Below are 72089 nucleotides of genomic sequence, written 5' to 3' on the forward strand. Positions count from 1 at the left end.
GATATAATAAAATAATACATGCAAAGCATTTTATACACAGGTGTAGAATATTTTATACCTTGTAAGGAGCAGTCAATGTGTGGACTAGTTTTGATTTTTTTTTCCTTTTCTTTTTAAATCTCTGAAAAAAAATCTAAATAACTAAATCTCTGTTCCAAAGTAAGGCATTCTGTGCTTGAAGGCAGGGGGCTATCTCATCAGAAAATAAAGTGAAATAAAAACAAAAGAGATCAGTGAAAATAAGATTATTGAAAAGAGAAAAGACATATGTTCTGAACATTCACGTGGTACAGGTAAAGGGCAGAAAAAGGGGCTTGTCCAGGCTGTAAGCATCAGAGGTTGGACTTTCCATTATTCCCCAGGCCGGGGCTTCCTTATCTGTAAAGTCTGTAGTGGGAATGAAAGGACAGGTCCATTCAAGCTTAGATTTCATCCATCCAAAATTCCAGAAGTGGAAGGCATCTTAAAGGGCCCTGCGCCCATCCCTTTATTGTACAGAGGGAGAAACTGAGGCACGAAGCAGTTATTTGCCTAACGTCACAGCTGCATCCGAGGCGGGATGTACCCCCAAAGGAGCCCCTCTCTACTGAGAGCTGATTCCCTAGGGAAGTACAGCTGGAGTACTGAACCCCGAGATCTCCTGCCCTCTCCTCAGTGGCTGACTTGCCTGGTCGGATGGGGAGCTCCTCTGTGAAACCCCAAAGTGGTTTAAAGAAACAACTGCCTCAGACATCTCCCTGAGGCTTTCTCACCAAGGGTGCGGCCCTGTGAACCCAATAAATAGGGAGAAAAATAATAAATAGATGCTCTCACTCCCCCCTCCACAAGGCGGTTGTGCAACCTCCCAAGACGCTGCCGTGGCTGAACTAGCTCAGGACCCGGGGAGGGTGTGGGGGGAACTGTGGGAAGTTTGCACCTCGGAGACAAAGGACCGTGTCAAAGAGCTGAGCCATGGCCAGAGGCGCTGCCATGGGAGCGGGTGAGCCCGGAGATGCTCATCCGGCCATCTGTGCCGCAGCTGTGTCCCCGGCCGGCTGACAAACCAGTCTGGAGATAACCCACTTGGATCAGAATCCTGGTCAGAACTCAGAACCTGAGAAGAGTTTGCCCCATACTGAAATGCGAGTAGCCTGTTCTCATGGGTGTCTCCTGATGTCTGAGTCCAGGAAGCTGAGACGAGGAGGAGCTGGACAAGTTATCAATTACAGAAAAAGTCGGTCAATGAGCATTTATTAGGCACTTGCTGTATATTGTGCTATTCTTTTTCTCTGGGCACAAAAAGAGGCAAAACCACTGACTCTGCCCTGATAGAGCTCACATTCTAGCAAGAGAAACAACAAGCAAATAATTCTGTCTGTATAAGACGCATACAGTGGAAATGGACCGTATTATCAGAGGGAAGGCAAGCAGAAAATAGAGTGCAGTGTATTCGGAATAATAGGGGGTGATATAGATATACAGGTTTTTTGAGGCCGTGGGGCAGGGACAGTGTTTTGCCCTGTGACAACAGACGCCTGTTTGTTGACTGGCTGAAAGCACAAAGAACTACAAATAGGATATTAGTGGATATAGGATAGTTCTGAGGAAGGATGACTCAGTGGTTAGTAAGCTGACTTTGGAATTGGGATCTGGAATCAAATCCTGCTTCTGATCCATATTAGCCACGTGACTCTGGGCTCAGTGCTCTGAGATGGTAAACCACAGTGAAGGGGCCAATCTGTATTAGCAGAGGGGTTTTTCTGGGACAGTGTCCGATGCCAGTGAAATCACGGATCCCAAACCAAAAAACAAACCAAAAAAATGATGGTTTATTACATGATACAGTTCCTGAAATGCCATGATTCTCCAAGCACAGAAAAATGCAGAGAAGGGAAAAATTCATGTGGAATCAAGGTGATATTAACAATAATAATCAAATAACAGCAGCTGATAGTTATACCACACTTAGTATTGTGCAGTTATTAGCTCATTTAACCCTCACAACCACCTTGGGAAGTAGGTGTTATTATTATCCCCATTTTACAAATAAATAAACTGAGGCAAAAAAGGGTTAAGTGACTTATTCAGATAGTCTGAGGTCATTTTTGAACTCAGATGTTCCTGACATGGGATCCATCTCTCATGAAAGAGTAGAGTCTAGACCTGGAAAGTCAGACAGTACTTGGTCAGATACAGAAGAGAACAGAGAGGTCACCCTGAAACTGGGGGATGCTAAATCCAGCTGCTGGAGTCGCAAATGGAGTCGGAGTGACCCTGGTTTTACTTGCCAAGAGGCAGCTGAGGCTCCTGGATCCTATATTCCAGAAGGAATCAGCCCTGAGTTCTAGTCCTGACCATTGATAGACTGCAGGACCTCGAAGAAGCAAACTCCCAGTCCCAAGCCTTTGGACAAGCCTTTGATGTCCTTTCCCATCACCTCCGTCTTTAGGTTTTCTTGGTTTCCTTCAAAACTCAGCTCAAATCTCACCTTGGCATTTATTTTATTTATTTTTTCTATTGAGATCTTTTTTTCTATTGGAATATGAACTTCTCAAAGCAGGAGACCAGTTTACCTTCCTTTATATATCCGTCTCTTAGCTTAGTGCTTGGCACAGAGTAGGTGCTTAATAAATGCTTGCAGAGAGACTGGCAATGTGCATGAATGGTCCAGGTGGCAGAGCCAAGGGGAAGGTATGTCGAGGTGGATAATGAACCAGCAAGGGATACAAGAGGCAGTTAGGAGAGTCTGGGAGGGAGGGGGGCGTGGCTGTATTAAACACCTGCCGGGAAAGAAAAGTTGGATCATCACAGAGGTATTTAGTATGCAGAATGCCAGTTATCTATAGGTCTGCAAACATCTGGATGGCTGCCTGAGTTTTCCCCTTTTCGTCCTGCTGTTGGATGTCTAAATATAGAGGAAATATGGGGGTAAAAGGAAATCGGGGAAAATTAGTCAGTCAACAAGCAATTTTAAAGTGCCTACTATGTGCCAGGCACTGTTCTAGGCACTGAGAAAGGTAAAGTAACCCTGTCCTCAGGGAGCTCACATTTTAATCAGGGAAACAACAATCATGAAGAGGGAAAGGAGAGATGGGTAAATGGATATGACTGAGAGGTCAAGAGAGAACTTATTCTGAGAGTAGATTTTAAGTCAGAATCCTGGGTTCAGAATAACATATACATTGGCTGAAAAACTAAATGACCTCAATGGATTGGATTGGTCAAGAGCAGAGCTTTCCTCCTCTTAAAATGTTCTTTTGAGGAATATATTCTAAGGAAGGAACAATCTATGTAATATGTAGATTAATAATTTAGCATAGGATATTAATCAGTCAACCCATGAGCATTTAGTAAGCACCTACTGTGTGCTGGGTATTATGCTAATGCTGGTGATACAAAGAATGTCAAATGACAATTTTTGTTCTCAAGGGTCTCACATGTAAATGATTATATACAAACAAGATATAGAGAAGATAAATTGGAGATCAGCAGAAAGTGCCAGCATTAAGAGGGATTAGAAAAGACTTCCTATAGAAGATAGATATTAATTGGGACTATTTAATTTTAGTTGGGGTTAACTAATCTATGTTTGTTTTAAATTATGTCAGTGGAAATATCCCCAGAATGTGGTTCTTGGAGGAGCAGAGTGGCTGTGATCAATTTATAAAATGGTCAGTTTTGTAACTGATTTTTTCTTAATAATAGCTTTCTATTTTTCAAAATTCATGCAAAGAGAGTTTTCAACATTCACCCCTGAAAAACTTTTGTTCCATATTTTTCTCCCTCCCTCCCCATTTGTCCCTTCCCCAGACAGCAAGTAATTCAATATAGGTTAAACATTTGCAATTCTTTCAAATATATCTCCACACTTAATATGCTGCACAAGAAAAATCAGATCAAAAGGGGAAAAAATGAGAAAGAAAACCACAAGCAAGCAAACAAAAACAAACAAACAAAAAAGGTGAAAATACTATGTTGTGCTCCACACTTGATCCCCATATCTTCTCTCTGAATACAGATCTTCTCTCCATCATAAATCTATTAGAATTGTCTTGAAGCATCTCATTGTTGAAAAAAGCTAAGTTCTTTAGAATTGATCATAGTATAATCTTGTTGTTGCCATGTATATCTGCTCATTTCACTTAGCATCAGTTCCTGTAAGTCTCTCCAGGCCTCTCTGAAATCCTCCTGCTGATCGTTTCTTACGGAACAATAATATTCCATAACATTCGTATTCCATAATTTATGCAACGATTCCCCAACCAATCAAGCCATCCTCCAATTGATAAATGGTCAAAGGATATGAACAGACAATTCTCAGACGAAAAAATTGAAACTATTTATAGACATATGAAAATAGGCTCCAAATCATTATTAATCAGAGAAATGCAAATTAAGACAACTCTGAGATACCACTACACACCTGTCAGATTGGCTAGAATGACAGGGAAAGATAATGTGGAATGTTGGAGGGGTTGTGGGAAAACAGGGACACTGATACGTTGTTGGTGGAATTGTGAACACATCCAGCCATTCTGGAGAGCAATTTGGAACTATGCTCAAAAAGTTATCAAACTGTGCATCCCCTTTGATCCAGCAGTGCTACTACTGGGCTTATACCCCAAAGAGATACTAAAGAAGGGAAAGGGACCTGTATGTACCAAAATGTTTGTGGCAGCTCTGTTTGTAGTGGCTAGAAGCTGGAAAATGAATGGATGCCCATCAATTGGAGAATGGCTGGGTAAATTGTGGTATATGAATGTTATGGAATAGTATTGTTCTGGAAGGAATGACCAGCGGGATGAGTGCAGAGAGGACTGGCGAGACTTACATGAACTGATGCTGAGTGAAATGAGCAGGACCAGGAGATCATTATATACCTCAACAACGATCCTGATTGAGGATGTATTCTGATGGGAGTGGATCTCTTCGATAAAGAGAGTTAATTCAGATCAAAGATGGACAGAAGCAGCCACACCTAAAGAAAGAACACTGGGAAATGAATATAAACTGCTTGCATTTTTGTTTTTCTTCCCGGGTTATTTCTACCTTCTGAATCCAATTCTCCCTGTGCAACAAGAAAACTGTTCAGTTCTGCAAACATATATTGTACCCAGGATATACTGTAACCTATTCAACATGTAAAGGACTGCTTGCCATCTAGGGGAGGGGGTGGAGGGAGGGAGGGGAAAAATCGGAACAGAAGTGAGTGCAAGGGATAATGCTGTAAAAAATTACCCTGGTATGGGTTCTATCAATAAAAAGTTATTAATAAAAAAAAACTATTCCCCAACCAATGGGCATCCACTCAGTTTCTAGTTCTTTGTCACTACAAAAAAAGACTGCTTTTGTAACTGATTTTTGTCATTTTCTTGGAGGCTTCATTTGGTAAATCAATATTCCTAAATATGATGGCTTCTATTCACCTGATAATAGATGAAGAATAGTTCCTGGTAGCAGGTTCTATAAATAACCACTAGGTCACCTTTCTTTTTCCTTTTGAGGAACTTCTTTCAGATCATTAAATGAGATAATATCTGGAAAGCACTTAGCACAGTGCCAGGGCTAGGGTAGGTTCTATATAAATGCTCATTTCCTCTCCCCTCTATTATATTCCATGATGCGAACAAATAAACATTACCAAAATATTATTGTCATTAAAAACATGAGTTCTTGTTCCAAAGAAAATCTAAAGAAAATACAATTTCCCAAAAGACAATCCATCCAATTATCTTCTACCATTCAAGTCTACATCCAGTTAATTATCTACTGTCAGTGTTTATCCAAAATAAAAACGTTGATGGATGAGGGCTGGAGTCTGTTCATCCAACTGTATATCATAAAGTGAATAATAGACATGCTTTCCTTGATCCATTTAGTTTTTCCTGTGTGGATGGTTGTGCCGAATACTTTCGAAAGGCTATGGATCTCATTTAAGAGTCTCTGTAAGTTTTTAGAACTCGATACCATTGTCACAATGTTTTCTACAAAGAATAGGATTTGAGAAACATTATCCTTTTTTTCCTTGATAATGACAGACATTATTAGCAAGTATCATTTTTCATTTTTCAAGCCTTGTTTGACAACAATCAGAAAGTTTTCCAAGTCGTCTCAGTTATTGTATCTTTCAAGAGATCTTATACAATCTTATACAATTGGGACACACCTTGTTGGAGTAGAGTCAGGAAGATTTCTTTTTGCTCCGCAGAAACAAATGCTGTGTTTATAGTCAACAAGCCACAAACATGATGGGATCTTGTCTTCTTTACATTTTTTCCATCACTTGTATGATAGTAAAGATATCGAATATATGAAAGTCTACCTAATCCCTATATCAGGGATACCCTCAATGTGTGTATTCTCTTAGTAAAGGTAGAAAATAAAAAGGTAGGAAAGCAGAAAACTGATTTTCTCTTGGTAGTCTTTTTTGGTGATAATAAAATCTAAGATTTTTTTTCCTATATGAATGAATGAGTGAACAAAAAAAAGTATTTATTAAGCCCTTATTATAAGCAAAGTGCTGTATGAAATGCTAGGATAGAAAGAGAAACGGCAAATAATCCTTGTTCTTATGGAGCTCACATTTTAAAGGGGGAGCGTTATTTAGGAGGGGCTTGCCACAAGAAAGATGGAAAGGTCCTAGGGTCCAGCAGCAAAGCAAAGGGTCACACATTTTCTTTAGTGTCATTTCTATTGATAAAAACTATGTCCACTTGGGTCATTGAACCAGTTGGTGTTGCCAAGGATTTTGATTTCAAAAACTTTCTTTCTGGGTCTTTAATAATTGTGATTACCGAGAAGACAGGGGCTGCATTGCCAAAGTCATATCATCTCATAAGCTTGCTCCTCAGATGATGGTTGCAGGGACTGGGCTAGAAGCAGGAGCAGGATGTAGAACTGAATTTACCTGCCTTTTGGTAACAGCTGATGGACAATTGGTATTGATATGTGATACTAAGGATAACTGGTCCCCTCTTCACAAACTGTTTTTTCCAAGATGGCTTTGGGAGTCAATCTAGAAGCTGGGCTGATGTTCTGAAGGACATTGCTATTCCAAGGGCTCTTGGGCACAGGGATCTAGGCTATCTCCTCCTGGGTGTGGTAGTCAAGTAATGGAGATAGTTCAACACATTTCATACATGCTATTCCTTGTCTTTCTCTCGTGATAGCTGGAGGCAGGGATACCAATTAGGAAACTCTCTCTATAGTCCAGAAGAGCATTGATTCTGCTATAAAACAGAGTAACACACTAGTAGTAGGTTTCAATCTCTCTCTCTCTTAGTTTTGGATTTCCAACAGAATTATTTTTAAAAATGAAAAATAGAGAATGAAACAAATTTCTGGAGAAAGTAGAACTAAAAGACTTATAACTTCTCCCAAATGGATCTGCTAAAGAATATATGTATTGTTCAGCACCATGTCGAACTTTTATAGTAATTGACCACAGAGATATTGCAAGGAAGTGTAAAGAAAGAAGAAATCGTGAACCACTACTACCTTCTCATCTTTTAAAAATCTTTCTGAGAACAATTTATATAGTCAATGAAGGTATTCATGATGAAACCCAGAAAGGGAAAAACAGAAACTCTTCCTGATGATTTTCTATAGAAAATCCCTATCTTCACAACCATACAATTGGTGATTTTTTGTTGATAAGTTCCTGCTTGTTGACAACACAGCATTTGATTTGGTAAAAACAAAATACAGCCTTAAAAACTTTCCTTCAAAAAAAGGTGTCTCCCACACTTATGTAAAAATCAGATACAATTCAGGAATAGACATGACCATGGAAACCATATCCCTTCAATCATCTATTTACTGAATACCAACAACAAATAAAAAAGAGGGAGAGGGTCACTTCTGACTTTGACAGTGTCCTGAAGGATATCCTGTATAAAGTCCAAACAGATGAAGGATTTCTTATATATTTGTTTGTTTTTCTGTCTCTGTGTTTGTTTGTTTATTGGAGATTGATCTTCCTATCTTCCCTAAGCTAGAATTGCAATGATCATTTATAGGTCTGATCCCAATACTGATCAGCATGGAAGCTTTAACGTGCTCCAGTTTCTTGACTTAGACAAGTCAAGGCAAGGAGGTGGGCTCCATCTCCACCACTTTGGTGCACAATTTATTGAGGATATGGGATCAGTGGCTGTAGCTCAAACTCTCAACTGATCTACCACCCTTAAACTCCCCCACTAATGGGTGTGTTCGATTAAAACCAACCCCCCACCAAGCCCAAGTCCAGCAGGATCCCTCATAAGTTAAAATTTCTCTTTGATGCATTTACTGTAATCTGGCTGACTGCATCAATACTTAGAACACTGAGAAATATGGTTGTTCAGAAGTCAAAAAAGCACTGGATGAAAAACATACATTTCCCAGATAATAACAGGCAGTTGCATGGTTGGCTCATTGCCTCAAGAGGCCATATTAGCACCAATATCACGCCAATGGTGTCCTATGGACACAAATCATGGAGCCCCACTGTCGGAGACCCAGTGGGAATCCATGCGGTCAGCACCATGCTACCAACGGTGACTTGTAAGTGAGACACCTAAAAGACAGCAATTGCCTCTGCTGTCCCACAAAGGAAAAATCCCTAATTATAGGCGGAGCTTGGATTGCACAAATATTTTCTATTATAATGACTCTGAGTTCATTGAGTAGAGGTTTTTGCCTTCTTTCACCAAGAAAAAATAATGATGGTTTCCCTGCGACGTTTTTGGATAATAATGCCATTTCTAACATTTTCCATTCTTTTGGATTCTTCTCTTTCACTGAAACATCTTAAAATCTGATCCGAGTTCCTTTAAAGTTGATCATCTTCAGCACAAATTCTTCTCTGCATAATGCACCGAGTCCCAAGCTCTTCCCAAACTTATCTGAAGTGCCCCCGCTTCCCAACTCCTGATGCCATCTGTCTTGGATACCTGGCCCACAAAGAGCACTCGGCGCGCTGTGCCCAGGGCCTGCACTGGAAAATCTGGGCTAAATGGAATGGGTCCATTCAGTCCTACTCAGACTTGGGCTTTCTCTGCCATTCTAGTCTTTCCTACTGTTTAGCACAACACAAAACTCCAGATGTTGTCTGACTATAGCAGAACAAGATGGAGGATTATCATGTCCTTATCCCTGGAGGATATGTCTGTCTTCTCTCATGTACCCATATACGTGCACATATAGCTGCATACATGTGCACACATGTGTGTTAAGTGCTTATATACACCCTGTGTTACATGCATGGTGCGCACATACATTTACACACATGTGTGTCGCATTGCATGCACACACCAATGCACTTGACATCTGTGTGTGCATGTATGGTGCATATGTGCATGTATGTGCCCATGTGGCTGCACACATGTATGTAGCATTGTGCAGATGTCTGCACACCATATATTACAACATATTACACATACACACTCATGTGACGCACACACATTTATTCATGTGTCTGTCGGCTTCCCTGATAAAATGTAAGCTCCTTCAGGAGAAAGACTAGATCATTTTTGTCTTTGTATTCCCAGAGCCTGATGGAGAGCTTGATACACAGATAATAAATGTTTAGTGATTGATGAAGGAAGCACAAGGGGACATTTGCTTTCCTGGCTGTCAAATCCATTGCTTAACTTGTAGTACACGGCACCCTCAGACATTAAAAAACAAATAGCAATCTATTAATGGGGAGAGAGAGAGAGAGAGAGAGAGAGAGAGAGAGAGAGAGAGAGAGAGAGAGAAGAGAGAGACAGAGAGAGAGAGACAAAGAGAGAGACAGAGAGAGAGAAGAGAGACAGAGAGAGAGAGACAGAGACAGAGAGAGAGAGAGAAGAGAGACAGAAAGAGAGAGAGAGAGAGAGAGAAAGGAGAGAGATAGAGAGACACAGAGAGAGATACAGAGAGAGACAGAGAAGGGCAGAAGAAAGGAAGGAAGGAGGGGGGGGAAAGGGAGGGAGGGAGGAAGAAATGTCCTTAAATTGGTATTTTGAACTGTATTTGAACTGAAGGAGATATTCAAAGCAAAATCTAATGGAAAGCAAAGGAGATCTCTCACCTCTCCTCCCTCCACCCTTTCCCTTTCCCTCTCCCTCTCCTCACTTCTTCCCTTCCTTTCTCTTCTCTTCTCATTTCTTCTCTCCTTTCTTCTCCCTCCCCTTCATTCTCCCTTTCTCTTCCCTCCTCTTTTTTTCTCCCCACCTTTTCTCTCCTGTCCTCCTCTTTCCTCTTCTGACTCTCTCTCTCTCTCTCTCTCTCTCTTTCTCCCTGGATGTCCAGGCTCCCCAAATACTGCCCAAGTTCTCATTATCTGTTTTGGCTACTCTATCTTCCAGATAAACTCATTGAACTTGCAATCCCTTAAAAAGAAAAGAAAAAAATCATTTTCAGAACGACTGTTTACCTAATCCTGCCTCCTCCCCTATCTCGTACTTATGAAGTTTATTTTTTGAACCTAGGAAAAAGACTTTACATTTATTCTTATTAAATTTGTTTACATCACTAACACTGGCCAGGCAATACTTCAAAGAATAAGCCTTTATTTAGAGCTTACTAGATAGCCAAGATGCATGTCCTTGATGATAAGGATAACCAATTAAGCCAGCCTCCCCTGACCCTTCCCCCACTGCTGGATAAATGAATCAAAAGCAAATATCCCACTGAGGATGGTAAAGGAGCTCCTTGTTTATTTAGGGGAATAGAGTACCCATGGAAAGTGTAGGTTTCTCCTTGACAAGGTAGGAAACCAGCTTCCCTACCCAGTCTGCCTCCAAGACATTAAAGCAGATTATCAACATCCTTACCTTTAAACCCCTGAGAAAAGTCAACCAGGAACAAGGAGGATAAGCTGCAGAAATTCAGTCTGGAGAGTTACAGACATTTCTTAAGGCTCTAATCCTCAAATAAACAGCTCACCCCTTTTATCTTCTCTGGATGACACCTCCTTTGTTAAAGCTGTCAAGCTCTTGATACCTTAAGCCGGCCTGGGTACATTAGCCCTGAGCCTCCCAGCGCTGCTCTGTGGGTCCCAGTTTTCAGCTCCGATACAGCATTTGAGGCCAGTGCATTCTCAAGGACTTCAGCTGCAAAAGGTAAAGCAGCCAAGACTTGCCATTACATTGGGGGCCTTTAACACAAGGTCTGTAAACTACATATAAAAATATGTGTGTGTGTATATATACACACATGAATGGAAACAGAGAAAGTCACAGAGACACACAGAGACACAGAGAGCCAGAACGAGACACATATACAAAGAAAGAGAAAGAGAGAAAGAGAGACAGACAGACAGACAGACAGAGAGAGAGAGAGAGAGAGAATAGAGAGAGAGACAGAGACAGAGAGACAGACAGAGAATAGAGAGAGAGACAGAGACAGACAGACAGAGAGACAGACAGAGAGACAGAGAGAACAGAAAGAGAGAGACAGAGAGAGACACAGAAAGACACAGAGAGACAGAGAGACAGAGAGACAGAGAGAAAGTTAAGAATCCCTGTAGTAGTAAGTAGACTCATGGGAGGAAGTGTTAGTAGCTATAAACACATCAGGTTTACTGCATAACTCTGGACAAATTGTTTGATCTCTCTGTGAGCCACATCCTTGTCTGTAAAATTCAATCAAACGAGAACAGCACAAGTCTCTTACCTTAAAAAAAATACTTTTCTTGCAAGTTTGACCATTTTGCAGAAGAGGAAACTGAGGTTCCATCAGTGTCTGACTAACCAAAGCATCTGACTTTAATGAATCAATCAACAAGTAGTTTTTTTATATAATTAAACACCTATTACAAAGTGCCAAGTACAAAGACTGAAATAAACAGTCCTTATTTGTATAGTGCTTACATTCTACTGAAGAAAACAAGCACACAAATAAATATATACAGCATAAACACGAGACCAATTAATACAAACAATACCACTGTTGCTTCCTGTTCATTTGACCCAGGAAGCCTCCTTTTCCCATTCCAGTGGTAGGAGGCGACGGTGGATATATTTTGTTCACTTGTGTCTGACTTTTGATGAACCTGTGGACCGTTGCACGTCCATATTCTCCACAGTGTTTTCTTAAAAGATACTTGGAGGGCTTTGCCATTTCCTTCTCCGCTAAAGTGAGACAAATAGAAGTTAAATCACTTGCCCACTCACCCAGTTGGTAAGTTTTTGAAATCAGATCTGAGCTCAGATTTCCCCGCCTGGCACAATGGATGGAGAGAGTTCTGGGCTTAGAATTAGGATGGTTTATCTTGATGATTTCAAAGCCAGCCTCAAGTTCTTACTAACTGTGTGATTCTGGGCAAGTTACTTGATCCTCTTTGCCTCGGTTTCTTCAATGAGCTGGAGAGACAAATGGCAGAACGCTACAGTATCTTTGTCAAGAAAATCCCAAATGGGATCCTGAAGAGCTGGACACAGCCGGAATGACATAAACAACTTTCTGCCCTCTGAGAGAGACTCAGCACTCTATCCATTGAGCTACTCAGCCGCTTGGGGGATGGGGGGGGGGGGAGAGGTGGTTACATTGTTGCACTTAAAATAAGGACATTTCCTCATCCCTGTGACCCTAAGCTGCTCCAAGAGCACACCTGTCTCAGATACCAGCTGCGTGACCCTGGATAAGTCACTTACTTTCATTTGCTTCAGTTTCCTCAGCTGTAAATTGGGGGCAATAATAGCACCCCACCTCCCTGAGTAGTTGTGAATATCAGAAGCACTTAGCATTGTTCTGGGCACATAGTGGGTACTGAATAAATGTTTGTTCCTTTCATTCCTTTTTGAAATAGCGGTTTCTTCAACTACAAAATGAGAATAATAATCACAAATGAAATAATAACGTGCTCCAGTGCCAACCTGAAAGTGACTAGGACAATCACAAGATACAGTGAAGCTGGAAGAGACCTTAGCCATCCTCTAGTTCATTCTTTTATAAAAGGGACTCCCGGATTCTAGAGAAGTAAATTAACTCTCCTTTGAAGTCAGACAGTAAGCTGACAGAGGAGCTAACCCTTGGAACCCAGATCTTCTGGGTCCTGGCCCAGTATTCTTTCCCCCAGGCTCCCTTGGCGCTGCCTCTTGTACAAAACTCGTCAGTGCCAGGCACAGAGATGCTCCACGACCATGGATTCAACGTACTCGCCTCTAACCTGCAGACACGGTCCTCTATACATCATCCTCCCCTCTCCCCCCCTCCTTTCTTGCCTCGCTTTGTTTTTCCGAGAGCTACAAAACTGGAATCCAGGAGGCGGAAGAGGCCTCTCAAATCCTGGGTCCTCATCTCATCGGTGTTGGGGACCCACTGGTGAAGCCCGTGGAAGCCTTCTCGTAAAAACGTTCCAAATGCGTGAAACGCGAAGACACGAAGAAAACTGCGTGAAAGAACAGCAATCAATTCAAAACACGTTCCCGTCCCCAGATTAAGGGCCCCCGATCTAGCCCACATCGATTTTACACCTGAGGAATTGACACTCAGCTTTCATACAATTATAGATTTACAAGTGAAAGTCGCCTTAGAGGTCGCTTAGTATATTGCCCTCTCCCCCACTGACAGATGAGGGGCTTTAAGGGCCACACAGGGAGTTAAATAACACCCCTCTTTCAAAATCAAGTTCTTCCGACACCCAATTGGGAGCTCTTTCCACTGCACCTGGTTTCCTGCCTCATTGGGCTTTTTACGGCTTATGCACCCATATATGCTGCTTATGGCTATATAACTATATACATATACATATATATAGTTGTATAGTGCTGCTATATAGTTATATAGTACTGGTTTTATGTATATATATATATAGTTATATAATACAGCTTATATAGCTAGATATTGATATAGACAGTTATATTGTACGGTTGTTTACATATATAGTTACATATGTAATACTGCTTATATATTTATATATATAATTATATAGTACTGGTATTTTTATATATGTAGCTATATAGTCCTGGTGTTTACATATGTATATAGTTATATAGTACTGGCTATATTATATATATGTATATAATTATATAGTACTGGTGTTTATATCCATATATAGTTATATAGTACTGGTTATATATATGTATATAGTTATATAGTACTGGTTATAAATATATGTGTGTGTGTATTGTTATATATTACCGGTGTTTATACATATATATATATATATAATTATAGTTAATAGTACTGGTTCAATAACTATACATTTATATAGTACTGGTTATATATATGTATATAGTTATATAGTACTGGTGTTTATATTTTATATATATAGTTATATAGTACTGGTTATATATATATATAGTTATATAGTATTGGTGTTTCTATTATATATATAGTACTAGTTTTATATTTATGTATATAGTTATATAGTACTGGTATATATATATATATATATATATATATATAATTATATAGTACTGGTGTTTACATATGTATATAGTTATATAGTACTGTTATATATATATGTATATCGTTTTATATTATCGGTGTTTATATATATATATACTCGTGTTTATATATATATAATTATAGTTAATAGTACTGTCTCTATAACTTTATAAGCATATAGTACTGTCTCTATAACTATATAGGCATATAGTACTACACATATATGTATGTATGTATATAGTTATATAGTACCAGTGTTATACATATGTATATATGTATGTATGTACATAGTTATATAGTACCAGTGTTTTATATATGTATATAATTATAATTAATAGTACTGTCTCTATAACTATATAGGTATATAGTACTGGTTTTATATATATATATGTTTTTAAAGAATTAAAGGAAACGCTGAATTTCAATTTAAGGGTGTTGAAAATAAAAAGGATTTTTTCTTTCCTGGGGAAAACCAAGATGCCATTGGTTTCCTCGCCACGTTCGGGTGGCTCAGAGACCCCAGATGGAGCGCCCCATTTTGCAACTCTCCGGCTGGGGAAGCTAAAGCTGCCAGGGAAGGCCGCCGACGAAGCCCCGAGTCTGTGAGGAGCAGAGGCGTTGGGCCCCGCGCTTCGGCCGCCCGAGTCCGGCTCCTTCCCCGGCACCTAGCCGCCTCGGCGTCGGAGCTGGAACTCCCCAGAAAAGCTGCAGGAAAGCTCTGGGTGGCCGAGGGGGCTCGCATCTCCTCTCCGTGGAGATTTTGAACCTGCTTCATCACGTTAATGAAGTTGGCTTAATTACTTCCCCCTCCCCCCCCAAATCCTTCCCTTTTATTCTTTTGTGTGTGTGAGGAAAGAGGCAGGGAGAGAGGCTGCGGGGGAGCAGCTCCCGGGGTGTCTGGCGCGCACGGCGCAGCCCAGCACCTGTTGCCCCGGGGCCCCCGTTACCTCGTACAGGCCCAGGGCCCCTTCCAGCACCGAGGACGTGGGGAGAGAAAGCCTGAGCCGCGCTTCCCCGGCGCATATGAAAGCCCCAACCGTCCCTCGGAAGGCATTCATCCCCCCGAGAGGCAGAGAACAATAAAGCGCATTGTTGGCGAGGCCGGGGCTTCCCGGGCCGCCCCGCCCCCAGCCGCCCGCTCCCCCGGCTCCTTCCCCTCCCGGCTTTCAGTGCTAGATAACCATCATGGATCCCCCCCCCCAGTCCTGGCTCCGCCTCGCTCCCGGCCCCCCTGGAACCGCAGGCATTCCAGACGGAACAGCTTTGATGTCTGTCTCCCCTTTGCGCGCCTGCCTCCTGCGAAGTCCAGCCCGGTGCCAAGGTAACGCGCCCCCGAGCCCAGCCCCAGACGGGGGGAGAGCCCGGGCTGCTACAGAGCCCGGGTCCGCTCCTGCCTATGCCGGCCAAAGCGAGCCGCCGCCCTCCCAGCCCCCTGCCGAGAGCCCCGCAGTCTGGGACCAGACCTGGCACCTGGAAGTGCCGGACTGAAGCCTTTGAGAGCCTGTCGTGGGGGGAGTGGGGGGCTGGGGGCTGCTTTGTTGAATTCTCTAAGGCTTGCGTAGCACTTTACAAGCATCTCATTTAATCCTCACAGCGAGAATCCGGGTGGTAGCTATTATTATCCCCATTTTACAGACGAGGAAACTGGAGGCATACAGGGTTTCCTCAGCTATGAAATGCGCAGGTTCGACTAGATGAGCACTAAGACTAGATTGACTATAAACTTTATTAAACTATTAAACTAAAACTAGATTGAGTATTTATTAAGTGCTTACAACCTGCCAGCACCCAGCTAAGGTCCCTTCCATCTCTATTTCAAACCCTGTATTGCACTGTTTTATTTTCTCAACAGTATTTTATTTTTCTTTTCTTTTTTTTTTCCTGAGGCAATTGGGGTTAAGTGACTTGCCCAGGGTCACACAGCTAGGAAGTGTTAAGTGTCCAGACCAGAACTTTGGGCCTCTGGACTTCAGGGCCTGTGCTGTATCCACTGCACCTCTAGCTGCCCCTCCCTTTATTGTATGAATAAGGAAACTGAGGCAGGTGGAGAGATGATTGGCCCATCTCAGTCTGGATCCCAAGCTGACCCTGCCGTCCTCCCACCCATGTGCCTTTGCCCAAGTCCTCTCCTAGAATACTTAGCTTCTTTGGGTTCCTCCCAGAAGCCTCTGGTTCTTTGCTCTCCCTTTTTCAATGATTGTATTTGATCTTTTTGTCTATTGGACTTCTCTAATAGAATGTAAGCTCTTTGAGGGAGGGGCTTGCTCTTTATTTTGTCTCTGTCTCCTAAAAGCACCAACCCTTGTCCAGTGAGGGATTCCAGGTAAAGGGCCGAATGTCACCCAGGTAACAAGTGACTCCGAACCCAGCACTCTTCCCACTTCCCTTCCTCAGCTCATGTGGAGTCTTGAGAGAATGGAATAATGCTCCATATCTGAGAAAAGACACAGAAATATAAAGCAAGTTGTTAATCCTTCTAACCTCTGCCCCACTGCTGTCATGGGGAGCAAGAGGCCAGGCCCAGGTGCAAATCCTTGGGCTCTGAGTCAGAAAACATGTGTCACTTTGAGTGACCAGGGTCACCTCCTTCGATGCTCTAAGGCAGGGCTTCTTAAACTTTTTCCACTCCATATCCCTTTTCACCTGAGAAATTTTTATGTGGCCCAGATAGATAGATATACAAATCAAAAATTCACTGATAATAAATTGTAATTTTGCAACCCCTCCAGTGTACACATATATGAATGCACACACACACACACACACACACACACACACACACACACACATAATATGGCCAGTGTCATATCCTGCCGCTGTGTGAAGACACATGAGGGACTTTTGCTCTCTTGCTATGTACGGTCAGAAAAAAAGGGAAATCTCAGAAGTCAGTCATTTACCAAGTCATTTATTAAGTACCAATACGTACCAAGTACTGTGCTAAGCTAAGGAGAGGGAAAGAAAGCAAAAAACAAAACAAATAATTCCTGTTCTCAAGGAACTTACAGTCTGGGTCGGGGTGGGAACAACATGCGAACAGCAATGTGCAGGCAGGGCAAACTGGAGCACTAAGGAAGACTAGGAAAGCCTGTTGTAGAAGGTGGGGCTTTAGCTAGATTTGAAGGAAGCCAGGGAAACCAGAAATCAGAGCTGGAGAGCCAGAGTTCCAGGAAGGGGGGTACAACCAGTAAAAATGACTCCTGGGAAAAGCAACGGGGATAGTCACTGGAGAACAAACTAGTGGGTGAGGGAGGAGGTTGAAAAGGTAGGATGGGCAACCGTTCTGAGAGTCATTTGGAACTCTGCCTAAAGGGCTACAAAACTGTGCACACTCTAACCCAGTTTCCTGGGTCTGTATCCAGGAAATAAAGGGGAAAAAGGACCCACATGTGCAAAAATGTTTGTGGCAGCTCTTTTTGTAGGACAAGAAACTGGAAAATGAATGGATGCCCGTCAACTGGGGGATGGATGAATAAATTATGGCATATGAAAGTAATGGTATATTATTGTTCTATTAAAAATGATGAACAAGCTGATTTTAGAAAGACCTGAGAAGATTTATAGGAACTGATGTTAAGTGAAACAAGCAGAACCAGGACAACATTGTACACAGTAACAGCAAGACTGTGCGATGACCAACTATGAAAGATTTGATTCTTCTCAGTGATCCAAGGCAATTCCAATAAACTTTGGATGGAAAATGTCATCTGCATCCAGAGACTGAATGTAAATTAACACAAGCTCTGTTCACTTTTTTCTTTTTCTTCTGTTTTTTTTTTCTCTATCTCATGAATTTTTCCCATTTGTTCTGATTTTTTTCTCTCAATATGATTCATAAAGAAATGTGAATGTGTTTTTAAAAAAATAAATGTGCATGTATAACCAGAAAAAAAGAAAAATATCATTAAAAAAAGAAAAAAGTAAAGGTAGGATGGGGTCAGATCATGGTGAAAGCTAAAAAAAAAAATACTTTTTATTTGATCCTAGAGGCAATAGACACTGGAGTTAATTAAATTGGAATGGGGGGAGAGAGTGACATGGTCAGACTTGTCCTTTAGGAAGATCAATTCCCTGTGAGGAAACACCATCTACCAATGCAGATTAGCACTTAAACTTCAATTTAAAGTCTTAAAAAGTTATCTTTCTAAGGCTGGGATGGGGAAGAAGAGAAGAGAGAGAAAGGGAAGGGAGATTGAGAAGACAAGAGGAGAGAGATTTTCATCAACTAAATAAATACTTTGGGGATTTTTGTTAACAAAACAAATAAAGAGTTAATAAACTGAGACCAAAATTCAACTTCATGTTCCTGGATTCTCTTTAAAATGGATAGAGAATCCTAATCAACTTTCTCTGTGGTCATTTCCACTCAAAGTATACTGGTGTTTACTAGCTCATTCTCATCTCCAAATTGTATGAAATAGAAACACTGCTTTCTCAAAAATCACTGGAATGGTTGGAGCAGATATTGAAAGTCTATTGACAGTGCTAAATCTTGCTGTGGTGGGAAGGGATAATGGGGACTTTTGCTCTCTAGTGCTATATACAGTCAGAGAAAAGGGCTGCTAACTTGGCTCTTTATTACTCTAAGTTTGAAATGAAGAAAAAGTGGGAGAAAGACAAACTTTTCATCTGTTTTGCTGTGGGCTGTGTTTTGCTTTAAGAAGAGATTTAAAGCCAATTGAACAAAGGAGAATCACCTTCCATTTGCAGATCTGCCTCATAGGAAAGAATGTGACTCAGATTTATGAGTGAGTCAGATTATTTCTACTTTTACATTATATTAAGTAAAAATTATAATTACTCCTGCTTTTGCCTTCTATTAAAATTTTATGAATAGCATTGTTTTTTCCTTCTAATTAATTTACTAAATAATTTATGTTTAAGAATTGTTGGTGTCAACCCCAGAGAATCAACTAAAAAGCTATTGGGAATAATTCAAAACTTTAGCAACGAGGCAGAATACAAAATAAATCCACATAAATCATCAGCGTTTTTATGTATCACCAACAAAATCCAACAGCAAGAGATACAAAGAGAAATTCCATTTAAAATAACTGTCGAAAGTATAAAATATTTGGTAATCTATCTGCCAAGGGAAAGTCAGGAACTATATGAGCAAAACTATAAAACACTTTCTACACAAATAAAGTCAGATCTAACAAACTGGAAAAATATTAAGTACTCCTGGATAGGCCGAACGAATATAATAAAGATGACAATACTACCTAAACTAATCTATTTATTTAGTGCTACACCAATCAGACTCCCAAGAAACTATTTTAATGACCTAGAAGAAATAACAACAAAGTTCATCTGGAAGAACAAAAGGTCAAGACTTTCAAGGGAACTTATGAAAAAAAAAAATCAAATGAAGGTGGCCTAGTTGTATCTGATCTAAAACTATATTATAAAGCAGCGGTCACCAAAACCATTTGGTATTGGCTAATAAATAGACTAGCTGATCAGTAGAATAGGTTAAGTTCACAGGACAAAATAGTCAATAACTATAGCAATCTAGTGTTTGACAAACCCAAAGATCCCAACTTTTGGGATAAGAATTCACTATTTGACAAAAACTGCTGGGAAAACTGGAAAATAATATGGTAGAAACAAGGCATTGACCCACACTTAACACCATATACCAAGATAAGGTTGAAATGGATTCATGATCTAGGCATAAAGAATGAGATTATAAATAAATTAGAAGAATATAAGATAGTTTACCTCTCAGACCTATGGAGAAGGAAGGAATTTGTATCCAAAAAGAATTAGAATGCATAATTGAACATCAATATATAATTTTGATTATATTAAGTTTAAAAGTTTTTGTACAAACAAAACTAATGCAGACAAGATTAGAAGGGAAGTAATAAATTGGGAAAACATTTTTACATTCAAAGGTTCTGATAAAGGCCTCATTTCTAAAATATATAAATTGACTCAACATTATAAAGAAATTAAGCCATTCTCCAATTGATAAATGGTCAAAGGAAATGAACAGACAATTTTCAGATGAAGAAATTGAAACCATTTCTAGTCATATGAAAAGATTCTCCAAGTCATTATTAATCAGAGAAATGCAAATTAAGACAACTCTGAGATACCACTATGCATCTCTCAGATTGGCTAAGATGACAGGAAAAGATAATGACGATTGTTGGAGAGGATGTGGGAAAACTGGGACACTGATACATTGTTGATGGAGTTGTGAATACATCCAACCATTCTGGAGAGCAATTTGGAACTATGCTCAAAAAGTTATCAAACTGTGCATACCTGTGGTGTTCTTTTCTCTTCTTTACAATAATATAAAAACGGTTCTTCGCTGGGAGAGAGAGCAGGTTTCTTGGGGAGGTTTTCTGCAGGCAGCTTTAGTATCAGTTCAGATCAATAATTACCCCAAATACAGCCAGCTGGTAAAAATACAAATGTTTATTTCTCCTTCCAAGTCTTGTCTCTTTCCTTGGGCCTGGATAGATCTGTATCCCATGCAGATTTTTTTAAAACTGGAAAAGGACTAATATGTATAAGAATATTATTTAATTATTTTAAAAATGACAAGCAGGATGCTTTTAGAAAAACCCAGAGAAACTTATATGAAATGATGCAAAGTGAAATGAGAAGAACCAGGAGAACATTGTACACAGTAACAACAATGTTACAGTACCACGTACCATATATAATGTAACAGTACAGTGATAAACTGTGATTGCCTTCGCTATTCTTAAAGATACAAAGCTCCAAGAGAGTTCTGAAGGATTTGTGATGAAAAATTCTATCTACCTCCAGAGAAAGAATTGAAAAGTCTGAATACAGATTGAAATATACTGTTTTTCACTTTTTAAATTTTTTTGTTGTTTTCTTTCACATGACTAATATGGAAATGTATTTTGTACATATATGTATGTATATACATATAGTATAACTTATATAAAATTGCTTGCCAACTTGGTGGGGAAGGGGGAAAGTACTTCCTTACTAGAGCTTTTTAAAAAATAAAAAAACTTTCCCCAATCACATGTAAAAAGCAATTTTTAATCTTTTCCAACTCCGAGGTCCAAATCCTCTTTTTTTTCCTTTTTTTTTTTTTTGCTGAGGCAATTGGGGTTAAGTGATTTGCCCAGGGTCACATAGCTAGGACTGAGTTAAGTTAAGGGTCTGAGACCAGATTTGAACTCAGGTCCTCCTGACTTCAGAGTTCAAATCCTCTTTCTCCCTGCTCCTGCTACATATAATACACTTAATAATAACGGATGTTATAAGAGAGAAAAAGATCAGATCAATGAATTCAGTATGCAAGTAAAACAATTAGAAAAAGAACAAATTGAAAATTCCCAATTAAACACCAAAATGGAAGTCTTGAAAATAGAGGAGAGATGAATAAAATCAAAAGCAAAAAGTAAAATCGAGTATATAAAAATAGGACCTGGTTTCATGAAAAATCAATAAAATAAAATTGGTTAATCAGATTTTTAAAAAGCAAACCAAGTGGCTAATATCAAAAATAAAAAGAGTGAATTCACCACCAATGAAGATTAATGAAGCAATCATTAGAAGTTATTTTGCCCAATTTTATTACAGCAAAACTGACAATCTAATGAAATGCATGAACATTTACAAAAATATATAAACTTCCCAGATTTTCAGAGGAGGAAACAGATACTTAAATCATTTTGTCTTATAAAAACAAATTAAACAAGCCATATATTGAGCTCCTTAAAAAAAAATTCCCAGGACCAGATGGTTTTACAAGTGAATTGTACCAAATATTTAAGGAACAATCCTAGTACTATATAAATTATTTGAAAATATAGATAAAGAAGGATTCCTGCCAAATTCCTATAATGACACGAGTTTGATTCTGATATCTAAACCAACGAGAACAGAAATAGAAAAAGAAGATTTTATAAATCAATTTCCTTACTGAATATGAAAGCAAAATTTTACCATAAAATACTAGGAGAAAGATTATAGCAATATAGCACAAGGATTATATACTATGTAATTTATATAGGCATGGAGGGATGGTTCAATATTAGGAAAACTATCAGTCTAATTGAATATATCAGTAATAATAACCAAAGTTATATAATTATTTCAGTAGATGCAAAAAAGGTTTCTGATAAAATACAATACCCATTCCTATTAAAAACTATGAAGCATAGGAACAAATAGAGTCTTTATTTAAATGATAAGGAGTATCTATCTTAAAAAGAGCAAATATTATCTGTAATGTGAATAAATTTGAAACTTTTCCAGTAAGATAAAGAGTGAAGCAAGGATGGCCATTTTCACCATTCTTATTCTATATTGTAGCAGAAAGGCTAACTATAGGTATAAGAAAAGAAAGAAGAAATTAAATAAATAAAAATAGTCAATGAGAAAACAAAGCTATCCTTCTTTGTAAATAGGATGATGATATACTTAGAGAACTCTAGAGAATCAATGAAAAACTAATTGAAAGAATTAACAATTTTAGCAAAGTTGCTGGAAATAGAATAAACATATAAATCATTAGCATTTCTATTTACTATAAACCATTCCCTTCCTTCTCCCCCCCCCTCCCCTCCTCCCGCCAAGTGGGAAGAGATAGAAAGGAAAATTCCATTTAAAATACCTATTAACAATATAAAATAATTTGGACCCTACCTGCCAAGGCAAACCCAGAGATCATATGAACACAATTACAAAAGACTTTTCACATAAAACATAATTAGATAATTGGATAAATATTAATTGCTCATGCACAGGATGAACCAATATAATAAATGTGACAAATTTACCTATATGACTTTATTTATTTAATGTCATACCAATCAAACTACCAAAAAATTATTTTATAGAGCTGGAAAAAATAGTAACAAAATTCATCTGGAAGAACAAAAAGGTCAAGAGCATCAATGAAATCAATGAAAAAAAATGAAAAGAACATTTGATAAAAATTTCTGGGAAACAATTGTGGCAGAAACTACACATAGACCAACATTTCACATTATGTACCAAGATAAAGTCAAAATGGATAAAAAATTTAGATATAAAGGGTAATATAAGTAAATTAGGAAAGCCTGGGAAAATAGTTCAGTCAGATCTGTAGATAAAGGAAGAGTTCATAATCAAGAAATAGAGGGGATTGTAAGGAATAAAATTTATCATTTTGATTACATGGAATTAAAAAAGTTTTGTAGCCAAAATTAGAAGGAAAACAGGAAATTGGGGAGAGGAGCATTGTGGCAAATTTCTTTGATAAAAGCCTCATGTCTCATAAAAAGGGAACTGAGACAAACTTATAAGCATGAGTCATTTCCCATTTGATAAATGGTAAAAGTATATGAACAGTATTCAGAAAAAAAAATCCAAGTTATCAATGTCACATTTTTAAAATGCTTTAAATCACTACTGATTAAAGAAATGCAAATGAAAACAGCTCTGGGATACCACTTCACACTTATCAGATTAGTAAATAGGATAGAAAAGGAAAATGACAAATTTTGGAGAATCCATGGGAAAAGATGGGACACCAGGAAATTGTTAGTGGAGTTGTGAACTGATGCTGAATAATGTGGAATTATGCATAAGGGGCTATACGACTGGGCACATTCTTTGACCTAGCAATACTGCTACCAAGTTTGTACTTCAAAGAGATCAAAGAAAAAAAAGACAAAAAATTTATAGCAGCTCTTTTTATGATGGCAGAGAACTGGACTTTGAAGGGATGTTCACGGATTGGGAAATGGCTGAACAAATTGTGTATATGATTGTGATGGAATGCTATTATGCTGTAAGAAGTGAGGATAGTTTCAGGAAAAAAAAACTGAGACAATCCATATGAACTGATACAAAATGAAGTGAGCAGAACCAGTATATTATTATATTATATATAGCAATAGCAGCATTATAAAGATGATCAAATGTGAAAGTCTTTCCTATTCTGACAAAAATAATGATCAAGGCAATTAATTCCAAAGGCTGCATAATGAAAAATGTCATCCATCTCCAGAGAGAGAACTGATGAAGTTTGAATGCAGATTAAAGCATTTACATTTTTTTTCTTTATTTTTCTTGTGGTTTGGGGTTTTCTTTGGTAACTGGCTAAGAAATATGTTTTGCATGACATCGATAATGTATCAAGTTGCTAGGGCAGGAAAGGAGAGAATTTGGAACTCAAATTTTAAAAAGTTATTGTTAAATTTTTTTCCATGTAATTGGGAAAAAAATCTACTGAAATAAAAAAAGAAAAATTTAAAATGTTGAGCCTTTATTTAGGGAAGAAGCATGAGATCATTTTTACTAAAAGCAGTACAATTCTTTGTTCAACTTTTTTTGAACTCTGAGTCATATTCATTTTCCACTTCAGTATTTGATTATACATGTTATATATGTTATTCATGTTATATATGTGCTTTTGTGTGCAGACACATAAGCAGACTGCTTTTTTAAACAGGGTGTTCCAAAAGTCTCAGTGTAGTTTTAATTTATGAAAGCATTTATGGGAAAAAATCCTTTTGGCACCTGTATGTCAGATGGACCAGAATGGAGAGAGAGGATGCAGGGAGACCAATACAATAATTCAGGTGAAAGGTGATGAAGATTTGAAATAATAAAGAAGCATCTATGTCAGTCAAGAGAAGGGACCAGAGGTGAGAAACCATGTAGAGTTAGAAACAGAAAGATTTGATAACTTATTGAATATGGGGAATGACCAAGAATAAGGTATTCAGGATAATTCTGAGGTTGTTAATCTGGAAATACTAGAAAGCGACTCCATAGCTTTAGGGAAAGGGCTACCCAGATCTTGAATGATGATGAGGAATCACTGAAAAGAAATAGAAGTCTTGCCCTTTGGATGATGGGCAGAAGGATCAATGGAGCCTCAGGGCCAAAATGTGGCTGTGGATGCATGGACAAGAAGTGGTACCTTCTACAGAAATAGGAAAGTCAGAAGAAGGGTTAATTTAGGCAGGGAAATGAGTTCAGACTTGTTGATTTTATGATATCCTTAGGGATATCCTTTATGAAATAGCCAATAAACCATTGGGATGATGTAAAACTAGGAGAGATCCTGACACTGCATATTTAGATCTGGAGGTCATAGTTAAAAGCAGAATTCAAAGGATATTATATTTTGTCAAAAGCCTTTTCTGCCCATCGATTGGAGAATGGCTGAACAAATTGTGGTATATGAATGTTATGGAATATTATTGTTCTGTAAGAAATGACCAGCAGGATGATTTCAGAAAGACCTGGAGAGACTTACATGAACTGGTGATGCTGAGTGAAATGAGCAGGACAGGAGATCATTATATATTTCAACAACAATACTGTATGAGGATGTATTCTGATGGAAGTGGATTCTTCAACAATGAGATGAACCAAATCAGTTCCATTTGTTTGATAATGAATAAAACCAGCTATACCTAGCGAAAAATCTCTGGGAAATGAGTGTGAACCATTATGTAGCATTTCCAATCCCTTTGTTTTTGTTCGCCTGCATTTTTTATTTCCTTTATAGGTTAATTGTACATTATTTCAAAGTCTGATTCTTCTTGTGCAGCAAAATAACTGTATGGATATGTATACATATATTGTATTTAACATGTACTTTAACATATTTAACATGTATTGGTCAATCTGCCATTTGGAGGGGTGGGGGAAGGAGGGGAAAAGTTGGAACAGAAAGTTTGACAATTGCTAATGCTGAAAAAATTACCCATGCACATATCTTGTAAATAAAAAGCTATATAAATAAAAAAGCCTTTTCTGCATCTATTTTTGTTGTTATTGTTATTCATATGGTCAATTATCCCGATAGTTTTCCTAATATGGAACCAGCCCTATATTCCTGGTTTAAATCTCCCCTGTATGTTTCAGAGATGGGATATGAATCCAGATCTCCTTGAGTGAATCTTCCTCTAAAAGAGACGATAGTAAAAATTACCTCCAAGAGACCCTTGTCATGGCTCCAAATGTATGATAAATTAAAAGGTAATGTGGAAAGTCTTTAGTTTTTGAAGAGCCTTGTAACTTCAGCTACCACTGTGTGGGTTTGAAAGCATGTAGCTAGTAAAGCTTGCCAGGGTTTAGGGGAGATAAGAATGACCAGGTATAGAGTGATCCACAAAGATTTGAATTCTCCTATCCCACCTGCCAAACTAACCTGAGAATCCCAGTGGCTGAGCCTCCCTGAAGGGAATCCCATGCTAGTTGTTTTGCAGTTAATTCCCTGTGGGTTGTAATCTTTCATTTGATTGTTTTATTGGGATATGGGAAAGTAACTGCAAATTAAAATTAAATTAGAATAAAATATAATCAAAAGCTGCTGTGTGGGTGGGTAGGGTGTCTCTTGCTCTTGGAATACTGGTGGGGTTTTTTTCCCCTGAGTGAGCAACAGGTGGCTTTGAATTGGAATTACCTGGAAAGGGCTGCCAGCAAAAACACCAGTTTCTGCCAGGCAGCCACTCAGGTTGTCTCTCAGTTCCTCCCCTCCATGGGCTGGGACACTCTACTCCTCCTCCTGTCTGCCTCAGTGACTTCCAAAAGCTGCTGTTAAATTAGTTTTTTTTTTAATTGCTGCTTTGATGACAACAAGAGATTCAAAAGTCTAATTACAACCTCCCTGGAGTTCTGAATGAGTTTTCCTGGTGTCTACTTCTTTGTTGAATCACCTTAGAACCCAGAGGCTTTCTCGGTTTCTTCCTAGGGATCCAGGACATCCATGAGGACTTTGTCTTTCTCTATGCTCAGGCAACTTCGTTTTGACTTCTGAGATAATTTCTTGAGCTCCTATAAATGTTGCTGATTCTTTATATATGGATATCACCCTGTGATGTCACATTTACTGTGTCAGTAGATTACAAAATCTCAGAACTAGATAGGATACCCAAATAATCCAATTTCCTTATTTTGCTGAGAAAGCCAAGCCTCAGAAAATATCCAAATTCACACGCAGAATTTGTGATAGTTACAATCTAAGTTTCTGACTTTCTGTTCATATTCTTTACATGATACAAACTCAGTCTTCACTTTGTCCTTGTTCATAATTCCCAAATTGAACCCCTAATCAGTGGTTCTCAAAGTATGGTCTAGAGAATCCTGGGGATCTCTGAAACTCTTTTAGAGGGTCTACAAATTCAAAAATAGTTTTTATTTCCAATATGGTAAATGTCTATAAATATAACCCAGATAAACAAAAATGCTTTAGAGAGATCCTCAATAATTTTTAATAAGATAAAGATACTGAAAACAAAAGTTTGAGAACCACTGTGCCTAAGTAGTATATCAATGTTATCACTAAATTTTAAGGTCATAGATTTAGACACTGGAGATCATCTTCCTCCTTTTCATTTTTCAGATAAGGAAACTAAGGCTTAAAGTGAAATAATGACTTCTAGGTATTGTTCATATTTCTTTAAATTGTATTCTAATTGTGTATCTTTTTTTTAAAGTGAAAAGTTGTCCTGTTAGTCTTTATGATTATTTATTATAACAAAAAGAGTTTTTTTGGTTTTAAAAGAAATTATGAGTAGAAAAGGATTTATCTGATTTGATCCTTTTTCCTCTTTCCGTTCACTATGCTTAGGAGAAAGTTAGTTGTATTACACTGTTACCAAGACAGTACCATTTACCTGGTGGCAAGACATCCTTAAGTCAAAGTATCAAGAAGGAAGTAAACAGCATGCTAAATGCTATTCTTGTGAACCAAATATTTAAACAATGTTAGTAATAACATCTTCTTTCTAAAATAAATGCTAGGAAGAGAAAAATCTTATTTGATGTTACAAAAATTATATTCAGTGCAACAGACTTAATCCTCAATAGAATCCTATTTTAGTACATTCAGCTAGATTAATACTTTTGAAAATTGAGGGTGCTGAACGGAACCACCTTGTAACTTCTCTTCTTTGAAAGTTCATCTTTTCAGGAAAACTTCTTAAAATGAAGCCCGCTTAACTCTTCGCAACTTTTGTCCCTAGGTCTGCTTATTACCAAAGTGACCAAGTTGATTTCTAATCAGTGAAGTTCTTGGCAAAAATAGTATCCTAAATCAAACTGGTTAGAGGGAAAAAAAAACTAATTAGTGAATATGGTTGTTTGGCGTTGTGTCTAAGGAGCACGTGGGTTAAATAATACTCATTTTTTCAATCATTTGCTTTGGAGAACTGGAAATGCAACCTTTTCCTGGAAATCCCCTAGGTGCAGTTTCTTGTTCATAGGACCAGCCTGTGGCAAATCATCTTGGGTGATCCATCCTTTCATGGATCTCATAGGAATCTCCTAGGGAGAAGGGAACTCTAAAGATGTCTAATCAAACCAGGAACTAACCTAAAATTCCCTTTTCATGATTTGGGGATTATTAATGTTATGATAGACAACAGGTGGTCATATTTCTATTTGTAGATGTCCATTGAATCTATTATCTCTGAAGTCAGATAAATGGCATACAAATAGAGTTCCTGGCCTCTAATCAAGAGGATAAATCCATTCTGGATAGAATTATGTAATTTTGGTCTACCTCAGTTTCCTCAACTATAAAATGGGGATGAAAATATCTATCCCTCAAAGCTGTTGTGTGAATTAAATGAGATAATATTTGTAAAGCTCTTAGCACAGGACTGAGGCTAGTATACCTGTCAGTGTTATTTGCCCTTTGTTCTCGAAGAGGACCATGACATGAGGGAGGTCAGTGATTCTATGACCTGGAAGTGAATTGGATTGAAATGAGGGAGGGTGCCTTCCAGAGCCATCTAGGTCCAGGGACCAGATATACATCAGGATGATCAGAGATGGCCCTGTTTGAAATGGGGGACCTTGGCTTTTTTAAATTAAGGTCTTCCACAAATCTCAGTTTACACCAAGATCAATTTTTTTTCTTCTAATCAGTTTGGTTTAGGATACTATTTTTGCCAGGCACTTCTCTGATTAAACTTTGGTAATAAGTAGACCTAGGGACAAAAATTGCGAAGAGTCAAGTGGGCTTCATTTTAAGTTTTCCTGAAAATATTTGGTTCATAATATTCAGCAATTAAGAACCCATTCAGTGATTAAAGTTAGGTAGCAATTGAAGCAATAACTCTCCTCTTTTACCTACTCAAAAAAAGGGGGTACTTAATAAATGCTTATTTCTTTCCTTCTTTCTTCCAACTTTCCACTCTCAGAGAACTCTGTTTTTCATAATATCAAGTTGGCCCATTGATCCTACAGAATCAAGTAGATGAAGTCTAATCACTTTACCATATGACAACTCTGAAAAATTCCAGAATCAAAATATAAAAGATCTAAAGTTGGTAGAGACTCCAGAATCTCTGTGGCCCAATCCCCTCATTTTACAAGGAAACAAAGACTTGAAGAGGTAATTTGCGGAAGATCACAAGGTAGTAGGAATTGGGGAGATATTTGAATGTAGGTCCTTTGAGTCTAGAATGAATATTATACTAGCACCCTAGTTGAAGACAGCTTCCATGTCCTCCTGAGGTCCTCTTCCCTAAACTAGACATTCTCAGTTCTTCAACTGATTCTTATATAATTGGAAACTCTTTATTATTCTGGATCTTCTTCTTTGAATACACTATTATTTATCAATATCTGTTGTAAAATGTGGCATCAAAAACTGAACATAATAGTCTAGAAGTGATCTGATTAGGGCATAGACGGTGGGACAATCACCTCCCTGTTCTATGCTTCTCTTAATGGAACCTCAGAAAACATTAGGATTGTCTTTGTTTGTTTACACCTTTTGGACATTTCAACCCGACAGGCATCTCATTGTGTACAAATTGAACTCATCTTTCCCCACAAAATCTTCCCTACCTTCTCAAACTTGATTACTGCTCTCAAGGTTATTACCGTTCTCCTGTAACCTTGGGCTCACATCTCTAGTGTCATTCTTGACTCCTAACATACATGCGACACTTGTACTATTGTCCTAATATATTCCACATGTTATAAAAACATAAATAGAAATTAAAAGGATAAGATGATGAAATAAAGAATTTTTAAGTTACTTTTGTTGTATTTAGTGATGGTACAAAATATTTTTATTTCAAGGTCATTTATTGAATAAAATTTTTATTGCATTGGAACTACTCCCAAAAGGCTATCAAAATGTACATGCCTTTGATCCAGCAGTGTTTCTACTGTGCTTGTATCCCAAAGAGATCTTAAAGAAGGGAAAGGGATCCACATGTGCAAAAAATGTTTGTGGTAGCCCTCTTTGTAGTGGCAAGAAACTGGAAACTGAATGGATGCCCATCAGTTGGAGAATGGCTGAATAAATGATGGTAAATGAATGTTATGGAATAGTATTATTCTGTTAGAAACAATCAGCAGGATGATTTCAGAGAGGCTTGAAGAGACTGACAGGAACTGATGCTAAGTGAAATGAGCAGAACCAGGAGATCATTGTACACGGCAACAAAATTATATGATGATCAATTATAATGGATGTGGCTCTTTCCAACAATTAGGAGATTCAGGCCAATTCCAATAGACTTGTGATGGAGAGAGCCATCTGCACCCAGAGAGAGGACTTTGTGGACTGAATGTGGATCACAATATAGTATTTTCATCTTTTTTGCTGTTGTTGTTTGCTTGCTTTTTTTCTTTCTCATTTTTTCCTTTTTAATCTGATTTTCTTGTGCAGAATGATAAATGTAGAAACACACATAGAAGAATTGCTCAGATTTAACATATATCAGATTACTTGCTATCTAGGGGAAGGGGTGGGGGAAGAAAGGGAGAAAAAATTGGAACACAAGACTTTGCAAGGATGAATGTTTAAAACTAACTTTGCATATATATTGAAAATAAAAAGCCATTGTTAAAAAAAAGAATTGTTCTGCCTTGATTTTTTTTATAGGTCAATTGTTTTTTTGGTGAGGTTTCACATTTTCTTCTTTTTTTCATTTTTTGTTTTGTTTTTTGCTTGATGTCTTATTGATTCATCAGCTTCCACTTGCCCACTTATAATTTTTTAAGACTGATTTTCTTCAGTGAGCTTTTGTTATCTCTTTTTTCATTTGGTCAATTCTGAATCTTAAAGAGTTCTTTTCTTCAATGAATTTTTGTGCCTCTTTTTACCATTAGACCAATTCTATTTTTTAAGGTATTATTTTCTTTAGTAATTTTTATGCCTCTCTTACCAATCTGTTAATTCTTTTAAAAATAATTTTATTACATCATTCACATTTCTTTTCCTTATTTCCCTCTGCAATTCTTATCTTTTTCTTTAACTTTTCCAGGAATTCTTCTTGTGCTTGTGTCCAATTTGCATTTTTCTTTGAGGCTTTGCTTGTAGCTCTCTGTTATCTTATAAGTTTGTGTGTTGATCTTCCTTGTCACCATATTAGACTTTTATGGTTGGGTTGTTAGTTTATTTTTCCAGCCTGTTTCTTGACTTGATGTTACAGTTGGGTTCTGATCACCTGGGATTTGTGGCACATTGTCCCAAGTTTCAGACTTTTTGAAAACTACTGTTTTCAAAGCTATTTCTGGGAACCTATACATTTTTGGTGTTCCCACAGTGGTGTTTTCCTAGGAGAGATGGAGGTACTGCTCTTCTGGTCTATACCCAAGAAGGACCCCTACTTCTCTGCAACTACAAGTATTAGCTCCTCTCTGTGCCTTTGAACTTTAATCAGGGTCCCATTCCCTTGTGATCAATCACAAGTGTCCCTCTATATCCTGGAACTGTGATCTAGAATTACATATAAATAGTGAAGCTGCCAAACACCCCCCAGTCCTGCACACAGTGCTAGCTCAGGACCCTATCAAAAGGCAGGAGCACAAAAGACTGGGGTAAATGCCCAAACACCTGAAGAACTGAGATCTGGAGACATACATGGGAGCAATATAAGTAAAACAGAACAAAGCAGAGAAGGAAATTGCTCAAGATGAAATGTTACGTGTTAGGGAAACAGCTAATGGGTCATTTAGATTCAAAGGAATGCACATGAAATATGACTGAGAAAGGTAGATGGGAGCCATGTTGCATTGCTCTTATTCTGCTGAGTCTGAGTCTTCATGTCCCCATTTGGGGCTTTTTTGGCAAAGATACTGGAGTGGTTTGCCATTTCCTTCTCCAGACCATTTTACAGATGAGGAAACTGAGACAAATAGATTTCATTGACTTGCCCAACTGAAGATGGATTTGAACTCAGGAAGATGAATCTGCCCCAACCATTTTATAAAGTGTTTTAAATATCAGGCAAAGATTTTTGTCCTAGAATAAAGAAATACTTCTATTTGTAATTTGGAGCTCATTTTTCAAGTCCTGTGTTACATCATTAAACTTACTTACCATTGCAATGAATGAATGAAACCAGTATTAATCCAGGAGGCATCTTGTACTTGGAGCCAATACACTCAGGTTTGAATCTAGCTTCCAACCTTGGACCATGTGTTATAGATAGAGAGATAGATAGAGAGATAGATAGATAGAAAGATAGATGGATAGATAGATGAATAAATAGATGGATGGATAGACAGAGAGACAGATGGATGGATAGATAGATGAATAGATAAATAGATAAAGATGTCTATATATATAATGTGTTATATAGAGATGTTACATATGTGTTATATATAGATGAGGAAGATGAGGCTTGTGCTATGATCATGTTAAAATACTTAATCTCTTAAAGCTTTTTTGTCTTAATCTATGTAGAACCCAGGTTTCTTAGATTTTGGAGTTACGTATATATGGTCTGAACTTGAAGGTGACACCAAAATATCACTATTTCTCTGCTCCATTTTACATTCACCAAGAGTTTACCCTGGAAAATTTTCAGAATGTAGCTCCTGTCTAAATTTTTATAAAGGAGGAGAAGGTAATATAAAATAGAAAAGAGGGGAATAATAGAAGAGAAAAGAAGTATGGAAAATGAAACAAAAAGAAAAAAGGGAAAGAGAAAAGAAAGGGAAAGGAAGAGATCAAGAGAAGAGAAGTTTAGGAAAGGGAAAGGGAGGAATTAAAGAAAGGAAAAGAGAAAGAAAGGAGAAAGAGATAAAGAAGGGTAAAAGGAAAGGGAAAGAAAGAGGAAAAGGGGAAAGAAAGGCAAGAGAAGAACAAAGGAAAAGGAAAGGTATAAGGGAAGGGAAGGGAAAAGAGAGAAGGGAAGGATAGAAAGAAGGGAGGAGGGGAGAGGGAGGGAAACAGCTTTAGCTGTTCAACAGAGCAATCAAGCATTCACCAAGACTAATCTGAACTCTGTGTACTTCTCAGCTACAGAGAGGGGGGGAAACAGCAGTGGCCCCGTCACCCTTGGAAACCCTGCCTGGTGACCTGGCACTGGGGAATTTGCTTAGCCTGCTTGGTGGAGATTGTCCAACCCTATTAACCCCAGATCCAATTAAGACCATTAAGGAGCCCTCTAGGTGGTAATGAAGTCAGCATCCCTCATCCCTTTCTGGGGCCCCTTTTGCTCAACTGACATCTTTAGCAAAGGGAGGCTTAGGAAGACATCTTGAGGGAGACAGTGTCAACAAGTTCTGTCTGGTCCCTCCTTACTTATCACTGCTGTTACTGTCTTAAGCCATTTGGGAAATGGAGGTACTGTCAGTAAAGTTACCCATCAATGACCACTTCCAGGTACGGACTCTCTTTTCCCCAAATTCTTCTAAAAGCAATCCCGTTCTTCAGGGGAAAAAAAAGTCCCCCAGAACAATAGGAATAATTAGAATAATTCATAATTTTCCCTGGGAAAGAACACTTTGGTTTTAGAATCACCTTGAAAATGGGTCAGGATAGATCAGAAATTTGGTGTAAGATACTGGAAAAAGCCACTTAATATATACAAATTCTTTCTCTGCCAGTCAGCTAGATTAGCTTTCTGAGGTTGTTTCCTCCTATATAAAAAGGGAATTCTTCAATGCTAGTTTCACAAGGTTGTGATGAGCACAAAATGGGATGCTTTTGTGTAAAAGATTTTTTAAATGCTTTTGTAAATGTCAGCCATGATGGTTCTCAGACATTAGGTGGTATTTATCCAAGTTATTTAACCAGGGATGCAGCAGCCTGGCCATCATGGTGGAATGAAGAAAAGCTCTGGTTTAAATCCCATCTCTGACTCTATGTGACTCAGGCAGCTCTCTGGGACTAAAACAATCACCTATGTGGAAGAGAAAGAGATTATAAAAGTCATTTAATTCAGCTCCCTCATTTGGCCCAAATGTGGTCAGGAAAGATAAGGTTTGCCCATGGGCCACACAACTAGTGTCTAGCTGAGCTAGGATTTGAACCCATTTATCCACCAAGTCAAAAGCAGTCACAATCCTCATTGGTTAATGGATTCCAGGTGCTCATCACAGACCCTTTGGCATTTATCTTTAAGGAAGGGGAAGGGTCTAGGAGCCCTTTCTCAGAGGCTAGAGGGAGTTGCTGCTGTGGCCCCTCTTCTCAGAGGACATTTTCTCCCCATATTTTTCCAATAGAGAAGGTATTCTGACCTTAAAAAAATACCACTGCTATTGGCTACATTTCTTTCAAAGCAAAGAAAAATGATTCTTTCCTCAATTTCCTCAATTGGGCCCTAATAGCAGCCTGGTGAAGAAAATCAAACAAGTCACCATCTCCTGAGTTGAATTAGTCCCTTCCTGCTCTGGGACTTCACAGTCCTATGATACTAAGATCTGATCATTCTGTAATCTATGATTTCATAGTTTTGTGACTCTATGACTCTGTGGTTGTATAATTGAGAGGCATTCTTGTGTAGTTAATAGAAAAAGCACTGGTCTAAGAGTTAGGAGACACAAGTTAAACCCTTATTTTTCCTCCCACCCTCATGACTTATTAACTGTGTAAACTTGACCTTGATCAAGTCACCCAATTTTAAGTTTCAGTTTCTTCATGTACCAAGAATGGATAATAATACTTATAACACCTAAGTCACAGGAATCTTAAGAGGAAAATGTTTTGCAAATTTTAAGGCACAACATAAATGTGAATTATTGTTGTGATCCTATCTTTTGTCCAGTGATCAGTTCATTGGTGACTTGCCACTGGAAGAATTGAAGCATTTCATTTAAGTATTGGTTGAAGGAAGCTGGAGGAGGAGGTGGGGAAGACAAGACTGGAGTTGAGGTGGACTAGGGCATGAGAGGTAGACAAAAACTCTTCAAGTTTTTGAAAAGCTTTCATTTGGAAGAGGGATTGGATTTACTCTGTTTGACCCCAGAGGACAGAAGTAGGATCAGGGGAAGAAAGAAGTGAAAACTTGATAATAGGGGGAAAAAAAACACTTCCCACTAAGTGGAACTTTCTAAAGTGGAATGGGCTGCTTACAGAGATGGTGTCTTTCCTCTCAGAAAGTTGAATGACCAATTACTACAAGTGTTGTAGTGAAGATCTTTTTCATGAATTGTGTAGACTAAATATATGTTGAGACCCCTTTCAAATCTCATAATTCTGTGATTCTATGACATTTTTGCTATTAATGAAAGAAAAAAAGTTGAAATGAAATGAAAAGTTGAGCTGGTTGGAAGATAGTTAATAGGCTCTTATTAAGGAGATAAAAAAAATGTGTTAGCCTATTTACTTTTATCATGTACTTAAAAACAAGAAGGACCATCATTCCATTTGGTTATCTTACCAAACATAAATAAACATAAGTAAAAAGACCAATCATAAAAATATTTGCAATTTTTTTGCTATAAGACTCATTGTAGTGAAAGAAAAGATTTTTAAAATGATGTGAATAATTTGATAGCATCTCCCAAATCTCAAATTTATATTAATAGTTGGTGATTCAACGCAAATGTGGACACAAGGAAGGTGGGAAAAAATATTGGAAAATATGGTTGAGTGTTAAAAAATTAAAGTCAAAGACAGTCTACTCAGAAATATTATGTTGATAAACCAATTAATTCTTTCTCAAAAAAGAGTCAAAAGTTACTAATCATGATTAGTATTTTAAAAAAAGTCACCAAAAATTAAATTAACTATCTTAACAGATGAAAAATTTTTAGATACTAGTTGTGGGAATTATTTGTGAATCTACTGACTTCCTGCAGTTTAGTCCATTGATTTACTAAAGCAAAAATAAAAATTCACATCAAATTAAAGATAAAAACAAAAAGAAAATAACATTTGCAGTTATAACCATTCAAATAGCCTATTGATACCAGATTAAAAAAAATAACATAAAATGGACTGCTAACATTTACTATAGAGAACCACGTAAAGCAATTGCCATAATAAGGTCACCAAAAATCTCCACAGTACCTTAGAGACATTTAATATCTTTGCCAAAGTAAAAGCTGTGTTAGTCAAAGTAATAGCAATTTAGCAGATAAACTAATTTCCAAAATGTTACAGAGGAAGATATTACACAGGCAAGAGTGGTAGAAGACAAAGCAATTGTGAACTGTGAACAAAAGTTGGCATTAGATGAAATGAAATTTGGTTATTCCATAAGTATTTGTAAATGAAAATGTAAGGAAAATAAAAAAACAAATGAAAAATGGAGCAAATGTGTCACTAATCTCATAATGAACAATTTTCCTTGCTGATGAAAGTCAAACTACTACATTTGAACTCAACAGCACAGACTGTTTCCAGTGGAAATGGCCATTAAACAGAAGGAAATGAAGTGAGCAGCTGTAACAGATAAAATACCCTAGAAAAATAACTGGTACTGTATGCAGCATAATTTTAAAAATAGAGGAAGAAAATTTCAGGTAACTTAGAAAAACCAGAGCTGTTATTACTACTGAAAATCAGGGTATATGAACATCATAACTGGTGACCCAAATGTCTTAGACAATTAGATTATGCACATGTCATGAGTATCCTTGATGTACATATGAGAAAGGACCAGATAGCCTTTACTAAGTAATTTTCTATAGCAAACCATACAGGATCAAAAGGTATAGAAAATACAAAATCTTGCTGTGGTTATTGTTTGTTGATTTTTCTTTAATATATTTGATTCATAAGAGCAAAATGAAAACATTAAAAGCACTCTCCAACAAGATGCCTCTTATGCATGCAAGATTTCTTTTTTAAATTTATTTTGTTATCAAAATTTTTTTTGCATAGAGAAGGAGGGGAAATTTTGTAACACAAGGCTATGCAAAGGTCAATGTTAAAAAATTACCCATACATATGTTTTGAAAATAAAAAGTTTTCCCAAAAAAATATATGCATGGATAATTTTTCAATATTGGCTTGCAAAACCTTGTGTTCCAAATTTTTCCTGCTTCCTCTCATTTCCCCCCCAGATGGCAAGCAATCCAATATATGTTAAACATGTTAAAATATATGTTAAATCCAATATATGTATACATATTTATACAATTATCATGCTGCATAACAAAAATCAGAACAAAAAGGACAAAAATGAGAAAAAAAAACAAAATACAAGAAAACAACAGCAAAAAGAGAGAAAATGCTATATTGTGATCCACATTCAGTTCCCACAATCCTCTCTCTGGGTATAGATGGCTCTCTTCATCACAAGACCATTGAAACTGGCCTGGATCATCTCATTATTGAAGAGAGCCATGTTCATCAGACTTGATCATTATATAATCTTGTTGTTGCCGTATATAATGATTTCCTGGTTCTGCTCATTTCACTTAGAAATCAGTTCACTTAGCATCAGTTCATGTAAGTCTCTCCAGACTTCTCTAAAATCATCCTGCTGATCATTTCTTACAGAACAATAATATTCCATAACATCCGTATACTTATTCAGCCATTCTCCAACTGATGGGCATCCATGCAGTTTCCAGTTTCTAGCCACTATAAAAAAGGCTGAAAATTTCTTGAGAGAGACAATCCTAGGGATAACTTTGTTCAGTGATCTTCTGATTATTGATGATGAGAGATGTAAAAACAGATATATTCTTGCCAGAGGTGATTGGCTCTGCCATAGGGAATGTCTTGTATTGAGTTCAAATGAAAGAGATATTATTCCTTCAAAGAGTAAGGTCCTCTGAGTGCTTCTGATTGCAGATGATCTTGTATCATTTGTAGAATATTATAATTTCCTTGGAGAAATCCACTGCTCCTCCAAAAACATCTAGCAATCCACATTGGAAAAATGAAGTAGAGGAAGAATGCCTGTTTTTGAAACTATGGCATAGCATCAATCAAGAAATCCATTTCATTGGTCTATTAGTGCCTGTATCTTTGAGAAAAATTGGAAATGAATAACGGGTTGGACTCAGAATACAATCAGGGGAGGAGAATGGGTTGGACTGCAGTTGGTAAATGGTACACTGCTTTCCAAGCTATGCCCAAAATCCATACTTATTTTTAATATCGATATTATGCAGTTGTTGCTTTATGGCTGTGAATCATGGCACACAGCAATATCTGAACAACCAAAGTAGAAAATGAACCAATTGAGAGGTGTCAGTGTGGCAGGAGGGGACACTGTATTCATTCCTATTTGAATTTAACGCCAAAATTGCCCAAAGGATGCAGAAAGATTCACCGTGCAAGTAAAAATGCTGCAGCATCTTACCAATGATGACTTAAGAAAAAGAAGTCAAGTAAAAAACTAAAACAAAACCAGAATTTCATTGAATAAGTGGGAGCCAACTCCTCACAATAAGCTAATATTGTACAACACTGTAAGATTTGTGAAGCGTTTATGTATGTTATCTTATTAGGTACTCACAACAGTTCTTTTGCAGATGACAAAACAGAAGCAGGAAAAGATTAAGGGTCTTGCTTCTAGTCATATAGTTAATAAGTGTTTAAGGCAGAATTTGACCTCATCATCCTGATTCAAAGTCTAACACTAGCCACTACTAACCAGCTCTCTCAGGAAATGTATAGATAGATAGATATAGATTCATAAATATATATATATACACACACACGCATATATATATATGTATATATATACACCTAGTACATAGATACAGATATAGATAGGTATCAGGTGTATGTATATATGTGTTTATCTAACTATATCCATATCTATGTATGTAGATATCTGATATCTATCTATATCTATATCTATAACTATACCTATCCATATCTATATACATATATATCTATATATAAAATCAAGAAAGGAAATTAGCCATCTATACAGGAAGAGTGAGAGATACCAGATGGAGAGCCTCAATGTTACTCTGAAGTCTAGAAGAAGAGTCAAGGACATTGATTGGATTCTCTACAAAGGAGCTGTCCTTGGTCATAGACAAGAAATGGACAAGGTAATGGATATGGATGGCTTGTGATAGATACTAGGATCAATGAGATGGCTCAGTGGCTAGACTGTAGAGTCTGGAGTCAGGGAGACTTGAGTTCCAATGTTATCTCAGGCATTTATTAACTGTATGACCCCGGTTAGTCATTTAACTCCTGTCTGCCTCCGTTTTCTCGGTGGTAAAAAATGGATTGTAAAAGCACTTTCCTCCCAGGGCTGTTGGAGGAACAAAATTAAATAATGTTTGTAAAGTTCTCAGCACAGTTCCCGGCACATAGAAGGTCCTTAATAAATGCTTATTTCCCCTGTAGTCACCCAAGTTCATAACCTCATCATCTGCTCTTCTAGCTCCGTAGTCTCACGGTCTCTCCACTCATATGGCCAGCTTCCTAATTCATCACTTCTAGCTGGAATAGCTTTATAGCCTCCTGGTTTTTGTCTCTCCCTCTAATTTCTCCCCTCTTTAATCTATCACTTTCCCCACTGGTATACTCAGTACTCAGATATGACCATATCACTCCCTGTTCAAGAGGCTTCAATGGCTTCTCATAGTGTTTGTATTGGGATCAATCACAAGTTCCAGATTGCCATTTGAAGTCCTTCACCAAGGGGCTCCAGCATCTATCTTCCCAAACTTATTTCCCATCACTCCCTGACTCACTTATGCTCACCTTGTTGTTCCCAAACAGGACGTTCCATCTCCATGGCTTTGCTCAGGTGTCCATCTTCATCCCCAGCATCCCTTCCTGTGCGAGCGACCTCTCCATCCCTGGGCTTGCAACGGCCCCAAACTAGTGGCTCTGGGAGAGCCTCAGCCTCAGGGTGGTCCCCACCCTCACCCCCCACTCAAATCCACCTGCCGGCAGCAGCCGTCCGTACCTCTGCTTGCAGTAAACATGACCTTTGCCTTCATCTGCTGACATGACATTGGTATGTCACTGCTGATTTATAAACACAATTGTGTTTTCAAACTTCTGACCTAAATGTGTTACTGAGATCTGAACCGGCAGCAGGTCTCTGTTTAGCTGTAAACACGAGTCCTTCTCTCCAGCAGGGAGGGAAGCAGGTTAGGATGCTGTTTATTTTTATTACTTTACAGTGAGGGGAAATGTGGGTTCTCGACAGCCTTCAGCACGTCAGGGACGACTCCAGAAAGCTCAGCCCCACCTATTCCTGGACACCTTGGAAAGTTTACGTTGGCCCTTTTTGGCAATCCTTGGGGTTCATTTCAGACTCTCCCCAGGGCCATGGCTGAAACTTTAGAGTTTAGTCCCCTAAAGCCCAGGAGCCTGTGAACTAACTTGCATAGCTCCCTGAGTAAAAAAGGAATAGAGCCAAATACCAGTATTTGCTCTGTGGGCATTTTGTCACAATTACTGATACCCCAATTTAAATGGAATGACATTTGAGCCAGATTACATCGAAACCGTGTGCTGAATTAAATGGGATTTTAGTGGCTAGGATAAGGAGAGTGGGAATGACAGGGGTGGTGCAGGGACTTTTACTGAGCTGGACTGTGGTATGTTTTTAGTTTTAATTTTGGCAATCCTAGGGAAGAAGCAAAAGTGAGCTAAACACACGAGGCAACTAGGGTTGGAATCACGAAGCTCTAGCTTTGAAATCAGGAAGATTCAACTTCAGGAGTTCAAATCCAGCATTAGACCTAACTATGTGATTCTGGGCAAATCACTTAACCCACTTTGCCTTGGCTTCCTCATCTGGAAAATGAGCTGGTGCAGGAAATGGCAAACCACTCTAGCATCTTGGCCAAGAAAATCCCAAAATGGTAATAATAGCAGCTACTTCTTCAGTTGTTGTAAGCATAAAATGAGATAATACCTGTAAAGCATTTTGCTGTTATTATTAAAATTTTCCCATCATCTCTCACAAGGTTTCCCCAAGGAACTTTCTCCAGCTGGGGACACATAGAATATTGCACCTATTTGTGTATGGGGTAGGAAATGAATATACCCTTTGATTTCTTTCTTAATTTTCATATTTCTTTTATGTCTTAACTAAATGCTTTTGCTATTGGGTTTATGTGTCTTTGTTAGCATGAAAATGAATTTATATTGGATGAAATACTTGAGCTGTGTTACTGATTAGTCCAGTTACTCAAATACTCAAGAATTCCAGATCCTGTGGGATTCATGCTAAAAGTATATCTGAGCATGTATGAGTATGCACATATAACATAAAAATACTTTAAATCCCTGCTGCATAAGCCTTAAGTTTTCTGTTTGCATTTCCTTCATGGTTTATTTTAAAGTTATATTTTGTAGAAAAGCATCAGAATCATCACCTTATTCCCAGAATATGATAGAATCTTGATTGGTCTCCCTGCCTCTGACATCCATCATATTTTTTCTCATTAATTTTCTTGTTGTTTGTTATTTGGTCATTAAGTCTGTGTCAGACTCCCCATGACCCAGTTGGTTTTTTTTTTTTTTTGGCAGAGATATGGGAGTGGTTTGCCATTTCCTTCTCCAGTATTTTACAGGAACTGTAAACTGAGACAAAGTTAAGTGTCCTAAGTCACACAGCTAGTGAGTGTTGGAGGCCATATTTGAACTTGGGCCTTCCTGACTCCTGGCCCAGCACTCTATTCACTGCATCACTTGGCATTAATATTAATACTAGTTCCTATTTAATAGAATGTTGGTGTAGCATATCAATTGCTAAAGAACCAGCTGTTTATTCTATATATTCCATTGAAGCATGTAAGTTTCCACTGATATAAGCTCTAGCTCCCAGAAACAAAAATTAAGGTCTTCTATTCCCTTTATTAAAGTAAATTTATCGGGGGGAAAAAAGCTTTAATTGGAGAAATTATTCAGAAGAGTTTGATCTTTTAGCGAAGCTAGGATTACATAGGGATCACTGCGATTGTTTTCTTTTCTCTTATTCCATGTGTAGAAAAGTGGCAAGAGGAAAACAGAGTGGGAGAAAGGCAATTTACAACCCCACCTCTGATTAGTTATGAGAAATCATGAAAATAAAGCAAGATACCAGCAAGTAAGTAAAGGTATACCAGAACTTTGTATCCATCCTAAGAAAGGCATCAATAAGCATTTGTCAAGCACCTGCTATGTGTCAGACACTATGATACTAAGCTCTGAAGAATACAAAGTTTGATTTTAAAAAAAAAGCAAACAAACTGAAAACAGTTTCTACTTTTAAGGATATCTCAGTTTAATAGAGGGAAACAAAATGAAAACAGCTATGTATAAACAAGAAATAGGATAAATTGGAAATAATCAATAAAGATAAGGTTAATGCTGTCATTAAGGGGGATAGGGAAGGGCTTCTTCAAGAAGGTGAGGTTTTCACTGGGATTTGAAAGAAGCCAAAAGGTTAGGAAATAAGAAAGAGAATTTCAGGCTTGGGAGACAGCCAGGAAAAATGCATGGAGTTGGGAAATAGTTATTCCTGTGTGAGGAAGAGCAAGAAAACTAGCATCACTGGATCAGAGAGTAGGAATTGGGACTGAGAAGAATAAGGTGCAAAAAATCAACCATAACAACTAGAAAGGTTAAAAAAGGGAATGGTTATGAAGGTCTTTGAATACCAAAGTGATAAGGAGTGACTGGAATTGATTAGGAGTGTGTGTGTGTGTGTGTGTGTGTGTGTGTGTGCACATGTATCTGTCTGTCTGCCTCTCTCACATACAGACATTAACATTAATATTAGCTCCTATTTAATACAGAGAAACAGAAAAAAAGATCATGAGAGACAAAGACGGACAGAGAGAGTCAAACCTTAACTTGAAGAAGAACAATTTGACTGCTGAGTGAAAGATAGATTGTGTGGGGAGTGTGTCTCAGGGTGTCTGGGTAATCAATATGGGTAATCAAAGGCAACCTTAATAGATGTTTTCTATATTTAGATCTACAGTTATGAGTTAGAGTCATTATTAATAGGAAAAATAGACAATGTCAGAAGTAGGGAGACCAACCAAAGGGCTATTGCAATAAGGTAATGAGGTTCTATGCTAAGAGGCAGCAGTATCACAGGGGAAAGGGGAGCAAATATAGGAGAAATTTGTGAAGTAGAACCAACAGGACTTGACAACTGGTTGAACACAAAGAAATCCCAGAGTGGGGAATCAAGGGGTCACCCAAGTTGCAAGCCTGAATGGCTAAGAAGATGGTGGTCATCTTGGTCATAACAGGAAAGCAGGAAGATGGGAATATCTGAAGGGAAAGATAATTCGATCAGTTTTAAACATGCTGAGTTTAAGACATTTTATAGGACATTCAGTCTGAGATGTCCCATAGGCAGTTAGAGATGTGAGACTGAGATTAGGAAAAAGGTTAAGGCTGAATAAGTATATCAGGAAATCATCAGCATAGAAATGATCATTGAACCCATGGAGCTGATGATATCACCTGGGGTGGGGGGGGGATAACTTAAAGAGAGGGAAGAGAAAGAAGTCCATGTTGGAGCCTTAGGGGAAGCTCAGGCTTTGTAGACATGACCTAGATGGAGATTCAATAAAGGAGATGGAGAAGGAGCAATCTGCCAGGGAGGAGGAGAACCAGGAGACAGTGGTGGTGGGAAAACCAAGGAAGAACAGTATCCTAGGTGTCCTGGGCTGAAGAAAAGTCAAGAAACATGAGGGGAAGTATCTAGTAAATCAGTAACTGTGGAGGTCTCAAGGCGTTTAGTCACCAAAGGGAGGAGGCGAGATTTAAGACGTAGTTAGTGGGGACGGATGGATCAATTCTGAGAAAAGAAAAACGTAGACTTGTTTGTAAGCAGTAGGAAAGCAGACAATAGGGAGAGTTTGAAGATTAGTGAGAGAATAAAGACGTTAGGGGGACATTAGAAAATAGGCTAGAATGGGATCATCTGTACTATAGAAGTGCTAGATCCTTATGCAAGATCTGCGAAGGGGGAATGGTAGCAGAAGGCATCTGAATGACATGAGTTGAGGAAGAGGAGAAACACTTGGTAAATTGCCTCATTTTTTTAAAAAGTGAAACATGAGGCAAGGGTCTCAGCTGAGAGGGTGAGGAAAGAGAAAATTGGAAGGACAATAAATTATGATCAGATTGTCATTAAATAGCATGAAGAACAAGTTATAAATTCATATTATAATCAAGATTTCTGAATACAGGTGATGACTGAAACAAATTTATAAGAGCCAAGGATTGGTGAGAAATTTATATGTAGTGTCTCTCTACTATCTTAATTACTAAGAATTTTTGTTTATGTAATTTTTTTATTTTTCCAGTCACTTATAAAATAATAATTACCTATAATTTTAAAATATAATTTATCAATACTATTCAAATTCAGATGTTTTGTTCAATTTCTTAAAAAGATAAACCATGTATTTGCTATCAGACTCTGATGTTATCTCTGGGTCATATTTATCCTTATATTCCTGCTCACAGAGATGAGACCACATAGGGTGTCATGGAACATAGGGAGGTAGAGAAGAATAGAGCACCTATTATGTGCCAAGCACTGGATTAAAGATTTAACAAATACAATATCATAGCATGCTGCCTTACACATAGTAAATAATTGAGTAATAAATGAATTGAATATCTCCATCTGACATTCTATCACGCTACCCTGGAGATTGAGTACCACTTCTAATCAAGATGACTAGACAAGAAATCTCCTACTTTTTCCTACAATATGTTCCACATCATAAAAATATCACCAAAGACTCAGGTTTCAAATTAATTATAGCTATGACTAGGATTATTTCATAAAAGCAAAATATAATTCTAAGCCTCTATAATAATTTTAAATAGTAATGTTATGTTCTAAGTCTAGTAAAATGAGCAAAATAAAATTACACAAATTGAGGTCCCTGGTTACAATAAACATATGATTAAGCATATATATTGTCCATAAAAATACAGTTCAACTATATCATCAATTGGCTCTAATATGAGAGCTATAAGAAACATTAATTACATGTTTCATTAAACATAATTTTGCTTGATTAAGAATTCGGAAGGGCTTTAGGGAAATTGTGTGATCTAGTTCTCTTTTTTAAATGAGTCAAAGGAATTTTAAAGTGATCTTTTTTCTTTTTCCACTTGATAGATTTCCCTGTTGAAAGCAGAGGAACTTCAAATCTTTCTCCAAGACTTTAGAACTGCAATTTAAAATAATCAGCAGCAACCACTCTAGGATGGATTCAGTGTTTCACTGCACTGAAATCAGGACACTTTAGTTTATCTCTTGCTTCTGATATTACGTTGTTGAGCAGTTCAGTTAACTAACTCAGGATCTCAATCATCTCATCTGTGAAATGGGGATAACAGTTTTCTACTTTGCAAGTTTGTTGGGAGGAAAGTATTTTACAGACCTTAAAGTGTTCTATAATATATATGTGAGCTTTGACGTTTCTCTCTCTCTCTTTTTTTTTGATGAGATGATGGTTGTTGCCACTATCAACATCAACATCATTGTAGTAGTCTTACAACTGGATGTTTGGGTGTTTTAGGAACACAGCCTAATTGGGATGTTGACAAATTGAATGATACCTTAGGATGGCAACTTAGTAGCAGGATCAAAATCTGAAAAGCCAAGAGATAGAAAAAATACAGAATAAAACCTCCAGTTGAGTGTAGATGATGATGCTCTGCCCCCCCTAGTGACTTGCAAAGGATCCTTCTATCAATCAGCTGTCAGACAATGAATATTTATTAAATACCTGGCATGTGCCAAGCACTGTGCTAAACACTGACATCAGATGGAAGGCTTAAAGTCAGTATCGTGCTCTTCTGGTGGTTCCACATGACAGGAGAAGATACATCAGAATAATACACACAATTTCCAACCTCAATAAGAAACTTTATCACTGCACTGATTACTCTGACAAATGAAAGAGATATGCAGAAAGAAACTTTTTGAGGGCAGAGGCTTCAATTTCTATCTCTGCATAGATAATACCTAAAACAGAGCAGGTTCTGCTAATTGGCAAATTGATTGGATTATTGGTTGATTTATTGATGGATTGGCTGGTCCATCTTTTTTGGGAGAGATACCACAAGATTACTGTTGGGAAGGTTGCTGTCTGGGGAAGAGCAGAATGGAGCTAGGAATTCACTTGTATAAAATTCCATTCCCTTTAAAATTCATTGCCCTGAGACAGAGTCCCAGTTGTTCTACCCTCGTTACAATTCTGCCTACAAAAATTTGTAGTAATACTGAGATCACATTAAAAATTTCAAGGTGATCAATGCAGAGGTAAAGTTTCTTACTGAGGGTGAAAACCATGTGTTATTCTGATAATTCCTTTTGTGTCATTCTTACCCTTCGCTTTCTCTTGTTGCTTTACATAAAAGCAACATATCTCTTGCTAATATGTTAGCAATCTATCGAATTGCTAATATATCTAATATTGATCAATTATATCAATATAACATATCAAATCAGTTGCTAAGTCATCAATTCTACCCCCACATTTCTTCTTTCTCCCCCCCCCCGAGGCAATTGGGGTTAAATGACCCCATTTAGGACCCCATAGGAAGTGTTAAGTGTCTGAGGTCAGATTTGAACTCAGGTTCCTCCTTCCCACATTTCTTAGATCTTACACTTTCTTTCACTTATAGTGTTACTTTTCCAGCAACACTATAAGTCCTCTAATTCAGGTCCTTATCATTTCTTTCCTGGACAATTGCGATAGTTTCCTAATATCTTCCTGCCTTTAGTCTATATAGTTACTAAAACAATCTTCCTAAAACACAAGCATGACTATGTTATTCCCACTTCCAAGAGTCTTAAGTGCCTCCCTCTTATCTCTGTGAAAGGATACAAACTCCTCAGGATTCATTTTGAAAATCCTACCCTACCTTTCAAGACTTAGTTCACATCACTCCCCTTCATACACTTTGTGTTCCTCATACGGCACTCCATCTCCCACCTCCACATCCTTCGCTGGCTATTCCACGGTCCTAGTATTATACTTTTTCTGGACTCTGCATCTTAAAATATTTACCTTTTTCAAGTTTAAATTCAGTTATCCCCTCCTATAGGGAGCCTTTCTTTCTCTCCCTAGTTAGCCAGGTTCTTTCTCTCATTGAATTGTCTTGTATTTACTAATCTGGGTAAATGCGGCATTCCATTTTAAGCACCCGTCTCTTAATATTCTTGTTTATACTAAGCTGGGTTAGTGTTATTTCCTGCCCTGCCCTGCCCCATCCCCCAATCTAAGTTACTTTTAGGGAAAAGGCAATTTTTCATTTTGTCTTTATGCTCCCAGTTCCTATGGGGTTAGGGTGGAGTGTGGGGTCCAAAACTGTGAAATCAAAAGCAAGTTCCTATAAGGAAATTCCCATAACTAAAGAGCAACAACTGTTCTCAGTTTTCAAAAGTTGACTAAAGACACTTGAGGATGTAATTTGCCCAGGCTCATACAGCTAGGATAAGTTGAAGGCAGAGCTTGAACCAGGTCTTATTGTCTCAAAAGTAGCAAGTAGAGGAAGCTAGCTGAAATAGTAAAAGGAGAAGGAGAAGAAGGAAGGGGAAGAGAAAGAGGAAAGAGAGAAAGAGAAGGAGGAGGAGAAGGAAGGTGAGGAAGAACTAATATTTATATATACAGTAGCTAATAATTATATATTAATATATTTATATGTTATATACATAATATTTATATACCACTTATGAGCTAGCCACTGTACTAAATATTTTACACATATCATCTCATTGGAAGCTCAACAATTCTGGGAGATAATTATTATTATGCCATTTTACAGATGAGGAAACTGAGGCAAACAGAGGTTAAGTGACTTGCCCAGGAAAAAGAGCAGAGTCTAAAATCAGGAAGACAAACACTAGCTATATGAGACTGGGCCAATCACTTAAGCTCTGCCTGCTTCTACTTCCTCATTTGTAAAATGGAGATCATAATAGCACCTACCTTACAGGATTGTTGTGAGGCCCAAATGAGACAATATTAATAAAGTACATAGTAGGTGCTTAATTAACACTTATTTCCTTCCTTCCATGTAATAAGTATTTAATATTTATTGAATGGATAAATTAATATGAAATTGAGATTTTTTAAATGGAATTCTCAGAAAGTACCATCATGCAAATGATTTATGACCTTGAGAACTTGGGGAAATGGCTATGAAATGGCAATCGCACTCATCCAGAGTCGAGCATTTTTGCTCTCAAATGGGTTGATTTCTCCTCTGAAGACACAGTATGGCCATAGCCAGAACTTAGGGGGAAGAAAATGATTCAGCAGTCCTGAATGCTGGACAGAGATTCCTAAGGAAGAAGACTAATTTTTCTCATATGAAAAAGTATTCCGGGTTACTTACCAAGGAATTGCAATGGGTAAGGGTAAAACTAGAACCACTTAGACGAGATTTAGATAAAGAAGACCTTGAAGTTTTGATGAGTGCATGTTTCTATATGATATTAAGGAGTCCACTTTCTTGACCACCAGCAAGCAGTAACTGCTGACTGACTGTCACCAATAGGAAAATGAGCACAGGGATCCTGAGAGCAGTTCCCAGACCACAAGTCCTGCTTCCAACCCATCTCTCAAAACCATAATCCAGCAAAGCAACTCTGATGGGAGGGGACCAACCTTCCCTAACTGCTGCCAGCCAGAACCACACACAGGGCAGGTAAACCAGCAAAGCACCCTAAAGAAAAGACAAGAAGAGCCTTGTCATGGTTAGGTCTCCATAAGGAAACAGGCTGGAACCTTGAACCCAATAGCCTTGGGAGCAGCAAGCCTTTCAGCTCAGTACCCTCAATCATCCTCCTGGGAAGTTACCCTGGCGGAGATGCAGCTGGTCACTGTTCCTATGAGTGTTACAGCTACAGATGAGCCACAAAAAAAAAAAAAAAAAAAAAAAAAACCAAACAAACTTCTTCTTGCCAAATTATCAAACATTGAACTGATATAATTTTATCAATGGAAATGTCATTAAACACATATCCATTTGTTTTGCTGCTGCACTCCAAGCACCATGGGACCTTTCCATGTCCCTGTGTGTGTGTCATCCTCATAAAAACATGAGGTCCTCAAGAACAGAGACTGTCTTTCTTTTCAACTTGTATCTCCATGCTTAGCATAGTACTTTATATGTGGTAAATATTTATTAAGTGCTTCGTTAATTTATTCATTTTCATTTGCCACTTTAATGTCCCAGTGAGACTTTTAAATAATAATTATATCTCAGCTGAGAGACAGTATGGTGCTATGGAAAGAATGCCGAATTCTCCCACTAAACTTGGAGGTATGAGTTCTGATTCAAATCCCAGGCTCTGCCACTCACTTCTTATGTGATCTTTGGCAAGTAACTTGATATTTCTTGATCCCAGTTTCCTTATTTGTGAAATGAGGGGAATGGAGCAGATGCCCTAGAGAGCCATTATAGAATGATGATATTTAATTTAATTTAATTTAATTTAATTTATTGAATTTAAGAGAAAGAGGACTTAAGGACACCCATCTTTGAAAATAAAGGGGGAAACATTTTTGTCCTTGTAGGGTGGGGGAGAGGAAGTTGGTGACAGTAGGAAAGAGAAAAAAAGTCTTTTCTCCATTGAGCTGTCAAATTCATCTTCCTAAAAAGTAGGTCTGACTATATCACTTAGCTAGTCAATAAACTCCAGTGACTCCCTATTACCTCCACAATAACATGCAAAATTCTCTTCCAGAGCTGACATCTCTGGGCAGGGAGAGTGAGGACTTCTGGAGAAAGTGTCAGAGGTGCCAGAATCACTTCCCTGCTGGCTCAGCAAGAGTTCACTTGGATGATTGGCTGCCCATTATTAAGAACCTGTTAGAGGACAATCTCCTTCCTGTTGAGGGTTTTGGACAGCTCCCATGGAGAGCTAGAACTTGCTAGAAATAGTTAAATTGGTCATTTGAAAATCTCTGCCTAAGAGTAATTCTCAAAAGAAAGATTCTGGAGAAAAAGCTTATAAATAGTGTGTTCTTGAATCTTTGAAAAGAATGGTGTTTGTAAAAAATATAAAAAGATGGGAAAGTCTTTTGGAGCTTCTGAGGCAACTCCAAGAAAATCTAATTGAAGTCTTATGGGAGTTAAAGAAGAAAATACCCTCAGAGTTGAAAGAAAGAAAGAGAAATAAAGAAAGGAAGGAAGGAAGGAAGAAAGGAAGGAAGGAAGGAAGGAAGGAAGGAAGGAAGGAAGGAAGGAAGGAAGGAAGAAGGAAAGAAGAAAAGTTTGACTTACATATTCAATAGCCCTCTTTTTCTTCTTATTTTAGCCTTTGGAGGGAAGAATGGTAATGAAGTAGGTTCCCCCATCTGACCACCTGACTATATGCCTCTCATCTCATACTGCCCTTGACTCCTTGGAAAGAATGGTGTCCTCCACTAAATGACAAATATTCTCATACCTGTTCATATCCTTCACATCCCAGTAATTCTGAATCCCTCTGGATAATCCTCAAGTCTCTTTTCCCTATCTCTGTCATTCAATTCCTTATTCCCAAACCCCTCAATCCTCTCACTCCAAAGTTTCAACTAAATGCTACCTAGCTCTTCCATTGTGTCCCCTATAATACCTGTATCACAGGCAACAAACTTCCCTTCATTCCAAATCTTTTTCCTTTCCCATTCATCCCATCTACTAGCCATTACTGAACCCTGATTTTTTCATAATGACACAGCTCCCTGATCACCCTTTCTAGTACTAACTTCATTTATTCTCTGTTGGAATCCTTACTAACTGCTAACTAATTAGAGTTGATCTAATCTTACAAGAAGATTTTGGCCAGAACCTGAAACAAGGTGCTAAGTAGAACTAATTAATACAAGGCTTGTGTTCACATCTTTACTCATTGGAGTTCACAAGTATGCTAGCTTCACAAAGTAAACTTTCTAACTTCAAGGGAGTTCACACCTCCCTTAAAGCTCTTTGGGCCAGAGAGCACTATGGGAGAAAACCCATAATCCCATTCTCTCAGAAGAGTCAGATATAAAGCCAGTGATGAGAGAGAGATCTATGCCAGAATACATTTTTCCTCTTGGCTGGCTGGTCGCAGAGGAGAGTTCAGCTGGACTCGAGAGGAGCAACTCTGGTGCAGACAGAGAGCACTTTGACGGATTTCAGCGGAATTACCCCAGAAGCCCTCTTTCCGAGGCAAGGCAGAATATATTCCACTCGGCTGGCTGGTGGCAGACGAAGAGTTTTCAGAGGATAAAGCTACGAGTGGAGAGTTCAGTGGACAACCAGATTCATCTTCATCTCACACCACTGTAGCTGGTGGCTGGGCTCCTGCACTTCCCCACTGAGACCAAGCTGGTCTGAAAGACTCACCAGAAAGCTAGCCAAGCCCCAAGTGAAGGAGACAAGAGATTCATTCCATCTCTGTGTTGGTCAGAGGCTGAAGAAAGCAGAGGCAGAGGCTGAAGGACAGAACCTTTGGATTTGGAGATATTCGGAGGGCCCTAAGCTAAACCAGCTGTGTTTTGAGAAGAACAAGAACTCCAACATTTGAACTCATAACAATTCTCCTCAGTTCATTAACTGAAAAAGTTAGGACATTCCTTGTTTACTATCATCACCTCCCCATTGTTCCCTCTACTTCCATCATCCAGTAATCCCTCTTCCTTTGAGGTTCATGTTATTCATATTTATCACTCAATCAAAATCTTGGTGGTTGTTGTCTATGGAACTTCAGGTCATTTCTCCTTCCTTCCTCAATGATTCTATACATGACTCACAATTTTTCCTTACTCCCCAACTCCTGACCCTATACTAGGGAACTTCAACATACATCGCTTCCTCAATTACTCTAACCACTAAGTTCCTTAACTTCCTCACTTTTCATGATCTATTCCTCTACCTTCACTCGTAACCACACACAAAGATAGCCATACCCTCAATCTCACCATCACCCACTAATGTACCACATTCATGTTCAAAAATTCTGAAATCCCTTTATTCAGCCATAATTTATTGACTTTTCACCTCTCCCTTTGCCTTCCCTTACAAAATCCTACTCTTCAGCCATCCTGTGACCTCTAATACTCTGACCCTTCAGTTCTTTCCCAGGCTATCTTCCCTGCACCAATCACTTATTTTTCTTTTCAACTTCTCAGTTCAACTCTCCCCTTTCCTTCAGTCTTGAATCCCTAGCTCCTTTATCATACCACATCAATTCTAATCACATGACACTTCACTCCTACATACAAGTTGCTGAATGAAAATGGAAAAAAATCACTCAATTGTTCTAATTGAGTTCACTACAGATTTATGTTACACAACTTCAACTGGGCTCTCTCCATTGCTAGGCAATCCTACTTAAATCCCTTATCTCACCCTCCACAGTAGCTCTTCCTTTTTATAGTTCAATACTATTTTTTCAATTACATGTAAATATAGTTTTCAACATCTATTTGTGTAAGATTTGGAGTTCCAGTTTTTTTCTTCCCCTTCCCCAAACAATTTGATATGTTTTACATGTATAATCATTTTAAATATATTTCCATATTAGTCATATTATGAAGTTAAAATCAGAATGAAAGGGAAAACCACAAGAAAGAAAAAATAAACAAATTTTTTTAAAAGGCAAAAATAGTACGCTTTGATGCATATTCAGGCTCCATAGTTCTCTCTCTGGATGCAGATCACAGTGGCTCTTCCAAACCTTTTCATACCTCCTCAAACATCCTATGACACTCCTTCCCCCATCCTCTGATTTGAAAACCTTGCCTCATATTTTACAGAATAAAAACCGATGCCATTAGCCATGAATTCCCTCTTCTGCTCCTTTCCTCACCTATCACTCAGATGCCTTCCATCATTATTTCCTCTTTCACTTGTAATTCATATGATGAATTGACCTTAATTCTTTCCAGCACTAACTCCTCTACTTGTTCAAATGATCTCATTCCATTCCATATCTTCCAATAGATTGTCCCCTCTACCAATTCCCATTTATCACTTTTTTTTTTACTCTTTCCCTCTCTTATCTTAGTTGCCAAATCCAACGGCCTTTTCTCAGCCTTTGACACTTTAAAAGTTGACCACTTCCTCCACCTCAATATTCTCATTTCTCTAAGTTTTTGGGACACTCTCTCCTCATTCTCCATCTGCCTATCTGACCATTCCTTTTCTTTTGCTGGATCTTCATTCAGATCATATGTCTAATCTCTCATCATGGAATATCTCTCAGGCTTCTTCCTGGACCTTCTTCAATACTACTTCACTTAGTGACTTCAGCAACTCCCATAGATTTAATTACCATCTCCAGGCTGAAGATTCTTAAATCTACCTGTTCTGTCTAATCTCTCTGCCGGCTTCCTATCTCTCATCTCCAAATGCCTTTAAGACATCTCAAATTGGATGGTTAGTAGACATCCTAAACTCTGTATGTCCAAAACAGAACTTAGTATTTTTCCTCTTAAATTTTCTTTTTCTTTTTTATTTTATTTATTTCTTATTACTATTTTTACTTATTACTTATTTATTATTTATATTATTATATTACATATAATGTATATTATTTATGTACTATCATACACTATTTATATATTATTTATAATGTGATTTATTACTTATTACTACTATTGCCCTACTAATACTTATTATTGCAACACCATCCTCCCTATTCTTCCAACTCTAATTTAGAAGTACCATTAACTCCTCCCTATCTCTCATCTCCCCCCCCATCCAAGACGATGTCAAGACCAGTTGATTTCACCTTTGCAACATCTTTTGAATATCCCCCCTTCTTTCCTCTGATATCCCTATACTGGTATAGACTCTCATCACCTTATGTCTGGGTAAATACAATAGCTGCTAGTAGGTCTGCCTGCCTCCGGTCTCTCCCTTCTCCAATCCTCCTAAAACACAGTCCTATCCTATTTACTTAGTAAACTCCAGTAACTCCCTATTGCCTCTGGAAGCAAATATAAAATCTTGTTTGTGATTCAAAGCCCTTCATAACCAGGCCCCTCCTCCGTTTCCCGGCTTCTTACATCTTATTTCCTGAAACACACTCTTTGGTCCAGGGACACTGGCCTCCTGGCTGTTCCACAAAGAAGGCCTTCCATCTCTCAGCTCTGGGCACTTTTCCTAGCTACTCCTGGGCCCTGGAATCATTTCCTCCTCTCCACCTACTGACTTCCCTGACTTTCTGCGAGTACCAATTAGCCCATCTTTTACTGGAAGCCTTTCCCAACACCACTTAACTTTATTGTTTTCTCTCTGTTAATTGTTTCCTGTTTATCCTAAATAATGCTTGTTTGTATATATTTCTTTGCAGGTTGTCTCCTCCATTAGACTGTAAGCTCTTTGAGGGTAAGAACGATCTTTTGTATTTTTTTTTTGTCTCCTCAGTCCTTAGCATCTCTTGAACATATCTGGCATATAAAAAGTGCTTAATAATATGGACTGATTGTTTGAAAACTCTCCATATCCTGCCCCTTCTCACCTTTACCTTCTTCTTACCTTCTCATCCACAAACTCTTTGATCCAGTGATACTGATCTCCTTTCTATTTCTCACAGAAAATACTCCATTTTCCAAAGTCAGGTTTTCACTAACTGTCCCTTATACCTAGAATGCTCTTCCTCCTCATCTCCATCTCCTATATCTCCCACTTCCTCCAAGTCCCAGCCAAAATCTCACCCTTTTCCCATCTTTCTTAATGTTAGTGCTATCTGTTGATTATTTCCAATTTATCCTGTCCACAGCCTGTTTATATATGAGTGTTTCTAAGCTGTATCTCCCCATTAGACTGTGAGTTCCTTGAAAGAAGGCACTTTCTTTTATCTGTCACTATATCTCCAGTGTTTAGCACTGTGACTGGCACATAGGAGGCACTTGATAAATGGTTATTTACTTGACTTCAAAAAGAATTGAGGGCTCAACATTACAAGTAAGTCATTGTCTCCCTGAAGTAGTTACTCCCACTATAAGCTGGTTAAACTTCGAGCTATTATATGCTTTGAGTGGTTTGCTTTCAAGGCTTCACCTTCCTTTCTTCCACATTTGCTTCTTCATTCAGATGCCCAACTTCAGGCCCCTATTATGAATATCCTTTCTACCTCTCTTCCTAAAATCTCTCCCCACAAGTGCCAGAAGCCCTGAACTTTCAATAATCACAAGGGGAGGAGGAAGAGGAAGAGAAGGATTTTTCCTGAAGGGAGAAGGGGGGATTGGGTGAGGTCCTAAGTACAATTTATATATCACACACATTCAGAAAGGGGAAAGACAGGCAGTTAAAAATAGAAAAAGAAGAAAGAGGGGGAAGGAGAATGAAAGAAGAAAAAAGAAAATCAGGGGTAGAAGAGAGATTGAGAGGGACAAAAGGAGGAGGAGGGAGGAGAAGGAGGAGGAAGAAGAAGAGAAGGAAGAGGAGGAGGAGGAGGAGGAAGAGAGGAGGAGAAGGAAGAGAAGGTGAAGAGAGGAGGAAGTGCAAGAAGAGGAGGAGGATAGGTAATATATATTGCATCTTTAAGGTTTACAAAACATTTTACACATTCCCACAACGATTTTAGTGGTTATATACTATTATTATTGCCATTTTATATGTGATAAAACTGAGGCAGAGAAAAGTGTGTAAGTATCTAAGTTAGGATCTAAATTCAGAACTTCTTAACTCAAAGTTCCATACTCACTGTGCCTCTGAGATCACTTAGATATCCTGTAGCCCAACCTTAAAGATGAACGGGGGGGGGTCTAACTTCCTGACTAGTTCCCTCATAAAGGATCAAAGATCCCCAGGCTTGACACATTGTTCATGGATCATTCTGCCATGACAAACATGGAGGGCTAAAGATCCATCATACAACTTCCCTATGCACCTGATGAACATCCATTTCATTCAATGCTTTTTTTCCCCTGTTGAATCAGGGATCCTTAAACACTTTTTCATGAATTCCTTTGGCATCCTGTTGAATTTTATGAATTCCTGCTCAGAATAATGATTTTAAAGACATTTAAAACACATATTATAAAGGAAACTAATTATATCACAGTAGAATGATCAGAATTTTTTTTAAAAACAAGTTCATGAACCCCAGATTCAGAACCTCTGTGTTAGATGGGCTATAAATGTTTAATTTCCTTTCAATCTGGAGTCCAGTCCATAGTCCCAACCTGGCCCAGACCACCAAGGTTAGCATTTGGACTACCCCATGTCCCTTTTTCTCTCTCTCACTCTGGGAATAATCATCAAATCAATACCACAAGGGCTACTGGAATCTGATAACTCCCCATTCCCTGGCCAGGGTCAGGATGTGGCGCTTTAGAATCATGTCAGAGATGAGTCAGTTAAAGGGAATAGGATAATTTATTCCAGAGAACAAAAGATTAGAAAGGTCCATGATTCTGTTCTTCACATTTGAGGAGCTGACATGCAGAAGAAACATTAGGATCATTTTTCTTGCTTCCAGAGGGCAGAACTATAAATAAACTGAAATTTTACTAGGTGGGACATATACAACTTTTATCCAGAGTGCAAGAAAAGTAGGAATTATTGAAAATACCAAGATGCAAGGTGACTTGCCTCCTGCTTTCTCTCCTTCCTTATAGTCATATTTTAAGGGAGTTTCTTCCCTACCTCGGCCAGCTATACCCTTTCCTGCTGTTGCCTTAGGGACAGTTAAGATGCAAAAATTGTTAGTTGTGGCTCTGCTAGAAAGTGTAAGTTACAGGACACAGATAACAGAAATACAGCAAGAAACTATCAGTTTGCTCTTCGGTGATATAGTAAATTAGAACAGTTTACTTGGAGTCAGAAAGACAAATCCTTTCTCTGTGGCCCTGAGCAAGTCCCTTAACTGATGTCTACTTTGATATCCTCATCTATAAAATGGGAATAATAATAACAGCTGCCTCCCCCTCTCCATCCCCAGCTGTTTTCAGGATAAAATGAGATGATACAAGGAAAGTGCTTTGCAAACATTAAAGTTCTATATAAATGCTAGCCATAAATTATTTTGTGATGATCTATATAGCCAAATGATAATTTAGAAAGACCTCAGAGGTCGTTGAGATTAACTTTCCGGTTTTACAGGTAGGGAAACTGAGGCTAGAGAAAGCAAATGAAGCTGGGATTTGACTGGGGCCCTTTAACTATAAATCCAGAGTTCTCTTCACTGATCCACACTATCTCCTTAGAACTGCTGAGAACACAGAATCAGTTTGACATTGTTGGTTTCCCATCACTGGAGATCTTCCCATAGACCCTAGATGGCCCTTCGTTGGCTTGATTAAGAGAGGAGACCCTCACTTTGGGGAAGGAGAGGCGGATTAAAATGGTCTCTGACCCAACTGTGGTTTCCTGCCCAGTGGACACCAGGGAGGAAAAGAATCCTTTTCTAGTCAGAGTCTGGCTTCCCTTCTCAGGCAGCTCCCAGACAGTCAGTCCCGTGACCCAACACCCTACCTGGCAGGATCTCCCACCCAGAGTTTCTCCCGTAGGTGATCTCATTAGCATGAATGGGATGAGTCTCTTCTCCCACAAAGGCCTTCTGGCCTGCAATCTGAGAGCAGGTTTAGAGAGAACAAAGCCAGCGGGAGAAACCCTAACCAAGGACTCTCTTTATTGCTTTGACGCTGTTTCAGGGAGGTTTAAGGGATTAAGGCTAAAGAAATGTTGACTGGAAGGAGAGGGGGCAGGAAGGGAAGAGAGAGCTTTTGTGCTGACTCAGAAGATGGGCACCTGAAGTGAGAGGAGCCCAGCCCGGCTGCCAACGGGAAGGGAATATTCGCATCTGGGCTTGGTTTGGTTTTTTGCTGGGTGGGGAGAAACCTTAGGGAAAAGTGTCTTTAGGGTTCCCCTCAGCTTCAGGAGGGGGTGGGCTAGAATCCAAAGACTCTTCTTTTCTATCCCATACTCACAGGGGATCTTGGAAAAGAGCAAACTTCGGTGCTGTTGTCTTCGTAGTAGTAGTAGTAGTAGTAGTAGTAGTAGTAGTAGTAGTAGTAGTAGTAGTATTTCTTCTTCTTCTTTCTTCTTATTATTATTACTAATCTTTCTTCTCCTCTTCCTTCTCTTTCTTCTTCTTTTTCTTCCTCCTTCTCTTTCTCCCTTACTTTTTCCTTCCTTCCTTCCTTTTTTCTTTCTTTCTTTCTTTCTTTCTTTCTTTCTTTCTTTCTTCCTTTCTTTCTTTCTTCCTTTCTTCCTTCCTTCCCTTCCCTTCCCTCCCTTCTCCTCCTCCTCCTCCTCCTCCTCCTCCCCCTCCTCCTCCTCCTCCTCCTTGTCGTCTTCTTCTTCTTCTTCTTCTTCTTCTTCTTCTTCTTCTTCTTCTTCTTCTTCTTCTTCTTCTTCTTCTTCTTCTTCTTCTTCTTCTTCTTCTTCTTCTTCTTCTTCTTTCCCAGCTATTCCTAACATTGCTTCTCTCTTCTTTTCCCCTTAACCCTTCTTTCTCTCTTCTTTTCAGTTGCTTTGTTACTTCGTTCTACTACAGGAATCCCTCCCCTTTGTCTGTTTCCAAGTTACCCCAACAGAGGTAAAAATTGTGTCTCCTCCCATTATGAATTACCTTGGACTTGGCTTCTCCTTGAGAATTTGAAGCACACCTCCGAAGAGGGAATTTCCACAGCAAGAACAAGGTGCTCCTTCCCACCTCCACCCTCCATCACACTCCCCACCTCCCAACCCTGTCAAAGCCACAGACAGGAACAGAAAAGGGCTCTGGGCGAAGGAATGAGTATGAATTATGTTGTTCTTTAAAGTGAGCAGCCATGAAAAGCCCAAGGAGGTGGGAAGACAGTAATCATGCCACCTATTTTTAGCAGCATCCAGATGTTCCTATTTTTCCCAGAAACCAAAAGAAATAGGGATTTTTTTGGGGGGAAGGAACAGAAGGGAAACTCCAACTCAGCTGAGGTGGAGTCCCGTTGCTCAAAAACTTCCTTGATCCCACGGGACAAGCCCAATTCTTTTTATGGGGAATATCAGCCTACCCTTGTCTCTTTCCAACCTCTATGTGAATAAATGAAAAAGAATGTATTAAAGGCTTACAATGTGCCTAGCACTATGATGAGCTGAAGGTACTAATGCAAGAGTGAATATAACCCTTATTCTCACAGAGTTATAGTTGTAACAGTCAGGGTTCTTAATCATTTAAAGCCACTAACCCCTTTTCAGAATAATATTTTTAAGTTTATAAAATGAAATGCATGGGGATTATAAAGAAAGTTAATTATACTTAATTATCAAAAATAATTTTAAAAATTAATCCATGGAACCCAGCAGTACTATTACTGAGTCTATATATTCCAGGGAAATCATAAAGGAGGGGAAAGGACCCACATGTGCAGAAATGTGGTGACAAAGAACTGGAAAATGAGTAAGTGCCCATCAATTGGGGAATGGCTGAATAAGTTGGGCTATATGAAGGTAATGCAATATTATTGTTCTATAAAAATTAATCCGTGGACCTTGGGTTAATAACTTCTGTAAGAAGGGGAAATAGGAAAAAATTGAAGCTAACAGAGAATGGGAATGTGAAGGGACAGTCAGCTAGAGAAAATAGGATGGGATGTAATCACTTGTGTAGAGAGAGAAATTGGTCTTGGCCAGAAGAGCCAAATCTTTATGGGAAATGGGGTGAAAAGGAGGAAAAAGTGAGGGGAAAGGTCTGAGTGATGTGAGAAGAGGAAGAGAAAAGAGAGAGCTTTAAGGAAATGACCCTGATTTTTTGCTGAAGTACCAGGCAAAGTCCTAAGTAGGGAGAATGGGGAAGATGGTAAACTTGAAAAGTCTAAAAAGTTTGGAACAGCTGCTTTGGGTCTTGAGATACTGAATCAATTGGGCAAGAGTAGGATGGCAGCCTAGGTGAAATGAGGGCCCAGGTAAAATTTGATGAAAAAAAATTTTGGAGCACACACAATCTGTATTTTCATGATTTCTTCCAGCTTTGTTCGACAGCATACAAGAAGAGCAGGGGAAAAGAATGGTGGGAGTCATTTAGCAATGAGGATTAGCAAAGTGTGATGAGATAAGACCAGGGGCAAGGACTTCAGAGGATAATGAAGAGTAGTATTGGTTCACCAAGGAGTCTAGATAGGGAGGAACAAGCATATATCCAGCGTGGGGCTGATGTCCTGGAAAAGAAATGAAGGGTGGAGGGAATAGAGGTCACAGTGGACAAAGAACAAGGTTAGGGATAATAAGGCAAGGGAAAGATGGAATGCTAAAAGATTGTGATCAGATAAAACTGTATCTGCAATGACAGAAATTCACTCCTACAGAGGTTTATAGGGATAGATCAAGAAAGATTCCATTAATGTTCCTTATCCCCGTAGGGTAGGATTTTATTACTAGAAAGCTCGGAGATGTTTATAAAAGCCTCACCCATGGGAGATCAATTGATATCAGGAGATGGTCAATATGGAAAGGATGACCAGAAAGGCTAAATCTTAGCCCACAGCTCCACCCAGATGGCTTGTGGAAGCTCTGGCTGAAGTGAGATCCCCAGACACAACTCTTAAAAGGCACGATATTTTGTCTCTAGCTTAGTATTACTTCCTCAGGGCCATAAAAGTAAATAAAGAGGCAGTAAATAAATAAACTAAGACAAAAAATTTAAAAACAACCAAAAACATGAAAGGAATGAGTCAGGAGTAGTTATAGAGAACTGAGAATCTGGAGAGGCTAATTTAATATATAGTAGGACAGAATTCACTGAGATTTGAGCCACGTACTATCTGTGTTACCTCGAGGGAGTCAAGGGCACTCTGAGACCCAAGCAAGTCTCTAAGGATACAAACTGCATAATAGTGGCAGATGTGCCTCAGTAGAGCAGCTCCCATATCAGGAGTTCCTTAGAGCCATGAAATCACAGTAGACCAATGAAAGAGGCATGAAATACTGATGGTATGTGAACTCCCCTGATCCAGGGGACTCCCTCATTTTACTTTAGAGGTAACTGAGGGATTCATGACCAGTTCATATACTTGGCTATGTCCTTGGGCTTCCATATGACCTTTAAAGGAGATAAATAAGATAAACTGGACAAGAGTAGAGAAACAGGCACAAAAAGGAGAGGGGCTACACATAGAGACTTAGGTCCCTGGAATGAAAGCTTGCACATCTATGCAACTTGTGTCACAAGACTCTGGGCTTACATAAGATTGGATCTTATCTTGGGGGGTCTAGCCCAAGGATGATCATTTTTTTTCTCTTTGGCTTATTGTTCCCACCTGGAATTACTCCAAGAATTCTCTCATGGAATAATTTTTGTCCAGCTTTCCCCAAATGTAGGAACCAAGAATGAGACCTAGGTAGTAATCATGACTGGGATGATAATGGTGCCTTCAATAGTAACGAGGAACTTAGGAGGAACAGAAGGTTTAAAGAAAAGATAATGAGTTCAATTTGGGACATGTTGAGATGAAACTCAGTCTGAAGTCTCCAATGTCAGGAGAAAGGTTAAGATATAATCTGATAATCATCTGCACAGAAATGATCGTTGAATCCATGACAGTTGATGAGATTTACAAGAGAAATAATATAAAAACTGAAAAGAAAAGGGCCCAGAACAGACTTTAGGGAATAGTTAGTGGATATTACTTGAATAAACACCCAGCAAAGGAGACTGAGAAGGGATGGTCAGATAGATGGGAAAAGAACAAGAAAGAAATGTATTTGAAAACCTAGAGAAGAGAGAATTAAGGAAAAAAAAGGTGACTGATAGTGTCAAAGGATGAGGATGATAAGGATTGAAAAAAGGCTATTGGATTTAGCAAAGAGATCATTGGCAATTTAGGAGGATCAGTTCTGGTCAAATGATAAGATTGGAAGCCAGAGCTTAAAGAGGAAGGAAGGAGAGTATAGTGGAGATCAGTAGACAGTATCTACTGGATTTTTAACTGGGTAATATAGATGGAATGAGCCTCTAAGAGATTGTGGTTACTGAATGATGGTGAGAGAGGAAAACTTGGAAGTAACAATAAGGAGTGATTCCAACTTCCCCAACAGCACCATTGAGTAAGAACTAGTGAGAGAAGGATAGAAATGAAAGGACATTCAGTGCTGGAGAGGGTGGCCAGGGAACCATGTCATCAGGAGAAAGCCAAGTCTCAGGAAGCACAAAAAGATGGCGGGAAGGAGAAAAGAAAAGATTAAGAGGAAAACGAGTTTGATATTTAGGAAGTAGGCATTCCAGAGAGCACAGTGAAAGGGTTGGATAATTTTAGAATCAAACATTGTGTGAGAAGGGTTAAAGAGAATGGGGAATGGAAAAGAGAGATGTCAAAGGGGGTTGGAGAACAGGGTTTGAATAATGTCAGCCTGGGATTCAGAAGCATTAGAATGGGGATACCATGATGGGATGGAAATGTAAGCGGGAACTCCTGAATAAGAGAATAACAGTCAGACTAGAACTTTAGGAATGTCCATTCTATATTTCGTGCCAATTAGTGGCTCAGAACTGGACTTGAAATCAGGAAAATCTGAATTCAAATCTTGCAGCAGACACTTCCCAGCTAGTGTGATCCTGAGTGAATCACTTAACCTCTGCCTCCGTTTCCTCAACTGCAAAATGGGGATAATTAATAGCACCTAATCCCTAGGATTATTGTGGAGATAAAATGAGACAATGTTTGTAAGAGCTTTGCAACATTGAAATAGCAATTCTCAACTTTTTTGGTCTCAGGGTCCCTTTACTTTCTTATAAATGATTGAGAACTTCCCCAAAAAAGCTTTTGTATGGGTTGTGTCCATCATTATTTAGCATATTAAAAATCAAATTGGTTTTATATTATTATGAAAATAGTTTTGACTTTATGGATCCTCTGAAAAGATCTTGGGAAGCCTCTAGGGTCCCCCAAACCACACTTTGAGAACCATTGCCCTAAAGTGCCATATTTTGTCCAGCAGCATCCAGCACTTGGGAGAGGGATAATGTCTGCCACTCTCCAGGGTCATCACATGGGTCAGGGATGCAAGTTTGTTGACTTAAATTGGTGTTTAGGAAGGATAGACAGACTGCCAGACTTACCTAAAGCTCAAGAGGCTGGAAGCAGGAAGACCTCAAAGGTTATAAAGACTAATTCACTTTAGAGATGAGGAAACTGAGGCACTTGCCCAGCATCCCATAGCCACAGACAAGAGATAAGTATTGATGTTGGGTCAGTGGAAATGGAGACAAAGAAGTGAATCCAGAAGACATTTGTAAGAGCCATTACATGAGAGATTAGACTATTCTTGGTTGGGGGAAGGGGGAAGAAGGGGTTGTGAAAACAGAAGCCATGGGTGGAATTTTCCAAAATTTAAATTTAATGTCAGGAGAAACCATCACAAAACGGACTAGACTGTTTCAAGAGGTAGTGGGCTCCTTGATACTGGAGGTGAAGTGGCCCTGTTGGGGATGTAATACCAGTAATCTATTCCTTTAGGGTTAGTCCGGATTGCCTCTGAGGTCCCTTACATCATTTTGCTGTTCTAATTCCATGAATCCACAGAATGTGGTGGCTCTCTGATTGGGGGCGGATAAAGGTAGGGAGGGGCAAGGAATCAAAGATTTCTAAGCAAGGAGGGTCTGTTTATGCATCTCAGTCTGCCTTCCCTCCCTTCTCTCTCACCACCTTCTCTTCCCTAGAGAAACCCTTGTTCTTTGGATGGAATCTTTACTGGCTCGTTGGCTTGAGCTTCTCTTCCCTGGTGGGCTTTCTAGTTGGAGGTCTGGGTGGGCAAGTTCTTACAAAGATAAGGGTTGCCAAGATTCCACCTTTTCCCACCATGGAAGCCCCTGGGTCAGACTGTGCCCAAAGGGCTAGGGTGGGGGCCCCTGGAGTGACAGGTGTGTGATGGTAGAATGCTAATGTTAATGCAGCTTCCTGCTCTCCCCACCCCCCACCTCCCCAGAGCATTTCAGGACATCATCTGTCTGGGAAGGACATAGACAAAACTGAGTTGCATTTTTCTGCCTCACTGAGCCTGACACCCCCAGTTTTTACTTGGTTTAGACTCAGGAGCAGAAGCATTCCTCCCATTGAAATTCTTTGTGTTTTCTGCTTTGCACTCAGCCTGGAAGGGTGTAGACTGGGTGTCTAAGTGTGTATGTGGGTGGGGAGGGTGAATGTGTGAGTATGGGTTGTAGGGGGGGAAAGAGAAAGGAAAGGAAAGAAAAGCGTATATAGGAAGAAGGGAGAGAGAAAGGGATGTGTACATGAGAGGACAAAGTGTATGTGTCTCTGAAGGGATACGAGGATGAGGGTATAGATTATTGGTCCTGACATTATCTCTGTATTATGGAATCAGAGCTAGAAAGCTCTTAGAAGTTATGTCTTGTCATGTTTTACAAATGAGGAAACTGAGGACCACAGATATAAAGTGACTTACCCAGCATTACATAGAGTAGGATCTGAACTAAGGTCTTCATGATTTAAAATCCAGAACTCTCTCTACATTGGATCCATCTCTCTATCCATTTGTCCTTCCATCCACATAAAGCCCAAAGGCATGTCCTGCAAGAAAGGGGATCACTCTCCCCATAGGAAGTGAACTTGGTAGGTAAGTACTTAGTAATGACCATTCTTCCCAAGGGCTTAAGGTGCTATAGGGAAGACTTGGACCTGTCTTGGGGCAAATACTTTGTCATTTCTGTTCTTGCTACATCTTCTCAGGAAATATTCTTCAAAAACCTAATAAGTAGGTGATGGTGGGAGTTCTAATCATGAAGTCAGTCAATGACATAATGGAAAAATGAACCGAAATGGTAAACAACACCAGAGAAACATATCAGAATGAAGATGGAAAGGGGGCTGAGCCAATAGCATTAGAAAGCCCCTTAGAGGTACTCCTAGCACAATGAGCAGGACATGAAACTACAGGTGAAGTCCTGTGGTGCTGACTTGCCAGTTTAAGTGGGAGTTGGAAAATAAGCCCCACAATTTATATGGCTGCAGTGAAAAAACATGATGCATTATGCAAAATCTGGGAACATAAATAAAGAAAAGCAAATATGGAGTGCCATCTGCCCTGGACCAGGAAAGTTTTTTCTAACTTTTTCTGTCATGTTTGCTTTTTTGATTGATGCTCTGTCCCTTAGTAGGTACTAGAAAAAATGTTGAATTTTTTTTCCATATTCTCTCTTTCTGGATAGAACAGAAATTTGTCCAGGGGCAGCAACTGAGATAGAGGGGAAATGCATGTAGCCCAGCAGGTTTCAGGGCATATTTGGGGATAGGAAGAACTTACTGAATCAAGCTCTGCTGTTGACTTCTTTCTGCTCAGTTCTGAGACTGCCCTGAGACGGTAAAATCCAATTTTCACGAGAACAGATATAAAACTCATTGTTACAGAATTATCCCCCAAAAAAAACTCTGAACGACCCCTGACTGGGGTCCCTAACTACTTGCTAGAAACTTCTGAAACTTATTATATGACCCTGGAGAAGTCACTTAATTCCCAGCCTTAGTTTCCTCATCTGTAAATTGTAGATGATAATCTCTATATAATAATCACTGAAATTTGAACAATGTCAATTATTAACTCATTATATCCTCACAACCCTGGGAGGTAGGTACTGTTATTATCCTAATTTTGCAGATGTGGAAACTGAGTTAGGAGAGGTTACATAAATATAGCAAATGGAGGCATTTTGATAAATTGGGGGGAAAAATTGGTTCTGGGGTCAGAGGACTTGGCTTCAAATTCCACTCTGCTTTTTACTACTTTGTGACCTTTGACTCTAGTCCTCAGTTTCCTCATCTGCAAAAAGAGGAGATTGAATTGCAGAATGTCTGAAGTCCCTCCTAGTTTTGGGTCTATAAGTATCAGAAGGAGGATTTGAACCCAGGTTTTCTTAACTTCCAGTAAAGCATCCTATCCACTGAGCCACATGAACCACACTGTATCCTATCCAGGACTTCTTAAAATTTGTCCACCCGCAACCCCTTTTTGCCCAAAGTTTATAGGCATATAAAATAGATCTACAAATCATAACTCCCACATGCAGTTATAAGACCCCATGAGTTTGTAACCTATAGTTTAAAAGAATCTCTACCTTATCCCATACTGTATTTTCTAGCAACCTTATCAGAATATGGTGAACATGAATAAAATACGTGTTAAGGGCTCTGAAAAACTTGAAACTCCATAAAAATATCAGGAATTGGGTAGCTTTGTGTGAGCACCATTGTGGAAATAGATAATGAGAAGGGGAGGAGTGATTTCCATCTAAAGACCACCCCCCTCAATACCTATTTTCTCCTTTTCCCTCTACTATACCTCCTCTCTTACAGAATTCTATGGGCACTGTAGGCAACTAGGAATAGTAGCCCTAGATCCCAAGTCAGGAAGACCTGAGTTCAAATCTTGCCCCAGACCCTTTCTAGATAGACGAATGATCGTGGGTGAGTCATTTATCCTCCTCCAGCCTGTTTCTCTATCTATAAAAGGGAGATGATAGCACCTTCCTCACAGAATTATGGTGGGGATCAAATGAGATTTTTTTATACACACACATATATAAAGTGTTTTGCAAGCATCCATGCAAATCCTAGCTTTGATTATTATTACAATCAACTTCTTTAAGTTGCATAAACTAATTTAATCTAGTTCGCAGGATTTCCAAGAGACAAACTCTGGACAGAATGGACATGTTAGGGATATAGTCTAGTCTTACTATATCATACATTGCCCTCTTGACTGTCCCTGTTTCACAATTGATACCGCCATCCTTGCTCAGATGACCTGGCTCTTAATACCTCATCCCTTGCATCATTGTTTTGGGTGAAAGTAACTTCACCCTTACTTTTTTATTCCCATTCCTGAATTGTGCTTTCCTTCGGTTCTCTCTCACAGAGGAGAAAGGATTCTTTTTTTTTTTTTTCCTCTTTGGACTTTCAGTCTAGTCCTGGATTTTAAGGTAGATGGAGCTTCATCTAATTATGGAACTGGGGGACTTGTAGTGAGATACCCAGTCAGTGTTCTAGCTCTGCTATTTCTTCCATGTCAGAAACACCCAGTGTAGAAACTCCTTCCCCGATGCAAATCCACAACCTGCCTATAACAGTGTTATGGAGTTGGGGTAGGGGTGGTATTCGGCAATTTAATGACTTGCCTATGGCAAGTGTAGAAGCAGGTCTGAACCCCGGTTTTTCTGGTTGCAAGAGCAACTGCTAGCCACAGCTCCAGACTGGATCTCATGGTTCCGTTGTTGTCATGCTGAGAACGCACCTTCCCACCTGCCTCATCCCCACTCCTTCAGAAAGACCAAGGTCTCTCATTTCACCCAGAGCCATCTCCGGTCCTCCTGATCTCTCTCTGGCCGCTGGACTCGGATGGCTCTGGAGGGGAAGGTGAGGCAGGTGACCTTGCCCAGCCTCCCTCACTTCAATCCAGGCAATGGTCCTCTTCGACAATGAGGGACACACAACAATCCGAGAAGCGAAGAAGTCCAGGCTGCCTGGTTCTGCATGCCCGGAGCTTAGGGTCTGTGCGGTTGTACACAAGGTGGACAAAGGGAGCCGGTGCCCTTTCCCACTGCATTGGTCCAGGATTAGTGGATGGCAGTCAGTCCCTTTTGAATAAAGCGGCCCTGAATGGGTGAGAAAAGTTTAAACGGGGCTACACTTAATGGGGTCATCATTCATACTAACTTTTCTGTCCCTACTTTGGGATTCCCGTCCCATCTGGTTGTAGGTTTATCCCTCTGTCCCTTACAAGTTTCCCTCTTGTGAGCCTTTGGCGCCTGAGTCCTGACTCCTCCCGGAGCGGAGGCAGCCCCTTACCTTGGGCCCGGGGATACCCAGCACTACCTCCGCTCCCCTCCTATTGTGCTCCCACTTCCCCAGTCCCAGTGGCTCGGTGGAAGGCAAGGGGGAGCGCTCTCCGTCCCGCCACTAGAGTTCCAGCACCAGGGTGAGCGGACGGCGACACTGGGACTAGAACGTTTGCCGGAAGTCCGCCTCCAGGATTTCCCGGCTACAGTGCGAGGGGTAGAGTACAATCTGGGAGGCCTGGGTTCGGATTCTGCCTCAGACACTTGCTGGTTGTGTGGTTGGGAGCCCCAACTTCCGCTATAAAACGGGGATCATTTTTCATCAGGTCTCGCGCAGAGACGGAGGGGATTGTGGGGCTCTGACCTCCCACCCCTCATTGTACAGACGAGGAAGCGGAAGCGAAGAGAGGGTGTGGGACTTGTCCAGTTATCGAGAACCCGAGGCTGCGCGTTCACCGGCTCTTCCCGGCTCCGAGGCCGGTTCTGTGAGGCTGTAGTTCGGGCTCCGGGAGGATGTTCTGTGCCTGACGTCTCACACAACAAGGGAGGCTTCTCATCCCCTCCCCCGTCCTTCCGCCCCCTCCCCACAGGATCCAGAGCAAGCCTGGGCAGCTTCCCGGCCAGCTGCCCCCCTGAGGGGAAGCCACACAGGCGCGGGAGACAGCTGCGAGGGAAAGTACCTCCCAGTCCCGGGCTGAGAAAGGGGAGGGGGGAGCAGGACCGCGTGCGGGGCGGGGTTAGGGCGCTGGCTGGGTCCGCCATTGGCTGAGTGCCTGCCAGGGGGCGGGGACGCGCTGGAAGTGGGAGGGGCGCGTGGCAACTGACAAAGACTGAGAGCTCTCACAGGTGCTGGAGAAGAAACTGAACCGGGGAGGGGGAGGGGAGAGCGCGGGCAGGTAATGGGACCTTCCTGCGCGCGCGCGCGCACACACGCTCCTCGGGGCACAACAATAACAGCTGAAACCCCGGATCTGTCTGGGGAACACAATCCCAGACAGAAAAGGAGGCCAGAGTCGCCATAAAGCAGCCCCAAAGCTTGGAGGATGTCCTGACAACTGGCATCCGTGTAGCACAAAGAGCACTTACCAAGGGGGATGGTATTGTTATCATCCCCATTTTAAAGGTGCGGAAACTGAGCCTGGCGAGGCTGTCACAACCCTGTGAAAGGAGGTGCTACTATTATCCCCATTTTGCAGACAAGGAAACTGAGGCTGGAGCGGCTAAATGACTTTGCCCAGCCAGGCTCACAGAGCCGGTAAATGTCTTAGGTTATGTAACTGTGTGGGACCAGAGTCGGGGTCAGCCTACCTGAGGGGAAAAACAGAACGCTTTGAAGTTAGAAGCCCCACTTGGTCCTTGCCTCTCTGTGTGACCTGCAATAAGTCATCGCTCTGCTCTGTGCCTCAGTTTCCCCATCCATAAAATGGAAGCAACAATACCTCCAGTTACCTCCTTTTGAAGAGGTGTGAGGAAAATTCTGAGTCCATTTTAAAGCACTGTAGAAATGCAAGTTCCTGTTCCCATTGAACTTGTCCCCTTACACCACAGAGCCATCTCCCTTCTTCATGCTCCTCCTCCCAGAATGCCCCGCTCCTTACTTCGGCCCCTTGGCTCTCTTCAACCTCAATGAATCCGCTTCCTCTTCGGAGAGACCCTTCCTGACGGCCCCCATGGGTCAGACACACTTCTAAATTACTTTGTGTTTTCTGCGTATGGCTCCTACTTCAAGAAGCTCCAGTTCTTAACAACACACGGCCCCCAAAGTCTCCCCCAAACACTTTTCGCTGAGCTTTGTAGGAACCCAAGCCCGGGCTTCCTGGGAATCCCAGAATTCCAAAGAAGGGGCTATATTCCGACTACTGAACCTCACCCCCAATTCCTCCCCGCTCCAGTAGAAGTTCAGTAGACACGGGCTGCGGGCAGATGTTGGTCGTTTCTTATTTTGAGTTCTTGTATCCCCGACACAGGTGCGATATCAACGTTAGTTTTTCTTTTTAAATAATAAATCCCTATTTTAAACTCTAAGGTACCGCGACACCCCTCTCACATCGGCTGAGATGACAGGAAAAGATGATGATAAACGTTGGAGGGATGTGGGAAAACAGGGACACTGATGCATTGCTGGTGGATTCCAAATAGTTCTCCAGAATGGAGACCGGTTCGAGGAGCTTAAGTGAAAGGAAACCTTCCACAAAATAATTCTGAGAGGGAGGACTTAGATGAGATTGGGGGGGGGGGGGGAGGAGGGAGAGGGAGGAGCCAGAAAGAGTCTCCTGGGGAAGGTGGTCCCTGAGCTGTCCTCTGAAGCTAGGAATTCTATAAAGGGAAAATATTGAGGGAGCTCAAGCCCCTGTAATTCAACCAAGGGCAAAGGCAGTCTCAAGCAGGGCAAAACAAAGCGATCTTGAGATACTCCTCCTTCCCTTACTTCTCCCTCGACCTTCGCACCTCTTCATTCCTCCAGGCTTTGCCCCTCCTGCTTCCCCCAAGTCTTCTGAGGTTTGTCCTCCTAGTGATGAGAATTTCTGATCCCCACCTCTGGGAGCCACTCCTTTTCAAACAGACATCGATGATCGTCTAATGCTTCTGCAATGTACTGACTGATTATCTGAGCTCCCAAGTTCTTTGGGGTCTCCGATCTGAATATTTTCTGTCACCTATATATTTTGCTAGTTCTAGACCTCCAGCTCTCCTCAGGCCATTCTCCCTTCCCTCCGGGACTCGTTATCTGCCTGGCTCTGAATTCTAAACCCCCTAAGAGCCAGCTGGGATTCTTTCACAGTTTGGAATGTGAAATTCTAAAGAATGGAGGTTTCCCACCCCAGAGTCACTGGGTTGTGTCTTGTCTATAATCTAGCTCTAAATGGTGAATAAAATATTCCTTCTCACTTAAGCTGTTCTATCTAAATTGCCCTCTTGTTTTCTGGAAGCCCCCTTGAAGCAAGGGATGGGAAGGGTTTCCAAATTGAAAATTCCTTTCAAGATCATGTGGCCCATTTTACAGATGACGATGCCGAAACCCAGACAAACCAAATAGTTTAGACTAAGTCATATGGGAATAGTGGTGGAAGAGTTAGGATTTGCATTATTCCACCTCCTAGCTCTCTTTCAGCTATTTGCCTATCATTAATGTGATATTAATGAGATGTAATGAAATCTAATGGATGTAACTTCAAAGAAAGGAAAGTCCAACTTTATGTCCTGCCTTTATATATATATATATATGCCTTCTCTAAGATTATCAATTACAAAGAAGGGGAGGAACTTTATAAACCCTGAGACTAAATTTAGGGTTGGAATACTTAAAAGATTGTGTGACTCTGAGAAAGTCACTTCACCTCTGGCTATCTCATTTTCCCCACCTGTAAAATGGGGATGAAAATAACACCTACCTCCCCAAGTAGTTGTGAAGATAAATATAAGTAGTTGTGAAGATAAATATTGTTATTTGGAGTGAGGTGGAGTTCTGAATCACTAATGGCTAACCACAAAAGTTTACCTAGCACAAAGTCAGCCAAAGATCTCCACTGACAGCAGAGTCATTTGGAGGAAGGAGAATTCTGTCTTTCTTCCTTTTAGTTTGAGCTTCCCCACGACACTGACTTGACTAGAGCCTTCCCATATGGCTGCCGCAGATCCCCTGTCAAGGGGATAAAGATCAGAAATGGTTTACCTATGATGGAGTTAAGCTAGAGGTCATCTCATTTGGGTTTCATCCTCACAACTCCACTTTATTAATGTTCCCATTTTACAGATGGAAAAATAGGGAATGAGAGCATTTAAATGATCTAGTAGGGTTACATAGTGTCTAAGACAGGATTTTGAAGGAAGCTACTCTTAGTTGTATCCATTCTAGTCCTTTTATCTTCCCTTTTTATCTATTTCTCCTCGAATTGAAAATTAGAGGAAAATCTAATTTTCCTCTTTTATGCGTTTTCTGGAGGG

At 39.4% G+C, this 72089-nt stretch overlaps 1 long non-coding RNA gene across 1 annotated transcript; it reads left to right on the forward strand.

Moving 5' to 3' along the window:
- Positions 1-15545: 15545 nt before the first annotated feature.
- LOC127552346 (uncharacterized) lies at positions 15546-42499 on the forward strand. Its single transcript, XR_007951336.1, has 3 exons — positions 15546-15658; positions 40184-40424; positions 42411-42499. It is a non-coding gene; the product is annotated as an uncharacterized LOC127552346 (long non-coding RNA).
- Positions 42500-72089: the final 29590 nt, after the last annotated feature.

The sequence above is a fragment of the Antechinus flavipes genome, chromosome 2 (assembly GCF_016432865.1).
Source record: "Antechinus flavipes isolate AdamAnt ecotype Samford, QLD, Australia chromosome 2, AdamAnt_v2, whole genome shotgun sequence".
NCBI classification, from domain to species: domain Eukaryota; kingdom Metazoa; phylum Chordata; class Mammalia; order Dasyuromorphia; family Dasyuridae; genus Antechinus; species Antechinus flavipes.